Consider the following 70,440-nt stretch of genomic DNA (forward strand, 5'->3'; position numbering starts at 1 on the left):
CACCAGGGACACATTCCAAGACTCTCGGTGGATTCCAGAAATCACAGATAGTACCAAATCCTATGAATGCTATGTTTTTTCCTATACATACATACCTATGATAAAGTTTGATTTATAGATTAGGGACAGTAAAAGATTAATGACAATAACTAATAATTAAATAGAACAATTGTAACAATATGCTATAAAAATGTCGTGTGAAGGCACTCTCTCCAAATTTTTTTTTTTTTTTAATTTTTTTTTTCTTCAACGTTTTTATTTATTTTTGGGACAGAGAGAGACAGAGCATGAACAGGGGAGGGGCAGAGAGAGAGGGAGACACAGAATCGGAAACAGGCTCCAGGCTCTGAGCCATCAGCCCAGAGCCCGACGCGGGGCTCGAACTCACGGACCGCGAGATCGTGACCTGGCTGAAGTCGGACGCTTAACCGACTGCGCCACCCAGGCGCCCCTCTCCAAATTTTATTGTACCGTACCCACCCCTCTCCTCGTGATGACATGAGATGATAAGATGCTTACGCAATGAGATGAAGGGAGGTGAATGATGTCGGCGCTCTGACATAGCATGAGGCTGCTACTGCCCTCCTGGCGATACTTCAGAAGAAGGATCATCTGCTTCCAGGCTGCAGTTGACCACAGGAAATGGAAGCTGGATAAGGGGGGTGCCACTGGACTAGTGACTTTGACAGTGTTCCATAAATCCCCTGAGCTTTCTTCACTCTTCTTCATTCTATTTTGTCTTTGCAACTCCGAGCAGATAATTTCAAGTGGCTTGTCTTCGAGTTCACTGGTTCTTTCTCTAGCTTGCTCAAGTCAACTGTTGAAGCTCTCTGTTGAATTCTTCAGTTCTGCCATTGTATTCTGCACCTCCACAGTTTGTTTTTAAATAGTTTTTCTCTTTGTCTGCTGAACTTCTCATTTTGTTCGTGTCTTGTTGCCCTAATTTTTTTTGAGTTGTCTGTGTTCTCTTAGAGCTCGCTGAGCTTCTTTTTTTAAAAAATATTTTTAATGTTTATTTATTTTTGACAGAGAGAGAGAGAGAGAGAGAGAGAGTGGAGGAGGGTCAGAGAGAGAGGGAGCTGTGCTCCAGAGCTCCCACAGAGGTGTTATCATCCAAGGATAGTTGTTACGTTGTTCTGGGGTGGGGGACGAGGGCTGTGACCCCCTATTCTGCCATCTTGCTGTCATCACCTGCACCCCTCTCACATAACCTGCAGGGACTGTAGCCCTTGGGGGAGCCCCACACCACAGGCACCGGCTAGGCACCTAATGCACTGCCAGAGTCTTTCTCCCCGGCCCTACGACCTCATGAAATGAGAAACGTTTTTCTATCACTTGTGTCTTTCCTGAAATTACTTCCTTTTCTTTGGTGTTGATGCTGATTGAACAATACCAGTAATTGATAAACCTCTAAAAGTTTTTTTTAATGTTTACGTATTTATTTTTGAGAGATAAAAATTATCTCTTTTGAGATGTTTACGTATTTATTTTTGAGAGATAAAAATTATTTTTGAGAGAGAGAGAGAGCACAAGCAGGGGAGGAGGAGAGAAAGAGGGGGGCAGAGGATCTGAAGCAGGCTGTGAGCTGTCAGCGCAGAGCCCGATGCGGGGCTCAAATTCAGCAAACCCTGACATCACGACCTGAGCCGAAGTCAGACGCTTAAATGCTGAGCCGCCTGGCGCTTCATAAACCTCTCAAGCTTTCGTCATCTGATGCTGTTGTCACTCTTTGTGATTAAATGAGAGCTTTGACCCAGGTCATGGCTTTCTTAGTAGCATATTTCACTGCCTAGGCAACATGTTTCTTTACCTGTTGCCCAGGATGTGTTTCTTACTCCTTCGGTTTAAAAGAGCTTTGCTAACCTGCCCAACTTGCTGTAAAATCTGACGAGCTTAATCCTCCTGCCTGAAGCCAGAGCAGGAAATAAGCAAAGTAAACACTACGGAACAACTCAAATAACTTGAAACTGCACTGTTAATAATTTTTTAAAAATATAATCCTTTGAAATCCTGGCAAGAAGGAAAAATGTGTGAGGGTGTTTGCAACCTCAGATCTTAATTTCTCTCTCTTAATCCTGCCTGGTGCAGAGTGTTCCTGGCTGGCCAAGAAACCTCCCCCCACCCCTCGACTCAGGCCCCACAGCGTGCCTCTCCCACTTCACCTCCTCGCCATGCCTACCCGGCAGCCCTGCAGGGAGGGGCTCACACATGGCTCTGCAGGGGAGGAGGCTCCGAGCCAGGTTTCTGGCCTGCCCACCACGCCAGGCCCTCCTTTGTGCAACTGCCCTGGGAGCTGACTCAGACCACAGTTCTGCTTCCAAACTGCTGACCCCATGAACCCTGATGGACTGAATCAAATTATACACACAGCAACCCCGGCTGCTCCGTGTAATGGCAGCTTGGAGCCTGGTTCGCACCACAAAATACAAAGTCTGTACTTGTGTTACCAGAGTGCTTACAGAGCTCCCATCTACATGCCCGAGGCACTAGGCGGCATGGTCTAATGCAAAAGAATCTCTAAGTTATAATTTCATTCAGCCTGAAATGACAAGATCTAAGCAGGTTCCAACTGGACCTGCTTCCCTGTTGATGCCGGGCTGCGGGCCTCAGGTGTCTTCAGGATCCCAGAGTTTACATCTCTGGCCTCATCTGGACCCCGAGCTGTATGCACACATTGTCCTTTAGACTCCGTCATTTTGTGAAGAGAATAAACTGCAAATCAAAACACAAGCAAGCCTAAACCCCCAAGCCTCCAGACAGTTTGTAAACGTTCCTGACAACGGGAGAGTGAAAGCTGGTCTTCCTGGAGAGTCTGGAAATCGCCCTCCTCCCAACCGTTACCTACCGTTCCTCTCTCTCTCTCTGTCTCTCTGTCTCTCCCCTCCTCCACCGCAAATCAGCGCACCTGATCTCCTGTGTAAATCAGCACAGCAGACCCGTCACTGCGACACTTCCTTCCTTACCCTGAAATGCTTTTTAATGGATTTTCCTGATTACAAAGCAGCACATCCTCACCGCCATTCATGTGGAAAACACAGAAAAGCCCAAAGCAGAAAATAAAAACTTCCTATATCTACCGCTAAGGAATAAACATTCTTTAGTTGTTGATATAATGGCATGCGTGTTTGTTGTCCTGGGCGTTTAATGCTTGCAAAGTGGCCTTTCCACGGTCTGTGATACCTACTGCTCTATTTATTTATTTTTTATAATTTTTTAATGTTTGTTTTTGAGACAGAGTGTGAGTGGGGGAGGGGCAGAGAGAGAGGGAGACACAGAATCCGAAGCAGGCTCCAGGCTCCAAGCTGTCAGCACAGAGCCCGACGCGGGGCTCGAACCCGTGAACCGCGAGATCATGACCTGAGCCGAAGGCAGATGCTCAACCGATTGAGCCACGCAGGAGCCCATACCCACTGCTTTGTAAGTGGGACTGGATGTGTGGTAGTTTCTGGAAGCTTTCCTCAGAAGTCCACTTGGGACCAGGATGACGATGCCACCCCTTAAGGATGGAGGGACGTCCGGGTACCTGGGCTCCTGAGGATTTCCTGGAGCAGTGGTCCATCAGGCCTGGACTCCCCACATCCCTGCTTCTCCAGGCAAGGAAACGCCCCACGTCGTTCAGACCGCTCTCGTTCTGCGTCTCTCGCTCACTTCCAACCTGATCCTAACTGTTACTCTGCTATACTTGCCTGTCGAACACACGGAAATACCTGCCTTGGCCCCTCAAGTTGCCGTTAGCCTCTTCTTTTACTTGTGCACACATCCTCATTCGCACGCACTTCTGTTCGCTGCTGGCCAGGGCCCAGGGCAACTGTCGTGAGCAAGGCAGTCGAGGTCCTGGTCTGTGTGGAGTTACACTGCTGAGCAGGGGACGCTGCAAAAGTGAGTCTTTGGGATCATTCTGGGTGGTGGTAAGTCTGTGACGTAACCAAACTGGGGTGCGTGTTATTTTCCTTTTCTGCTGTAACAAATTATCACAATACAAATTTATCACCTTACAGTTCTGAAGGCCGGAAGTCTATGATGGATCTCCCTGGGCTAAAATCAGGAGGGTTCATTAGGGAGCCCTAAGGGAGGACGTGTCCTTGTCTCTCCCATGTGAGGTAGGCCGCCCACACGAGTGGGGTGGCTTGTGGCCCCTTCCTCCTCCTTCACGGCCAGCAGTGGCGGATGCAGTCTTTCTGACGTCCCATCCCTCCGACCCTGACGATCCCGCCTCTGCCATCCACCGTCAAGGAGCCTGAGGCTGCGTGGGCCCCACCCAGGTAATCCTGAAGAGCCTCCCCATTTTAAGGTCAGCTGATTAGCAGCCTTAATCCACCTGCTGCTGAAATCAAGCCTTGCCGCCCACAGTGACATACCTAGGGTTCCAGGAATCCGGCGGGAGATGCCTTTGTGGGCATCATGCTGCCTGCTGTGGGGTGTGCGCTGAAGGGACCTGGGCACACGTGTGTCGGTCAGGCAGCGTGGTGACCGGACGCCCCCGCCAGGAGCCACACACATTGACAAGAGCAGGCCTTCCAGAGTTCTGCTAGGTATAGGGAACAGAAATGACAGATGCTCTGAGGCTACAGCGAGACCCTGCTGCCTGGAGGGACAGGATGGAACCTGGGGGGCGGGGAGGAAGCATCCAACGTGAGGTGGTAGGGGACAGGAGCCCCGGGGGGCTTGGGTTTACTCTCTGTAGAACGGAACCAATCAGAGGTTTTGAACAGCAAGGTGAGGTCACGTACCGTGCACTATAAAGATCACTTTGTCGCTGTGTAGACGAGGCTTGTAGAGGGCTACAGGGTAAATAAGAAGACCGAACCAGGAGCGCCTCGGGGGCTCGGTCTGTTGAGCGTCTGACTTCGGCTCAGGTCATCATCTTGCAGTCGGTGAGTTCGAGCCCCGCGTGGGGCTCTGTGCTGACAGCTCAGAGCCTGGAGCCCGCTTTGGATTCTGTCTCCCTCTCTCTCTGCCCCTCCCCTGCTTGTGCTCTCTCTCTCTCAAAAAAAAAAAAAAAAGATAAGGAGCTCTTACTTGGACCGTTCGGCTTGCTTCATAAATTTTCCTTCTCTCACGTCACAAACCATGGTAGACTGATGCATGTTGAAAATAAAAACCAGGGCGTCTGGGTGGCTCAGCCAGTTGAGCATCTGACTTTGGCTCAGGTCCTGATCTCATGCTTCATGAGTTCAAGCCTCACGCCGGGCTCTGTGCTGACAACTCAGGGCCTGGAGCCTTCTTCCGATTCTGTCTCCCTTGCTCTGTGCCCCTCCCCCACTCATGCTCCCTCTCTCTCTCTCCGATCTGTCAAAAACATAAACATTAAAAGAAATTAAAAAAAATAAGAGCGAACCATTAGGAGGGGGTTGCAGTAATGGGTTAAAGAAAATTGATTAGGGTGGTGCCGTGAGATCTGGGGCAATGAGAAGGTTCAGGATGTGTCCTGAAGAGAGAGGCCACTGAACTTGCTGATAAGCTGGCCACAGCTAGTGAGGAAAGAGAAGAATTGAGGGTGAATCTTGGAATTTGGGCCGGAAGAACTGATTGGCTGGTCACAGCACTTATTGAAAGGCAGAGAAGTGGGTGGAAAATGGACTTCAAGTGGGAGTCAAGGGTGCGCACTGTTTGGGTCAGGTGTGAGGTTGGGGTCAGGTGTGAGGTATCTGGCAGGGTCCCGGGGAGGTGGTGAGGTTCGTGAGCTTGGCATTTGTGCCAGTCTGCTGGGCTGCCTTAACAGCATGCCTTGGACGGACACCTTGAACAATGGGAATTTGTTTTCTCACAGTTCTGGAAGCTGGAAGTCCGTGATAAGGTCCCGGGGTTGGTGTCTGGAGAGGCACCTTCTCTCTGTGTCCTCACACGGTGCTTCCTGTGTGTGCGTGAAGGGAGAGCTCTCTGGCGTCTCCTCCCCTTCCTGTAAGGACGCCTGTGCTGTCAGAGTGGGCCCCACCCTCGCCTCCAAGCTCCTTCCCAGGGCACCCAGAGCCCTTCCTCACCTGGCTCCTCTTCCCTCTTCACACTCACCTCTTCCCACTTCCTGCTCTGCTCGCAGCGGACCCTTCCCACTTCTCGCGTGGTCACGCCATAGCTCAACTTCAGACTTACACAGATGCCGTTCCTTCACCAACAGTGCTTTCTCTACCTGGGGTGCAGAGCGGAGCCAACAAGGGCCAATCAGTGGGCGGGGTGGAGAGGAAAGGCAGAGGCAGGGTCAGAGCCAAGGTCCTCGGGGAAGGAAGACACCTGCTCAGAGAAGAGCAAGAACAATGTCATGGGACAGGTCAGACCAGGCCGCCAATGCTAAGAATTGGGTCTTGACTGGTGGATGTAGAAAGAAAGGAAGGCGTTTCATGCATCAGCGGTGACTTAAAGAGGAGGGGTTGGCATGAGTGACGGGAAGCAGACACCACACCGGGGATCCTGCTGGACCACTCGGGCTAGACACAGACTCTTTCCAGGAAGTACTGAAAGGTGTCTGGCAAGAAAGTCCTCCTTCCTCTTGAACCTGCTTCCACGGCATCTCTTATCTATGAAGGGCATTTGGCATAAATGGTACTGATGGCTTTTCTCCACATTCATCTTTCTCACGTGTGAAAGATCACTTGTGCTCCAAACCAGGAAACACGGCACTAAATTATGTACTTTGTTCTCTGATTCTTCCTTATGCCTTCGTTTTATTTGTTTGTTTGTTTGTTTGTTTATTTTTTATGCCTTCGTTTTAAATCCCCAAACCAGCAGGTGCTCAAACTTCAGTTATTCAACAAGTACTTTTGGGGCATGCGCAAGGCGTCCAACACCGCCTGGTGAGGCTCGTGGGGAGGGAACGGTCAGCTGTGGTCAGTGTGACTTAGCACGGAAGATGGGGCTGAAAATGGCCTCTGCGTTTGGCAACCAGGAAGTTCTCGATGTGCCTGCTGGTTGACTTGTGGCCTGATGGCAGATAAAATAAGTGAGGAGAAAAAGTTCACGATGGGAAAATTCTTTTTGTGATGTGTTGAAGAATTTGGGGTTATTTAGCCTGATAGGAGAAAACTGATTTAGAAGCTGTTCTATGATATATATACATTTATTTGCTTTGTAAAAAAATTTCTAAATTTATTTTTGAGAGACAGAAAGAGAACATGCACGCAAGTGGGGGAGGGGCAGAGAGAGAGGGAGACACAGGAGCTGAAGCAGCTCCAGGCTCCGAGCTGTCAGCACAGAGCCTGACGCGGGGCTCGAACTCACGAACCATGAGATCATGACCTGAGCCGAAGTTGGACGCTTCACCTACTGAGCCACCCAGGTGCCCCTGTTTATTTGCTTTTATGTTCAAAGTATTTTTGTTCTTATTGCAAAACGATAAAATTTGAAAAACAAAACGCTTGTAGAAGTAACCAATGAAAGTAATCTATAATTGCACTGCCAAGAGAGGGACAAGAGGCCTGTAGACATTTTGTCATACGTCCTTCCAGACTTCTAGTTACACATAGTTATGATTTTAAACAGAATCGTGTCACATGTTTATACTGTTTAAAACAATAGCTTTATCGAGATGTAATTCATATATCAATACAATTCACCCATTTACAATGTAAAATTCAGTGGTTTTGAGCATATTCACAGATGCGCTCAAGCGTCTGCACAGTGAGCTGGACGTTTTCGCCACCTCAAGAAGAAAACCCTCACCACTTAGCTATCACCCTGAACTCCTCCTCCCCCAGCCCCAAGCAACCACGAGTCTACTTTCCATCTAGATTTGTGGACATTCCACATGAATGGCGTCATACAATATCGGGTCTGTTGTAACTGGCTTCTTTCACTGAGCATGTTTTTCAAGTTCATCCATTTTGAGACGTGTCCGTACTTCATTCCTTTTTATGGCGAAATGAAATTTCATTGTGTGAATATGCCGCATTTTGTCTACCCATTTGTTAGTTGATGAACATTTAAGTTGCTTTGACTTTCTTGCTACTACAAATGCTGCTTCCGTGAACTTTTCATGTGGAAGATTTTACGTGGACGTATATTTTCACTTCTCCTGGCTGTGTACCACGAATGGAATTGCTGGGTCATAGGGTGACTCTATGTCTGATCATTTGAGGAGCTGCAGACTGTCTTCCAGAGCAAATGCACCATTTTCCATTCTCATCAGCAGTGCATGAGGGTTTCGATTCCTCTACATCCTTGCCAGCACTTGTCCTCCTCTGTCTTTTTTACTCAAGGCCATGAAGACTTAGTCCTCTGTTTTCTTCTAAGAGTTTTGTAGTTTTAGCTCTTATATTTATATCTTGGGTCCATCTTGAGTTAACTTTTGTATGAGGTGGCAGATAAGGGTGCGATTGTACTTTCTTGCATACGGCCGTCCAGGTGTTCAAGCACATTTGTTACAGAGACCATCCTTTCCCCATCAGATGTCCTGGCGCTCTAGTGTAAAATCAGTTGACCATAGTTATGTGGGTTTATTTCTGGACTCTCATTTTTATTCCATTGACCTATATGTCCACCCTCATGCCAGTACCACACTGTCTTGATTACCGTTGCTTTAGTAAGTTTTAAAATTGGGAAATGTGCATTCTCTTACTTTGTTCTTTCTGAGGATTGTTTTGGTCATTCTGAGTCCTTTGCAATTCCATATGAATTTCACAATTTCTACAAAGAAGCCAGCTGAGATTCTGATAAGGATTGCGTGAGTCTATAAATCCATTTGGAGAGTATTGCCACTTTAACAATAGAAAGTTTTCCAATTCATGAACATGGGATGTATTTCCACTTAGATCTATTTAATTTCTGTCAATAACATTTTACAATTCTCAGAGTATAAAGCTTTAAACTTCATATTATTCCTAAGTATTTTTGATGCTATTGTGAATGGAATTTTAACTTCACGTTTTTGCTGTTTCATGCAAGTGAATAGAAATAAAATTGAGCTTTGTGTATTTGACCTTATATTCTGCAGCCTTGCTGAATACGTTTATCAGTTCTAGTAGTTTTTTAGTGGATACTTTATGACTTTCTTTATACAATATCATGTCATCTCTGAATAGTTTTACTTCTTCCTCTTATTTCTTTTTCTTTCCCAATTGCCCTGTCTAGGACCTCGGGTGCAATGTTGAATAAATAGGTGACAGTGACATCCTTGTTTTGTGTCTGATTTTGGCATGAAAACATCTAGTCTTTCACCAGTAAGTATGATGTTGATTGTGGGTTTTGTTTATTTTTAGTATTCTTTACTGGGTTGAATTTCTTTTCTATTTATGGTTTGTTCACTGTTTTTATTAAGAAAAGTTGTTGAATTTTCTCAAATGATTTTTCTGTATCTTTTGAGATGATTCTGTGGTTTGAGGGTTTTTTTTTTATTCTATTGATATGGTTTATTACATTAATTGATATTCCAATGTTAAACCAGCCTTATGTTTTTGTAATAAATCCCACTTGATCATAGTGCAGAATTCTTTTTATGTGTTTTGTGTTCCACTTACTAAAAAGTACTATCTTGTTGAGAATTTTTATACTCATAAGAGATATTGAGCTATAGTTTTCTGGTGATGTCTTTGGTTTTGGTATCAGAGTAATATTGCCTTCACAGATTGAGTTGAGAAGTATTCCTTCATCTTCTACTTTTGGAAGAATTTTTGAAGAACTGGTATTGATTCTTCCTTAAATATTGAGTAAAATTCACCAGCAAAGCTATTTGGACCTGGGCTTTGCTTTGTGCATAGTTTGTGAATACTGACTCAGCCTCCTTACTTGTTACGGATACAGTCACATTGTCTATTTCCTCTTGAGTCTGTTTTGGTAGTGTGTATCTTTCAGGAATTTTCCCATTTCAATTGAATTATCTAATTTACTGGCATAAAATCGTTCATAGTATTCCTTTACAACCTTTTTATTTCTGTAAAGTCAGTCATAATATTTCCATCTTTCACATATGGATGTAGTAATAGGACTAGTTCTTTTTTTCTTGGTAAATCTAGACAAAGACTTGTCAAGTTTATAAAACAGCTTTTGTTTCCATTGATTTTCTTGATTTTTTTCTATTTTTCTATTTCATTCATTTTCACTCTAATCTTCATTTCTTTCTTTCTCCTTTAGATTCAGTTTGCTCCTCTTTTTCTGGTGTGTAAGGTGAGAGGTAGTTTACATATTTGAGATATTTCTTCTTTTTTTAATACAAACATTTACAGCTATAAATTTCCCTCCAAATATTGATTTAGTTGCATCCTTCAAGTTTTGGTGTCTCATCTTCATTTTCATTTATCTCAAAGTATTTTCAGATTTCCCTCTGAATTTCTTCTTTGGCTCATTGGTTATTTAGGAGTGTATTGTTTAATTTTCACATACTTATGACTTTATAAGTTTCTTTCTGTTATTGGTTTATAATTTCATCCCATTGTGGCAGGAGAACATACTTTGTATTGTTTTTATCTTTCAAATATATTGATGTTTGTTTTATGGTTTAACCTATGGTCTATCCTGGAGAATGTTTTCTGTGCACTTGAGAAGAATGTGTAGTCTACTAGTGTGGGGTCAGGTGTTTTAGAAGATGTCTGTTAGGTCTCCCTGGTATATCCTATTGTTCAAGTCTTCTATTTCCTTGTTATTCTTTGCCTAGTTTTTCTATTCATTGTTGGAAATGGGTATTGAAGTCTCCACGTACTGTCAAATTGTGTATTTCTCCATTTCTGTTAATTTTTTCTTCATACATTTTGGTGTTCTGTCATCAGATGTATATATGTTTATAATTGTTTCTTCCTAATGGATTGGCTCTTTTGTCATTTTAAATGTCTCTGTCTCTAGTAACATTTTTGTTTTGGAGTCTATTTTGTCAGACATTCCATGTTCATGGATTGGAAGAACAAATTGTTAAAATATCTATACTACCCAAAGTGGCCTACCCATTTAATTCAATCCCTATGGAAATACCAAGAGTATTTTTCACAGAGCTAGAACAAACAATCCTAAAATTTGTGTGACACCACAGAAGACCTTGAATAGCCAAAGCAACCTTGAAAAAGAAAAGCAAAGCTGAAGGCATCATAATTCTGGACTTCAGTTATATTACAAAGCTGTTGTGATCAAAACAGTATGATACTGGCACAACAATAGACAAATAGATCAATAGGACAGAATAGGAAACCCAGAAATGAACCCACGACTATATGGTCAATTAATCTTCGACTACACAGGAGAGACTATCCGATGGGAAACAGACAGTCTTCTCAACAATAGTGTTGGGAGAACTGGACAGCAACATGTGGAAGAAGGAAACTGGGCCACTTTCTTACATCATACACAAAAATAAGTCCAAAATGGGGGCTCCTGGGTGGCTCAGTTGGTTGAGCATCATGCTCTGTCTCATGCTCTCTCTCTCTGTCAAAAATGAATAAACATTAAAAAAATGAATAAATCCAAAATGGATGAAATACCTAAAGGTTAGACCTGAAACCATAAAAATGCTAGAAGAGAAAACAGGCAGTAACTTCTTTGACTTTGGTCATAGCAACTTCTTTCCAGATATGTCTCCTGGGGCAAGAGAAACAAAAGAAAAAGAAACTATTGCAACTACATCAAACAAAACAAAACAAAACAAAACAAAACAAAACAAAACAAAACCCTTCTGCACAGTGAAGGAGACAATGAACAAAACTCAAAGACAACATACAGAGTGGGGGAAGATATTTGCAAATGACATATCTGATGAAGGGTTAGTATCCAAAATATACGAAGAATTTATAGGGGCACCTGGGTGGCTCAGTCAGTTATGTCTCTAACTCTTGATTTCAGCTCAGGTCATGATCTCACGGTTCGTGGGTTTGAGGCACGCGTTGGGCTCTGCGCTGATGGTGTGAACCCTGCTTGAGATTCTTTCTCTCCCTGTCATTCTGCCCTTCCTCTGCTCTCTCTCCTCTCTCAAAATGAAAAAATAAACTTAAAAAAACCCCAAGTCTATCCATAAAAAAAAGAAATCATCACTTCTAAAAAAATAATAATTTCTAAAACTCAACATCCCAAAAATGAGTAATGTCATTTAAAAATGGGCAGGAGACACGAATAGACACTTCTCCAAAGAAGCCATCCAGATGGCCAACAGACACATGAAAAGATGCTCAACATCATTCATCATCAGGAAAATGCATCAGGAAAATGCAAACCACAGTGGGATTCCACCTCACATCAGTCAGAATGGCTAACATCAACAATGTAGAAACAACAGGTGCTGGCAAGGATGTGGAGAAAGGGGAACACTTGTGCTCTGTTGGTGGGAATGCAAACTGGTGCAGCTGCTCTGGAGAACAGTGTGGAGGTTCCTCAAAAAGTTAAAAATAGAACTACCTGGGGGGCATCTGGGTGGCTCAGTTGGTTAAGCATCTGACTTTGGCTCAGGCCATGATCAGGTTTGTGAATTCGCGCCTCACATCAGGGTCCATGCTGACAGTATGGAGCCTGCTTGGGATTCTCTCTCTCTCCCTCTCTCTCTCTGCTCCTCCCACATGTTCTCTCTTTCTGTCTCTCTCAAAATAAGTTAATAAACTTAAAAAAAATAGAACTATCCTGAGTGCCTGAGTGGCTCAGTTGGCTAAGCGTCCAACTTCAGCTCAGGTCATGATCTCATGGTTCACTGCCGTCAGCACAGAGCCTGCTTCAGATCCTCTGTCCCACTCTGTCTCTGCCCCCACCCCACTTTCTCTCTCTCAAAAATAAACATTAAAAAAAATAGAACTACTTTTTGATCCAGCAATTGCACTACCAGGAATTTACTCGAAGAATATAAAACTGCTAATTCAAAGGGATACATACACCCCAATGTGTTTTTTTAACCCTAGAAGTATCATGGCCTAGCACCCCAATGTTTCAGCAACATTATATACAATAGCCAAATTATGGAAACAGCCCAAGTGTCCATTGATTGATGAATGGGTAAACAAGATGTGGTATATATATATATATATATATATATATATATATATATATATATATGATGGAATATTACTCGGGCATAAAAATGAATGAAATCTTGCCATTTGCAATGACATGAATGGAGCTGGAGAGTATTATGCTAAGTGAAATAAGTCAGCCAGAGAAAGACAGATACCATAGGATCTTACTCATATGTGGAATTTAAGAAACAAATGAGCAAAGAGGAAAAAAAGAGAAAGAGAGAGAGGCAAACCAAGACACAGAGTTAACTATAGAGAACAAACTGCTGGTCACCAGAGGGGAGGCGGGTGGGGGATGGGTGAACTAGGTGATGGGGAGTCAGGATGCACCTGTCGTTATGATGCACCGGGTGACGTAGGGAAGTGTTGAATCACTACATTGTACACCTGAAACTAAGATAACATTGTTCGTTAACTAGAATTAAAATAAGAACTTTAAAAAAATGAAACCCATTTTGTCTAATGTTACAATAGCCACTCCAGCTTTCTGTGGTTACTATATGCATGATACATCTTTTTCCATTATTTTACTTTCAATCTATGTCTATCTTTGAATCTAAAGGGAGTCTCTTGTGACAGCATAATATTGGACCTTGCTTTTTAACATCTAACTTGACTAGATTTTTATTGCCTTTATTTACTGGATTGTTTAACCCGTTCACATTTAATGTTATTGGCATGGTTGGAGTTATGTCTACCATCTTACTTTTTGCTTCATATGTGTCTCACATCTTCTTTGTTCCACTATTACTCCTTCAATGTTTTCTTTTGCGTTGAGCAAATGTTTCTTTTTTTTTTTTTTTAATTTTTTTTTTTTCAACGTTTATTCATTTTTGGGACAGAGAGAGACAGAGCATGAACGGGGGAGGGGCAGCGAGAGAGGGAGACACAGAATTGGAAACAGGCTCCAGGCTCTGAGCCATCAGCCCAGAGCCTGACGCGGGGCTCGAACTCACGGACCGCGAGATCGTGACCTGGCTGAAGTCGGACGCTTAACCGACTGCGCCACCCAGGCGCCCCGAGCAAATGTTTCTAATGTAACAGTTAATTTCTTTACTGATTTTCATTGTATAGTTTTGAGTTATTTCCTTAATGGTTGCTCTGGGGCTTACCATATGCATCTAGTCAGAATCGACTTCAGATTTATTGTTTTTATTTTATTTTTGAGACAGAGAGAGACAGAGCACGAGCAGGGGAGGGGCAGAAAGAGAGGGAGACACAGAATCCGAAGCAGGCTCCAGGCTCTGAGCTGTCAGCACAGAGCCTGACGTGGGGCCTGAACTCACAGACCGTGAGATCATGACCCGAGCTGAAGTCGGACGCTCACCCGACTGAGCCACCCAGGGGCCCCCGACTTCAGATTTATAATAATTCCAGTGAGATAAAGAAATGTTCCTCCTGTATAGCTCTATTCCCTATCCCACCTTCCTGTGGTATAAGTTAAATACATGTTATTTCTGTAAACCTCACAGAGCCAACAACATTTTGTTGTTATTATTATCGCCTTATAAAATGTTGTGTATATTAAGGCCTAAGTAAGAAGAGAGAGTGATCAGCGTGCCTGAGTGGCTCAGTCAGTTGAGCATCTGACTCAATTTTGGCTCAGGTCATGATCCCACGGTTGGGGAATGAGCCCGGCCTCGGGCTTCACGTTGAGCATGGAGTCTGCTTAAGATTCTCTCTGTCCCTCTGCCCTCTCCTCTGCTCACTCTTTCTCCCTAAAAAAAGAAAGAGTGATCATACACTTTGTTATATTAGGCTTTTTATTTCATTTCTGATTATCTTCATTCTATTCTGAATGAAACATGTTCTAGTCTATGGAAACGTGTCCTGACCGCAACATGGCTTTGCTGTGACTCCTCCCTTTTGTGCTGTTGTTGCAAATATATTACATTTCTATATGTTGTCGTGTTAACGATACATCATACACCTATGTTTATATACTCGCTTTTTAAATTAGTTAAGAAAAGAAAGTAAATATGCATTCATATAATCATAATTATGTGATTGTCTTTACTATGCTTTTTGTTCTGGTGTGTATGCAGATTTGAATTATCATTACTTGCTTTCAAGACTTCCTTTAGTATCTCTTATAAGGCGATACACTGGCAACACATTCTCTCAGCTTTTGTTCATTTGGGAAAGTCTTTCTTTCACCTTCATCTAAAGATAGAGGAATCCTGTTAGCATTTTTCTCTTTGAGCCACTTGGAAAGTATACTCCTTCTGACTTCCACTGCTTCTGCTTCTGGAAGACGTCAGCTGTCAATCTTACCGGGGTTCACTTGTAAGTGACGAGTTTTTTTTGTGCTTTCAAGATTTCCTCCTTGTCCTTAGCTTTCAGCACTTTTAGTATGATGTGTCTATCGTGGGACTCTGCGTTTATCCCACTTAGAGTTTATTGAATTCCCGTTTGGGAGGTTTCAGCCGTTACTTCTCTGAATATTCTTTCTGCTTCTTTCTCTTTTGTCCTTCTATTTCCATTACATGTACGCTGGTGCCCTGAATATTGTCCTACCCATTTTCCAAGGCTGTATTCGTATTTCTCAATAATTATTTCCCTGTTCTTTAGATTGCATAATCAGTATTGGTCTGCCTTGAAGTGTGCTTTTTCTGCCGGTTCTAATTTACCCTCTAGTGAATGTTTCATTTTAGTTGTTGCAGTTGTCAACTTCAGAATTCCTATTATTTATTTATTTATTTATTTATTGAAAATAATTTTTAATTTTTTTAGCATTTATTCATTCTGGAGAGACAGAGTGAGCAGGGGAGGGGGAGAGAGAGGGAGACACAGGAGCTGAAGCAGGCTCTAGGCTCCGAGCTGTCAGCACAGAGCCCAACATGGGGCTCGAACTCACGAATCATGAGATCATGACCTGAACCGAAGTCGGACACTTAACTGACTGAGCCACCCAGGCACCCCTCAAAATTTCCATTTTTTAAATTATTTCTAGCTCTTTATTGATATTTTCTCTTTCATGGCATTGTCATCACACCTTCCTTTACTTTGTAAATTATAGTTTCCTTTAGCTCTGGGAACACCTTTATAATGGCTACTTTGGGATTTTGGTTAGCGCCTGGTCTCATCACTCTCACAGGCAATTTCTGTCACTTGGTTTTCTCTTCTTTCCTTCCTTTTTCCTTTTCTTTCTTTCCTTTTCTTTCTTCTTCCCTTTTTTTGGTGTCTGGTTCATATTTTCCTTTGCGTGTGTTCTAATTGCAATGTCTATTTGTCTGGGTTTTTTCCTGCCTTATTTTTTCATGTAGCAACATAACCTTAATATTTTCCTGTCAGAAAAAGAGTCTTCTTTGGTATGATTTTATATGGCTGTGGAATACATTCCTTATGAATGAGTGCCCCAATTTTTTAAGCCCACTCTCCATATTTGGGCCTTTCCCACTTTAAGTTTTCATTAAGCAAACTTATTTTCTATTTGTATTTTTCCACAAACACAAAAACAGACGATCAGCTCTTCTGTCTCCTTCTCCAAACAGGATAGAAAATTATGGTCTTTTTTAAAAAAATTTTTTTGACATTTATTCATTTTTGGATAGAGAGTCCGAGTGTGAGCAGGGGCGGGGCAGAGAGAGAGGGAGACACAGAATCCGAAGCAGGTTCCAGGCTCTGAGCTGTCAGCACAGAGCCGGACGTGGGGCTCGAACTCACGGACCGCGAGATCATGACCTGAGCCAAAGTCGGACGCTCAACCGAGCCACCCAGGCGCCCCGAAAATTATGGTCTTAAAGTGTAACAAAGATGATAGAATTTAGACACTGAGACAGCTATGTAGTTATAGAATATAAGCCTTGACAGACCTGTTCAAAGGCTTGTTCAGTCCTTTTTTCTTCCCTTCCGGACTCTCACACGTGGCTTTGTTTCTCAAAGGGGATGCTGACGACATTCTTGGCGAGGCCATGCTTTCCACGTTCCGCGGTGTTTCGTGGCCCTGTCCCTCCCATCGGAGTCCGCACTGCTTCCCAGCTATCGTGACCGCAACTTCCCCCTTTCCCTTTGACCGAACGTCACTGACAGTCACCGGGCTGTCTGCTGTCACGGTGTGCTTTCGGTCTGGATGGTGGGTGAGGGGATGGAGAGGAGACGCCTGCCCAGGGCGGCAGCCGAGCGTGCTGAAACACCCTGGCTTCAGGCCCGCTGGGGCGGCACAGGGGCAGGGCCCACGTGCTCAGTCCGCAAACACGCTGATGAGACAGGGGTCCCCGCCACACGGCGTGTGTGAGGGGACCGAGGCCCCGAGGCAGGGAAGGTGACCGAAGTTCCACAGCTGGTGAGCCACCGAATCACGGTCTGATCTCTACCAGCCCCGCGGACCGGGGTCAACAGCCACTCCCTCCGTGGTGTCAGGCGGAGGTCCTGCGTCCCCAGCACAGTGTCGATTCAACAGGAGGTACCCAGGACTTGCTGCTAATGTGCTTCTTGTTCCAAGAGGTTGGTACGTGGATGTTCCTAATTGCTCACATTCATGTGTATGTTATGCTTCAAAGTGAAAAAAAAAAAAAACAACAGAAAAAGGGAGTGTTTATGTCGAACAACTTTTTAAAGGTCTGATCCTAAGTAGACAAGAGAGAAAGGAATCAAAGCATCAAAACCATGAGATCAAAGCCTAGAAAACCAAGTTCTGAAGGGGTAAAACTTGCATACTTAGGAGGATTGGGAAAGCATTTGCCTCTCATCTGCAGTTGATGTCTTTATTCGCGGGGCACGGGTAATAATGTTCTTCACGAGCCAAATTATCCTTATTTATTTATTTATTTATTTAACGTTTATTTATTTTGTGAGAGAGAGCACGTGTGAGTGGGGGAGGAGCAGAGAGAGAAGGAAAGAGAATCCCAAGCAGACTCTGCGCTGACAGCACAGAGCCCGAGGCGGGGCTCAAACTCACGAACTGTGAGATTATGATCTGAGCCGAAGTCAGATGTTCAACCACCCGGGGGGCCCCTAAATTATCCTCTTTGAAAACATTTATTTTCTCGGGGCGCCTGGGTGGCGCAGTCGGTTAAGCGTCCGACTTCAGCCAGGTCACGATCTCGCGGTCCGGGAGTTCGAGCCCCGCGTCGGGCTCTGGGCTGATGGTTCAGAGCCTGGAGCCTGTTTCCGATTCTGTGTCTCCCTCTCTCTCTGCCCCTCCCCCGTTCATGCTCTGTCTCTCTCTGTCCCAAAAATAAATAAACGTTGAAAAAAAAAAAAAGATTTAAAAAAAAAAAAAAGAAAACATTTATTTTCTCAACTTCCGAATGTGTCCACTCAGCACTTCTTTTCATTCTTTCCTTCCCTGATTTTTCTTACCGTTCCACAATGGAGAGCGGGCGTGTGGTGATTTGTTCCCTGTGCCTCTGGAAATACCTGTCCGGCAAGTGGCTCCCTGAGACCCCATCCTCCTCGAGGCCACATGTAACCCCGCAGCCTGAGGGGAGATCTGAGACCCGACGGGAAGAAGGCCGGCTTCACAGAGCGTAGAGCGCCTTGTCCCCATCCTGACGCGCTGGCTTTCCCTCTGCAGCCCGTCTACCGTCCAGGGGCTCCTTCGGGTCTGTCCTGACGGACGTGTGATGCACGAACCAGCTCTTCCTGTCCGGCTCTCGCTGCCATCCTTTCCTGGCACCCTGGGCCTTGGCGAGGCCTCTCATTTCATCCCTAAAGTCCCGGGCCTCTGGCAGCAGCGGTCCTGTGATAGTCTTGGCCAATGCTGACCAAAGACGCGGCCCCAAAGTAATAGAACTTCGAGAACCACAGATAGAGTCAATGCTTGCACAGGATCAGGGCCTTTTCTTCACTGAAAATAAAAGGAAGTTTATCCTCCGTTTTTCCAGGCTCCTCTGCAAATGGAGATCAGTTGTACCTGCCCAACAGGGTGTCTCTAGGTTGAATTGATACTTACGTGTCTGAAAGCCTTGTGTTGTATTTCTGCACGGAGGGAACTTAGGAAGGGATTAAAGGATGGTGCTTGGGTGGCTCAGTGGTTAAGCGTCCGACTTTGGTTCAGGTCATGATCTCACAGTTCATGGATTCAAGCCCCACGTCGGGCTCTGTGCTGACAGCACGGAGCCTGGAGCTGCTTAGGATTCTGTGTCTCCCTCTCTGCCCCTCCCCCACTGTCACTCTGTCTCTCTGTCTCTCTCTGTCTCAAAAATAAACACTAAAAAATTTTTTAATAAAAAAAAGGAAGGTACTAAAGATAAGGTAGGTGGGAAACCGACCCTGCCCAGGGATAATCGTATGGCAGAAAACTGGCTTTTAAGTAACTAATTATCCTCTGACAAGGCATAACAATTTCCCCATCAAGAAAGCAGTGTCCTTGCTCACCTGGGTGAGCTCATTTTCTCACGCACTTTCGTTGTTATATTACAGCTTTACTCTTCAGGACAACTCAGTTCACTTTTGCCAACCATTATATCTGCAGTGAAACCCAGTGCTCTGGTAGCTTTAGAGCTGACTGGTAACAAATGAACATCTTTTCTGGGGAGTATGGATTGGACTACATTTACTGCTAGCCACTGAGCTGCCGTCGGAAGATAATTCTACTCTTTTTTTTTTTTTTTAATTTTTTTTTTTCAACGTTTATTTATTTTTGGGACAGAGAGAGACAGACATGAACGGGGGAGGGGCAGAGAGAGAGGGAGACACAGAATCGGAAACAGGCTCCAGGCTCTGAGCCATCAGCCCAGAGCCCGACGCGGGGCTCGAACTCACGGACCGCGAGATCGTGACCTGGCTGAAGTCGGACGCTTAACCGACTGCGCCACCCAGGCGCCCCAAGATAATTCTACTCTTGACAGGTGTCCACTTTTTTACTTTCTTTTTAAAACCAGGAAGGATGGGGTGCCTGGGTGGCTCAGTCGGTTAAGCGGCCGACTTCAGCTCAGGTCAGGATCTCACAGTCCGTGAGTTCGAGCCCCGCGTCGGGCTCTGGGCTGACCGCTCAGAGCCTGGAGCCTGTTTCAGATTCTGTGTCTCCCTCTCTCTCTGAACCTCCCCTGTTCATGCTCTGTCTCTCTCTGTCTCAAAAATAAATAAACGCTAAAAAAAAAAAAAAAAATTTTAAACCAGGAAGGAGCTTGGGGCGCCTGGGTGGCTCAGTCGGTTGGGCGCCGGACTTCAGCTCAGGTCACGATCTCACGGTTCGTGGGTTCGAGCCCCACGTCAGGCTCTGTGCTGACAGCTCGGAGCCTGGAGCCTGCTTCCGATTCTGTGTCTCCCTCTCTCTCTGCCCCTCCCCCGTTCATGCTCTGTCTCTCTCTGTCCCAAAAATAAATAAACGTTCAAAAAAAAAATTAAAAAAAAAAAATAAATAAATAAACATTAAAAAAAACCAGGAAGGAGCTTGAGACTGTTGGGGAACCACTCAGAACCCCAGAATTAGTCTGAAGATTACTTAAAAAATTTTTTAATGTTTATTTTTGAGATACAGAGAGACCGAGTGTGAGCAGGGGAGGGACAGAGAGAGGGAGACAGAATCTGAAGCACGCTCCAGGCTCTGAGCTGTCAGCACAGAGTCCCATGCGGGGCTCGAACTCACAAACTGTGAGATCACGACCTGAGCACCCAGGCTCCCCCAGTATGAAGATTATTTTAAACTCAAGACATTTGATCTAATGGATATAGAAAGAAGCCTCCTCAAAGCTTGCCTTACCTGACAAAAAGCAGCAACTTCTGGGAAAATGACTCCCCCCCCCCCCCCCCCGGGGCGGGGAGGGGGGGCGGGGACTACTAATCCCAGCAGAGAGATCAGGGGTAAACCTATGGAAAATCCTGTCTGGGAGAGTCTCGTGGCCGTGAAGAAGACAGAAAGACCACTCACACCTGCATAGATGAACATTATCTCAGACTTCTTATCTCCTGTTTGTTTTCCTAAAAACGATTTGTCTTTCCTAAAGAAACCTGTTTGCTCTTCCCACTGGAGGCCTTCCTCCCCTCCCTTTCCTACTAAGTCGGGCACACAAGCACCCCCCCCTCCGTGAGCTCCTCCTCACCAAACCTCCCCAGGTGTGCACGTTGCAGGCCTAAAGAAATTCTTTTCTTCTTTTGCTAATCTGTTTTTTGTCAGTTTGATTCCGAGTCTCCCGGGAAAAGCCGTTCCCCTTCCAACCTGGCAGATCTGAGCTTTGCACCTCCAGAGGGCTTGAGGTGTTCTTTTCATCTCCTGAAGGGAAATGAACACAAACGTTGTGAGTGGGGCAGGGATGGGAAGGCGGCTGAGTTCTGAGAGATCTGGAATCAGAAGTGAGCCTGCCTCTCTCACCTGCCCCCTTCTCCTTCTTCATTCATTTTTGCCACACGCCCTTTATTCCCCGGGTTTGCATTTCTCAGCATGCGTGTGTGCTTGGAGGACCACCCGTCCTGGATTCCTGGGGAGCTGGATAAAATGCACATCACTAGGCCCTGCCTCAGACACACAGAATCAGAATCACCTGCAAAGGGCTCTGGGGGTTTCACGTGTTATGGGCTCTCCAGGTGACTCTTGGATGTATGAAAATTTCATAATTCCTCTGGCATCTGGAAAGAAACTTAGGAAATTTAAAAATGAATGTGTCATCATCCCCATCCTCCAGTTCACGAATTCACCTAACGAAGAAGAAAAGATGGGCAGAATGATAGCACGGGGGACAATGGTGCTAAGTCTCATTGAAACTCTACGGAAAATAAAATGTAGATGCCCATATTTACAAACTTGTCCACAAGCCTGGATTTTATTAGTTTTTTTTTTTTTATAAAATTTATTTATTATTTCAGGTTGGGGGGGGAGCACAAGCAGGGGATGGACAGAGACACACACACAGAGTGTGAGCAGGGGAGGGTCAGAGAGAGAGGGAGACACAGAATCTGAAGCAGGCTCCAGGCTCGGAGCTGTCAGCACAGAGCCCGATGCAGGGCTCGAACTCATGAGCCATGAGATCATGACCTGAGCCGAAGTCAGACGTTTAACCGACTGCGCCACCCAGGCACCCCGATTCTGTAATTCTAAGACAGCCCACATTCTCAAACAGCTTATAATCTAATCCAAGAGACCAAAAATGCAGCAGAAGATATGAGGGAATTAGCAAATTACAGACACTTGTGTGTAAGCAAAAGAAAACTAAAGAAGAACAAGTTAAAACTATGTCATTTGGGGCCATTTCTCCACTAAGCAGCTGCCAGGGAGGAGACCACGGATGAGGCCTCTGTTGATTCAGCCGGGTGTTCAGCACATGCTTGTGCGGGGGCTGCTAGGCTCTTGGCCCTGGCGGTGAGGAGGGGGTGTGCGCTAGGCGACAACTGTCAGGCCTCGGGGTGGATCTGTGGACTTCGTGACTCACCCCGAGCTTGGAGCATAGCGTTGTTTGAAGAGTGGAAAGGAGCCCAGGGGCTTCCTTGACATGAAGGCTAGGTTTTTCCTGTGCTCCTGTCTGAATCTTCAGATGACAGGAGGCAGAGAGGGAGAGAAGGAGGAGGGGGGGGAAAAGGGGAGAGAAGAATGTGGTGCAGGTCCCTACAGAGAAAGGGGACAGGAAGCCAGAGCAAGGAGACTGTGGGGGCCGGGAAACAGACTGAAGAGTGGTGACGGGTTCCTCAGGCCCAGAACAGCTGACACTGTGAGGGAGGCCAGCAGGCAAGCACTCACACCACAGCACCGGAATGGCACAGAAGCGGACGGCGGCAGGGACCCAGGAAGGCAGGGACCAGGTCGGCCTCAAAGCAGAAGGCTCCTGGGAAACTTGAAGTCCCTTCCCTCCGCCTGTCGCAGGAAGGCAGCTGAGGCCTGGAGAAGGCTTGCTGCCTGGTTGGGGTCACAGAGAAGGTCTCTCCCGGAGTGGGTTAAGTGAGCGGCCTCAGGACTGTGTCATCCTCACAAGATGTGAGAAATGTCCACAGTTTCTAAGTGAGGGCCTGTGGCACCTCCTCAGCGGTCCGTCCGATGGTGACCATGCACACGGAGCTACCAACGGCCCACCAGCCCTGCTTTTATGAGTGGACAGCCCAGAACTATCAGACTCTGGAGGAGAGCACCCAACATCGAATTCAGACACCAGAACAAGGAGGAGAAAGACACAAACATTCAGAGCAAATAGACACAATGCAGGGGGAAGACATGAAAATGCTTGAATTCGCATCCTCAGAGAGAGGAGAGTAGATATCGCACTCATGAAACAAGAACAGAATGCCTTAAAAAGGAGCACCCGGAAAGGCATGAAAAGGGGGGAAAGCTTTTGTAAAACAAAACAAAGAACCTCCAATAGCATAAATGCCGATCTCGGCAGCAGAATTGTTGGAAGGTGAATTTTTTTTAATTCTCAAAATCCGAAGGGGAAAGGGGTGAGAAAGAGCGAGGTAACAGGACACCCTCGCGCTGCGGGGACCGGCGAGACTTCTCAGGAAAAGGAGTCCCGGCCAAAACGGGGAACAGGTCCATCCGGAGGGGTGAGGGGCACCTGCAGGCGTTGGGGAACTCCGGTTGGGGCCTGAGTGCCTGCTCCGACGTGATGCCACCCACTACAGCCCTGGGTGTCAGGAGGTCGTGCACGAGGCCCCAGCACTCTGAGGGCACTTTGCATCCAGACCCGTCACTATCGAGATCTGCAGACGCGGAGGGTCTCCACGCCCTGACCTCGCACGCACTCCCTCAGGAAGCCAGTGGAGGGAGGGGAGGAAACAGGAAGCACAGCGCCTGGGATCCGGAACGAGGAACCTGACACAGTTGACAAGAAGCCACGCCGCGACGCCCGGGTGGACCCTGGGCACGGTCGTGCAGACAGGGGCAGGAGGACCGAGGCCTGCGGGACCTCAGCACAGAGAAGGTGAGACAGCGAAGGCCAGGTGTGTCTGTGCCCGTGAGGGAGACGGCTGTGCTCACGGTGGAGGGTGCAGTGAGTTCACGACGAGTGCGCGGAAGGTTGAACAACTGAAAGACCGAGACAGTTGCTCACTTCGGGGAGAAAAAATGTGCAAGAGAGGAAATGGAGTCGTAGTTTTCCATGTGGATAGTGTTTACACAGAGAGAAGGCAAAGAACCAAATATTTAGGAGGGAGCACGTTGAGAACGCATGGCTGGGGCATGTGTGCTCATATGCGTGTGTGCTCGTGTGTGCATGTGTGTGTGTGTGTGTGCTCGTGTGCACGTGTGCTTGTGTGTGCACCTGTGTGAGCATGTGTGTGCACTTGTGTGCCTGTGTGTGCCTGTGTGTGCGTGTGTGTGCACCTGTGTGTGCTTGTGCATGCACCTGTGTGTGCACATGCGCGCGTCTGTGTGTGCCTGTGTGCGTGCCTGTGTGTGCTCGTGTGTGCACATGTGTGCCGGTGCCTGTGTGTGTGTGTGCATGTGTGCTCATGTGTGTGCGCCTGTGTGTGTGTGCATGCGTGTGCACATGCAATGAACAGCCAAAATCCCAGCACACAAAATGAAAGTCAGTGGATAATGCCTGAAACGAAGGAAGCGAGAGGTAGCACGATAAGTGCTTTTTCAGGGCCAAATTGGGTGAATCAGCCTCCCTGGTCCCGGCGTGGCCCGGACATCACCGTGTTTAAAGCCCCTGAGTGATTCCCTGTGCCGCCAAGATTAAGAACCCGGTTGAGGGCAGAGGTTTCCTGTGGGCCAGGGAGGCGGAGAAGAACCCCCCTAGCCCATGGGCGTCTCCCGGCTCAGGTCCGAGCCCTGCGTGGGGTGAGCTGCACACTGTACTCCCCGTGGAGGTCACGTGGGGATGGGGTGCAGACACTGGTCCGCCGCTCTCCACAGGTGCACCCTGGCCCCCGAGCACTGGGGGTGGGGGGTGCCTCCCAGGAAGGACAGAGGCCACGGTGGTTCGCGAGAGGGCGGTGGCTACGCTCGCTGGCCCAGGTACCCGGCTCTGCCGAGCCTGTGGTGAAAAGTTCTCAGAGGAGCAGGCTGCGTCTTCTTGTGCCGTGTTTCCCAGCGCAGGGCTGAAGCAGGGAGGTGGAAATCAACCCGAGAAGGATTTTGACTCCATCAAAAATAAAAACATTTCTCCCTCTTCCTCTCTCTCCCCCCTTCCTTCCATATATCGTGTAATATATGCTCATAGCGCTCAGGAAAAATATTCAAGCAGAGGCTTTTAGCAACGGGGAGAAATTTAGATTCAATATCCACGGAGATCTTCTCTGTCTCCAAGACCCTATAATCCTCAGGCATGAACGCTTCATTAAGGTGGAACCTGGTAATTTGTAGTAATCATACGGGCTCCAGCCGTAGTGTAGCTTCAAGCTAATAAAAAGGCTTTCTAAAGCAAGTCATGTTACTTGAGAGCAAACTGAGGCCAAACATTATAGCAATGCCAGACGAACCATTTGTATGCTAATTAAAATAGTTCTTAGAAAGTTTCCAAAGAATTTTGTTCTCCTTGGCAACCCTCTATTAGCGAATTTTGGTGAAGGTACCCGACTTCCCGCTAATTCCATCGGCCTTTCCCCCAATTAGCCCCAAACTGGTAGGGTTTAGCCCCACGTGGGCATCTCAACTGTGGACGCAGAGAGAAGGTTTTACCGAGTTGCTTCCAACCAAACAAACACAGAGACAAGTCACGGAAGGTGGAGAGGCCGAGCCCCCTCAAAACCCGGCGTCTGACAGCTCCACCCGCTTTTGGTGATTTCCGAAATGCTGAAACTCCTTGGGATCCGAGGAACGCGGCCGACAAACCGAAGGGATGGAGACGGCTTCTCTCAGAAGCGAGGGAGCCATGGAGGAGGGCTTCACGGGGGGCCGCTCCAAGCGACACTCCAGAGAAGGTGCTGGAAGAGAGTGTGCAGTTGCGTGTTGGCTGCAGTCTCCAGGGGCGACCGCACGAGGCGGGTGGGGGACGGACGCACTGTCACGCAATTACCGTGTGTCGTCCAGAGGGCGCGCTCGCCCGGCTCCGCGATTCGCATCCTGGGTCACACCGCGCCTGCGCTCCACGGGTCTTGGCACCATACGTTAAAAGGCGTGACAAATGGTAGCAGGTTGAGACTGGGATGGAAAACTTGGAAACTCTGTTTTGGGGGAATCAGTGAAGGCACCAGGAATGGTTTCTGAACTGGGTGGTAGCATTTGAGGCAAACATGATACGTAGTGACAAATATTCGGAAGGAAACGGAGAAAGGGATTTATTTGAGCTTCGTGTGGCCGTTAAAACTTGTGTTTGGGCCTCTGTGTTTACCTTCCTCTCCGGCCTCCCTGCTGCCCCGCCACACTTCAGGCAAGTGTGCAAGTGGAATTTCATTGCCTGGGGCTGTGCCAGGAGGCTGGATGACAAGGGCCCTCCCTGACTTTTATGGAAGCTGGTAAGAAATTAAACAGTTTCCTGTGGTAGGGTAGACAGGAGTGGTACTTTCAAGAAGTAGGTACTTTTAGGAGAGGGGCACCTGGGTGGCTCAGTCGACTAAGTGTCCAACTCTTGGTTCAGACTCAGGTCATGATCTCACGGTTCATGAGTTCGAGCCCTACATTGGGCTCTGTGCTGACGGCATGGAGCCTGCTTTGGATTCTCTCTCTCCCTCTCTCTCTCTCTATGCCCCTCCTCTGCTCTCTCTCTCTCTCTCACTGAAAATAAATAAATAAACTAAAAAAAAAAAAAAAAAGAATTAGGAGGAAAAGATATCCTGGGAGGAATAGAACAGGTGTAGGTGACCTGCCTCCTGTTACTAACCTGCCCCCCTCCATGAAGGTGCCCTGGGAGGTGGCAGGACCTGGGATGGCCGAGCAGCCGCACCCACAACAGCCCCAACGGGACCCTGAGCATTCCACCGGCAACGAGCACACACGAAAGGACTGAAATAAGAATGTCCCTGAATATTTGGCTCTGCGTAGGCCCCTGGGAACTCCTCATTGCCCTGGGGTCGTCGGGTGTTGGCCGGGAATTTTATAACCACTGGGACAGAATGTTGCCGTGGACACTACCAGAGGGAGACTTGGATGTAAGCCTAAGTTGACTTACAGAAAGAAAGTGCAATCTCTCCCCTGTCTATATTTACTGTTAGGTAACTGCAGATTTGTAGAGGGCAAGGGCCAATGAGTACCAGTCCTGAAACGAGGATTTTAGTTAATGCCAGAAAGAAGTTTCTAGCCACTGACACTGTCCAGAGGTGGGGTGGGCTGAGGTGAGAAACCATGGACTCTGGTCACGGGTGGGAACTTGAGAGCTGTCCTTCAAGGGTATTTTGAAGGAGAATCTCACGATGATAGGTACAAATCGGATTAAGTAATCCCTTCCGTCCCTTCCAGATCCGGGGTTCCGCGATTCTGTGAATCCATGGGGTCCCTGGCTCAGAGCAGGATGGAGATTCCAAGCGGCTTGTGTTTGCACCGGTCCTTGGAAAGCAGCGGCAGGACTTCTGTCCGCGGGCACTCTGCACTGCATCACAGCCGTCCTGTTGGCCTTGGTCCGCCTCCTAGAGCAGGTGACAGAGCGCATTTTCGGAGGAAAAGACAGCTGCGTCGGCTTGGATTGTTCTCAGAGGTGCTGTGCTTTGTTTCTTCCTTGAAGTCCGATGAATGTGTTTTCCTTTCCTTTGTGGTTTTTTATCTTTCTATTATGTTTTTATTTTTTCCGTGATGATTTATTTATTTTGAGAAAGAGAGAGCGAGCAAGTGGGTAGGGGAGGGGCAGATAGAGGGGGAGAGTCCCAGGCAGGGGCCAAGCTGTCAGCACAGAGCCTGACGTGGGACTCGATCTCACGAACCACAAGATCACGATCTGAGCCGTAAACCAGGAGTTGGACACTCGACCGACTGAGCCACCCAGGTATCCCATTTTGTTGTGGTTGTTGTTTAATGGTAACTGTCAGACTGTACTGAGTATCAAGAGAGAAGAAACTCTGTGTGAAAACTGCAAGCACCAGTGGGAGAATCAGGGACGAAGGAAACGAAAGATGGAGACTGAGAAGGAGTGGAAACATTGCAAGGAGCATTTCCGAGCCAAGCTAAACGTTTCATTACCGGATGTGTCAGGGCTCCAGTGTTGGGGTTGGCTCGACTGTCCTCCGGGGACGCTCTGCTCCATGTCAGATGAAGCGGGTGTTTTCAGAAACCAAGTACGGTGGCCTGGGTGTGCGCAGAGGCGCTCTGCCGCCCACGCAGCGTCCACACCCAGGTCTCTGGAAGCTGTTCGAGCCCAGCCATCGTGGAGGAAAACATGATTTGAGCGAGCTTTGGAGCAGAAATTGGTTCTTTCATTTTAACGGTCTGTCACTTTATTGACAACGTAAGGAATCCCATCAGTTTAAACATTGGTTCCAATATCAAAGTGTCGAAAAGTAACTTTTCTTTCCCAGACAAGCTTATAGAAATTGTTTTTGTCGCTCGAGTGAACCACTAGGAAGTTCTGTGTGATGCTACGTACGTTAAACACAGGGAAGGGAGGGTGTGTGCGAGGAAGCGATCACTCTGCTTTATTGCTCTCCAGGTACAGAGTGTGCACGCAATTACAACTATTAGAGTTCTGTAATTGACGGATACTAGGAAGTAGAGGTGACCAAAATTATTTTACAACAATAGTCAGAAAATATGGCTTTCTCAATTTGTAAGGATTTCTGATTTTGATTCCACATCATTTGATGTGGACTCATTTGCACATCAGGAAAATATTTTGGAAACTCTGTTTTCAGCCATGGCAGAGTTGCCTCGGTTGGACAAACCCTCCTGCTAATAACAATGATAAACTCTATATCAAATATGAAGAACAATAGTGTGAAGGCAGCAGCAGCAAGTGGAAGCAGACAGAAGCTGGAAGGACACAATCGTTGAAATAAAGGAAGCAAACCAGCGGATACCATTTAGCCACATTCATCTGACTTCTCCGCGACAGCACATCCCAGCCCCCTCAGGGCTCGTGACACTAGGGTCAAGCAAAATGTGGCGATTTTACCAAGACAAAGAGAGAGAATTTGGAGGTTGATGCCACCAGAGGGCTGGAAACTGAAGAGAAAATCCCAGAAGGGAGGGATGCACCAGACCGGACCTCTCACCTGAGTTTGCGCAAAGACATTTCACAGTCTTGGCTGGCTCTTAACTACACGTGTGTGCCTCTTAACTACACCCCTCCCACCCCCGCACCCAGAAATCAGCAGCTGGAAAGCTGAATAGCTGAGGAGGTCCCGGGCTGCCCAGTGCTGGAGACAGTTTGGAGTTCGATTTCCATCGAGTGCGAAGGGCTTGATAGACACTGGCTTTCCCAGAAGGGACACCCCTTGGGGTATTGGTCACATTTCAGGCTAAGAGTCTTCTGTGTTCTTTTCTGTGATGCTCACTGAGGTGCAGCCACAAGAGGACATGCAGGAGAGATTCAGGAAAGAACAAGTTTACTATGCTCATGGGTCCCAGAAATGGGAGGCACAATGCCATGCGGGGCCACATAAGGAAGCACCAGAATCATCAGGAGTAAGGGGAAAGTGGGAATCAAGACCTTTACTGGGATTTCTGTAGGAAAGAAAGGCAAGATGGCAGGGCAGACAGCCTAGGACTGGCCTGGTTGAATAATTCCATCAGGCCCTAAGCTGTAGGGCATGTCCCTGGCTCTGAAACGAAGACAGAAGAAGACTGCCTCCTGGGTGCAGGGGCCAGATAGGGGAGTTCTGGCTCCAGACTGGTTAGTTTGCAGATCAGAGGCATGCGTCCCGATGAGCTTTCTGGCATCTTAACAATTGGCTGGCCCTGGAAGGGGCAGTCTCTCCCCAGATAGAAAAGTTTTAAATATGTCATAATATAAGAAAACTTTTAAATATGCATGATACAGGAGAGTATACTCTGGAGCAAAGAAGACAACCGAAGCAGACCTGTTTTTTCTTTTAAGTTTATTTAGTTTTGAGAGAGAGAGTGCGTGCGGCAGAGAGAGAGGGAGACAGAGAATCCCAAGCAGGCTCTGCACTGTCAGCGCAGAGCCTGACATGGGGCTCAAACTCAGGAAACATGAGATCATGACCTGAGCCTGAGTCAAAAGTAAGATGCTTAACCAACTGAGCCTCCCAGGCAACCCAGAGCAGAGCTGTCTTAACAAAGATTAAAACCAGCCTTCCAAAGGATCAAAGTAATCTGCCACAAATTTAAGTGCCTACCAGACTAATAAGCAAATGTCTGCTCTTTATAGAGAAACGTAACACAATCCAGAGTTTCTATAGTGTGTCATCCCCAATGTCAAGTATACAGTGAAAAACCACTAGATATGCCAAGAAATATGAGACACAACCTAGAAAAAAGTGAATAGAAGCAGACCAACAGATGACCTAGATGCTGGAATTAGCAGATAAAGACTTTAAAACTTCAAGACTTTTTATAAATATAAAAAACAATTTATGAAAAAAAAGTGAAAAGATGGACAGAACAGATGAGTAGATGGAAATTCTCACCAGAGAAATGGGAACTATAAAAAAATTAATAGAAGGAAAATTCTGGAAGTAAAAATAATACAATATCTGAAATGAAAAATTCGATAGACTTAACAGCATGATGGATACAGAAGAGAAAGGATCAGTTAATTTGAAGATACTTTGTTAGAAATTATCCAAATTAGAGAGGAAAGAATGGAAAATAAAAGAACGTCCAAGATGTGTGGAACTATAAATTGGTTAAAAATACATGTTAATGGAGCTTAGGACTCTAAGGAATTGAAGGAGTGGGGCAAAATAAAGAGAGATAATAAAGTATAGAACTGTCTCTTCTATATTTAAAGAGATAATGGACAAGTTTTTCTTTAATTGATGAAGGACACAAACTCACAGATCTGAGAAATTCAGTGAATCCCAGTCAGAAAAAACACAAACCACTCCTAGACATATGATAGTTAGATTACCAAAAAGGGTAAAACTTAAATATAGCTAGAGAAAAACTGCACATTACATTCAGGGGAATAACTCTATAATGACAGCTGAAAAAAAATAAAATGATAGCTGATTTCTCATCAGAAACAATGAAAGCTGGGGCACCTGGGTGGCTCAGTCGGTTAAGCATCCAACTTTGGCTCGGGTATGATCTCATGGTTCGTGGGTTCAAGCCCTGCATCAGGCTCTGTGCTGACAGCTCAGAGCCTGGAGCCTGCTTCGGATTCTGTGTCTCCCTCTCCTTCACTCACACTGTCTCTCTCTCAAAAATAAATAAACATTAAAAAATTTTATTAAAAAAAGGAAACAATGAAAGCCATAAGACAATGTAATAGTATCTTTGAAATTCTAAAATTACTTACAAATTAAAAAAAAACACGCACACCAAAAACCTTGCAACCTAAATTCTATACCCAGTGGAAATATTCTTCAAAATAAAGGAAAAATAAAGACATTTTAGAAGAAGAAAGATCTCACGACATTTTGCACCAATGGGCCTGCACGACAAGAAATGCTAAGGAAGTTCTTAAGGTTTAAGGGAAAGCATCCAAGGTGGAACCTGGATCTGCAACAAGTACCGGAAATTCAATATTCAGGTAAATTTAAAATATTATTTTGTCATAAATTAAAAAAATCTGTTTAAAAGAATAGTAACGGGGCGGGGGGGGTGCGCCTGAGTGGCCCAGTTGGTTGAGCATTCAACTTCGGCTCAGGCCATGATCTCATGGTTCATGGGTTTGAGCCCCAAGTCGGGCTCTGTGCTGACAGCTCAGAGCCTGGAATCTGCTTCGGATTCTGTGTCTCCCTCCTCTCTCTGCCCCTCCCCTGCTTGTGCTCTGTCTCTGGCTCTGGCTCTCTCTTTCGAAAATAAATAAATAAATGTTAAAAAAAAAAAAAAAAAAAGATTAGTAATGGGAGTGGCTCCGTTACCCTGGAGAGGTGAAGTACTGGGAGATCCTTTGGCCATGCTGTGGGCCGGAGATGGAAACAACATAAACATTAAACAGTAAAGCTGCCTTAAGTTGCTGGGAATTTCAGGAATACAGACCCTTCTGAAGCTGTTCCAAATTTTGAAGAGACGTTTGCCAGTACATTCACAGAAGATGGCAAAGAGTACCATGAATACCTGAAGAGCCCTCCTGGGTCTCCTTCCAATTGTTGAGGAGTAGAACAGCCGAGCTGCTGGGAGCCAGAGACACAGAGGCAATCAGTTGCAGGTAATAGACTGTTTAGAGGTCAAACCGGTGGGGGTGGCAAACTGACACTCGATCCAATCAGCGGCATGGACAATCCCGGGGTAACAGTTACCTGCAGTATAGACATGAAACTTACTACCCCCATGGATATGGACACTGTGGTTACAACCAGCCAGCTCCCTACGGTTACTGCTGGTGGAAACGTCAACAGCTTTTAGTAAAACCGTTTACTCTGTGTATCTTCTGTTGGTCATAGTTTTATATCTGATTTCAGAGAGTGGATTATTAACTTTTTAGAACTTGTGACTTTTTTTTTTTTAATGAGATCTTACCAGAGATGTGATGGTTGCTGGGAATAAGTACTCCCCTAAAAAGGTTGTGGACTATACTGCCTGACTTCTACTGCAGATTCTTGTTTCATGACTTAACAGTGCGTTCCACTTGCTATCTGTTTTCCTTGTTTGACCTCCAAGAGTTCTTTGTTTTACACAGGAATAATTTTAAAGTAGAAAATGCTTGATTTTACTCTGTGAGATAAAGAAGTATCCATTTACTCGGATGTGCTCATTCCTAAATTTTTACAGAGGTTGGTACAGTCAACTCGTGAACGCACAATTGTGCTTTCTTGCACTGTGTTGTAGGTGACCTCAGCAGCTGAAAGGTAAAAGGACGGTCGATACTTCTTTTGGCTCTTGTTGTTATGACCGTGGTATTTTGTAATTACTCCAGGTACGAGTCAGCTCCACAATCGTTTTGGTCTCAAAGAAGGATGTCAAGAATAAAGCTGTAAATAAGGAAGGAACTCTTCTCAGTTTCAGTGTCTTGATCTAGTGGTGGGTGAGATTAGGGCACACGACCATTTCACACAAACTGTAAGGCTTTTTGCTAACTTAAACATAGCATATCAAAACTCACATGTTATACAAAAGTTTAACTCTGTAAATGTTCCCCTTTCCTTTTCGATGGTATGTATATGACGCTGCATTCTGACTACTTACTTTTATGGTATTTAACGTGGATCGATTGAACAGTGTTATAGGCACTTCCAAATGTGCCCCCTTGCTGCTCCCTCTTGTATAAATATAGTGACGCTGTAATTTCCTTTTATGCTGATCATTTTGTTTCAGGCCATTTTAATGGCTTTATTCAAATAAAATACTACAAGGTTTTTTAAAAATAAAGAAATAGTGATGATGATGATGATGATGATGATGATGATAATGGTGATGATGGAATATCGGGGGGTTATGATGCACATAAAAGTAAAACAACAACAACGCGATGTGCTAAGGAATAAATGAATATTATATTGTTTCTTACAATGAATATGAAGTTTTAGAACATTAACTTACGGTAGACTGTGATAAACTGAAGGTGTGTATTGTAATCACTAGAATTACCATTAAAAGATATTTAAAAAAAAAGACACAGCTAAAAAGCCAATAGAAACAATAAATGAAATACCAACAGTTACTTATTAATGGAAAGAAGGGAGGAAAGAAAGAATAAAGAACAAATGGAAACAAAGAGCAAGATGGCAGACTTAAACCCAGCTTTATCAGGAATTACATTAGCTAGAAATAGTCTGAATATTCGAATAGAATCATTAGACTGGGAGAAAACCAAATCTAACTATCTTCTATCTACATCAGCAAGTTTTAAACTTAAAGACATAGATAGATTGAAAGGAAAAGGACAGAAAAAGACCCACCATGCAAAATCTAATTTCAAGAGAGCTAATGTGGCTGGCTATATTAATATCAGAAAATGCTATAAAATTTTATAAACTTATATGAAGTTCATAGACATGCAAAAGGAATACACGTTAGAGAGGAATGGAGGTGCAAATTACTTTTTTTCCAGGTATTTTGCAACTGTATAATAGAAGCAATTTACCCTTTTAGAAAAGGAATAGTTCTGCATAATGGTTGAAGTAAACTAAGTATTCAGATTTGGGTTTAAGTATCAAAATGTATGACACGTGTCTTTAAAACCATGAAAGGGGGTGCCTGGGTGGCTTAGTCGGTTAAAACCATGAAAGGAAATGTTTTAGGGGAAGCAATTTTCTCAAAAGGAAATTTGAAATTTGATATCTATCTTTATCGTATAATTTTTGTAATATTACACCCCAAAAAGGACTTCTTTAATTAAGCTAAATTAAGTATAACTTTGTTTTGAAAACTTTTGAAAGATATGTTAAAACCCCTCGAAATAATTGAAGTGATATTCTCAGGTGTTACAAAACTAGGAATGGGAAATATTTTTTAGTAAGTACATTTAGGCAGGCAACCGCACCTGTTCTAGAATATACCAAGTTTAATTATGTAGAAAGGTATATTCACCCCATCCTTGGAATTTATTTTAAAAGGCAAGGATTTAAAAAATTAAGTTATCAAATTACCATGATACCCAAACCAGACATAGACATTGCAAGAAAGCCATAGACCACCATCCCTTATGAATATTGATGCAAAACTCCTCAACAAAATACTAGCACACTGAATTCAGCCCCATATTAGAAAGATCACACACCATTACCAAGAAGCATTTATTCCTGGATTGCAAGAATGGTTCAACGTATGAAGATTAATCAGTGGAATATGATACATTAATAGAATGGAGGTGAAAAAAACATATAATCATCTTAATGGATGCAGAAAAAGAATTTAAGAAAATTCAATGCCCTTTCTGATGGAAACACTCAATAAACTGGGAATAGAAGGAAACTTTCTTTTTTTTTTTTTTTTAATTTTTTTTTCAACGTTTATTTATTTTTGGGACAGAGAGAGACAGAGCATGAACGGGGAAGGGGCAGAGAGAGAGGGAGACACAGAATCGGAAACAGGCTCCAGGCTCTGAGCCATCAGCCCAGAGCCCGACGCAGGGCTCGAACTCACGGACCGCGAGATCGTGACCTGGCTGAAGTCGGACGCTTAACCGACTGCGCCACCCAGGTGCCCCAGAAGGAAACTTTCTTAACGTGACCCATATGTGAACAATCTGCAACTAAAATCGTACTCCATGGTTACAGAGCGAAAACTTTAAAGTCAACATCCATTCATGATAAATACTCTCAACAAAGTATAGACGGAATATAATAAAGGCCATGTATGACAACCCCACAGCTAACATCATCCTCAGTGGTGAAAAGCTGAGAGCTTCTCCGCTGAGATCAGGAACGAGACAGGGATGTCCACTTTCACCACTTTTATTCAATGTGGTAGTGGAAATCCCAGCCACGGCAGTCAGACAAGATGGAGAAATTAAGGCATTCACATCAGCAAGGAAGGAGCAAAACTTTCACTCTTTGCAGATGACACGATACTCCATATTGAAAACCCTAAAGATTCCACCAAAAAACTATTAGCACTGATAAATGAATTCATTAAAGTTGCAGGATTTTTTTCTCCCTACGATATTCCCTATGCTATGTACTTTTCATCCCCTGACTTACTTATTTTATAAGTGGACGTTAGGGGCGCCTGGGTGGCGCAGTCGGTTGAGCGTCCGACTTCAGCCAGGTCACGATCTCGCGGTCCGTGAGTTCGAGCCCCGCGTCGGGCTCTGGGCTGATGGCTCAGAGCCTGGAGCCTGTTTCCGATTCTGTGTCTCCCTCTCTCTCTGCCCCTCCCCCGTTCATGCTCTGTCTCTCTCTGTCCCAAAAAATAAATAAACGTTGAAAAAAAAATTTTATAAGTGGATGTTCGCACCTCTTAATCTCCTTCACCTAGTTTGTCTATTTCCTAACCCTCTCTTCTCTGGCAGACCCCTATTTGTTCTCTGTATTTATGAGCTTCTTTCTATTTTTTGTTTTGTCTTGTTTGTTTTTTAGATTCCAGATATAAGTGGAATCATAGGATATTTTTCCTTCTCGGTCTGACTTACTTCACTTAGCCTAACAACCTCTAGGTCTATCCATGTTGTTTCTAATGGCAAGATTTTATTCTTTTTCATGGCTGTGTAGTATTCCATTGTGTGGGCTTCTGATTTGCTCACTTCTGTGCCTCAGAGCCTACAGCAGTGCCCAGCATGTTAGTATGAAATAAACACATGTTGAACGGATGCGTCTCAGTTGGAAACTTTAGCTCTGAGCCACCTGCCATCCATCCTTGGGGCTACGTGGTGCAAGTCTGGAATGGAAATCCTGTTCCATGACCCCAAAGGAGCCAGCCCTGACACCAAGAGCCTGGGACAGAAATAGGGCCACCACAGCTCATCTGATGGCTGGGCTATAAATGGGACAGGAACTTGAATGACTCCGATGATTTTAATAAACCAGAGACTCCTCCAATACTTGGGGACAGGAAGCCTTATGGTCCAATGAGACCCCACGGGGCCCTGGCCTCATTCCACAGGAGAGGACAAGCCCCCTCTCTGGAGTATCTTAAGGTGGAAAAGTGTTGGCATAGTTATGAACAGACATGGATTCCAGCTGTGGTTTGCCATTAACTAGCTGTGTCAAGTCTCATACCATCTCTGGGCTTGAGGTCTGTCCCAATGCGAAGATGGAAACTGGCTAAATAACAATATGTAACTGATTAGTTCATGAACTCGACCAACATCTGTTGGGAGGGGGCTGTGCCAGCGACAAGTCTGTAGCAGGGCTACAAGGAGGCCCCTGTCCTCGGTGACTGCCTTGTGGGAGGCCCGCAGCCTGGACTGCTTTCTGAAGACAGTAGTGTTCACAGTGACAGACTTGATCTGAGGTCATGAAAGATCCAATTTAGGAATGGGGGCAAGGCCAGAGGAGTAGTAACAACTCACAGAAGTAACAGAAATTAGGAGAATCGGTTTGTTTGGTTCTCTTGTGCTTCAATATTGATTCCATTTCCACTATTTTGAGAACCCATGGCATTTGTATTTTAAGGGCCATATTTTTGATCATCATGTCTTCTAGTGTGCCAAGCCCATGAATAAATCCTGAACCACCCAAAGTTTCTCAACCTCTCCCTTCTATCGCCAATGTTCCATGTGACAGATGAATTATAGGTGAATCTGTGCGTCTCCAGAAACCTGGAAACCTCCTCACTCTTCACCTCCCCTTTGGGGATCTAGTACATTCTGATGCATTTAACGAACCTGAAGGATACATGATATCTGAGTGTTACATGTAAATGACCATAGATGTTTTGGTCTTATTCAACACGGAGTTCTCAAGGATCAATATTTAACTCAGGTTAGAGTTAACTCAGTCAACTTTTCTATTATGTATGGATTACAAAGAGAGGAAAAGAGACAGGTTGAACTCTGATGAAAGGATTGAAATTATTTAGAAATCCCACAAATATCTCAAAACCTCATTTTAGGCTGCTAGCTATTTCGTCCATCCACTCATCCACCCACGCACCCATCCATCTATCTACGCAAGCACCCATCTACTTACTCATCTATCTCTCCACCAGCCATCCATCTGTGATCAACACGTTGCTTATCGTGGTAGAACAAAATCATCGGAGAGATCCTTTCCAGTTCTAAATCTCTAAATTTTATTATTTTATGGCCCCAGCACCATTCTAGCTACTGTGAGGTATACTGAAATACAAAGCACGGACATTGCCCCAGATTTATAAGCTGACTTGGGGGATTTGTTCCTTGACTTCTCTAGCTTCTAGAAGCTTCCACATTCCTTGGCTCACGTCCCTTCCTCCATCTTCTAAGATAGCGGCGTGTCATTTCTCAGACCCTCCCTCTGTGGCCACATGTCTCTGTGACACAGTGGGGAAAGAGTCCCCACTTTTAAGAACGGGCAGAATTAGAAGGGGACCAGATGATTGAGAGCACTCTCCCCATCTCAAGGCTCCATGCCCATAATCACATCCCTTTCCATGACAGAAAGTAGCACTCACGGGTTCTGAGGACTAGGACATGGACGTCTTTGGGGATAGTTTTCTTCCTGCCTCAGTACGTGCTTTCATTATCTCCAGTTTCTCGAAGAGAACATTGAGGTTCAGTGAAGCAAACAATTCACCAAGGCTCTGCAGCTGCCGAGGGGGAGGGGTGGGGAGCGGTGTCTCGTTCCAGCCCCAGCTCCTGGCCTCCTGGCCTCCTGGCCTCGGAGTCAGAACCTCAGATGAACAGATGCACAGACAGACCAAGAACAAACTCCAATGTCATGTGCACGGTGCACATGGGCGCAGGGGCTTCGACAGTCCCAGGAACAGGGGTCTGAGTGACCCACAGTCAGGTGTGCGGGTGGTCGCAAGGTTACAAGATGGCAGATGGCCCTCCGTCCCCACAGCCCCGCCCCTGACACATAGCAGAGCTACTAGGACCTCATCCGTGTCCGCCCCCCCCCCCCGCCCCCACCGTCCCCAGCAAGCACACTTAGCTTCCCAGCGCACCACAGCCAGAGAGGCCCAAGTGTCTGACCCGGACGCTCACCAGGCACTAGGGCCGCAGGCTGAGTGCTGGCACCTGCAACCTTGCAGGCATGGTACCCAGAGGGGAGCCCTTGGAAAGAATCTAGTGAGGACCTGCCCATTTACATCCAATGATTGCCCAGCTGTCACAACTGTGAGCACTGATATAAATGAGGACTGTCGGAAAAAGCAAGTTACTCGGGTGCCCAGTCTTCACAGCCAGGTCCCTGTTACCTCCCTCCTCCCGGTGGTGAAGGTTGGTTGATTGACACAAACACGGAGCTGGGCCTGTGAATCAGCTACTGTCCGTCCTTCGAGAAGCCAGTGGGTACCAGGCAGATGGCGCCCAAACCACCACAGTACTGTGTGCAATCACTGCAAGGAGGGCAGGCGGACAGGGCCTGGGCAGGCCAGGGCAGGCCACTCACCAGTGCTCCTGGACCAGGAGGAGCCTAGGCAGGGGTGGGGCCAGGAGGGAGGCAGAAGTCAAGCAGAGGTCCCTAGGAGTCCTGGCCTGAAGGATCTGGGCCCGTGCTGTCCCGCAGGGATATAATGCAAGCCACATCAAATTCTGAGTGATCTGGTAACTGCTTCTCTAGAAAGTAAAAGGGGGGAGCGCCTGGGGGGCTCAGTCGGTTGAGTGTCGGAATCTTGATTTTTGCTCAGCTCATGATCTCACGGTTCGTGTTTCAGTCCCCACGTCGGGCTCTGTGCTGACAGCGTGGAGCCTGCTTGGGATACTCTGTCTCTCTGCCCCTCCCCAACTTGTGTGCACCCTTTCTCTCTGTCTCAAAATAAACTAAAAAATATATATATATATATGTGTGTGTGTGTGTGTGTGTGTGTGTGTGTGTGTATATAACCAACTCTGCTCCAGTTTTGGTGGGCGGTGTCCTGGACATCAGAATTAAAACGCAGCTGTGTGAGACCAGCCAGTGAGAGCACCATCGTCACAGCCCAGCCGCTGCCAGGAACCGTGCGGGGAGGTGTCTGGGACCCCTCGCCCAGGTCCCACCCCGCCTGAGCCCCCTCTTCTGGAGACCGCCCTTCGTGCCCTGCCTGTAACTTCCTTATTTCACTCACCGTGTTTGCTCTAAGATCCTTGGGTTGGGGTGTACATCTTACTCTGTGATACACGGTTGTTTGCTCTTCAAAAATCTATTCTGAAAATATAGGTGTTGGCAGGTATGAGATGTGGAGAACACAGACTCACACCGCTGCGGGTTTTCACTCTGTGGCCCAAATCCCCTGCTGCTGGGGACATTTGCGCAGTGCAGGATGTCAGGGGTGAGCACAATGGGTGCTCGGTTGGTACTGAGTTGACGTGGGCTGGGTGCCCTCTGGCTCTCGGGCCTATTTCCTGACTGGCTTTGCTCCTAAGTCAACAGGCAGGAAAGGTTAAGCACCCGCACAGAGGCGTGAACTCCCATCTCCGGCGCTGGCCCAGCCCTTCCATGCCAGGAGGCGTCTACACGGGCAGCAGCATGCTTCTGCCAGCTTCCGGGAGCGGCCGCCTGGGTGCCGGCTCCGTGTCCCCCTGCTTGGTCCCCGGCAGCCACAACTCTGCCGGGCAGCACCTGCCGTAGGATGTGGGAGCTGGGGGAGGGTGCCAGGCCTGGAAGAGGCTCCAGGGCGCAGCACTGCCTGGGCGAGGAGAGTCCGCGGGCTCTGCAGAATGGGAAACCCAGACCCGACCCATCTCCAGACTCCACCCAGACTCAGGAGCCTGGCAAGTTCAGAGTCTGATTTCTGTGCAGTGAGCGCGAGGTGGAATGAGATTCAAGGTGGCTGCAGAAAAGAGTCTGGAGGGTTTTTAGGGGGACAGACCCCAAGATAACCAGGTTCTCCAGATGCAGAGCTGAGGCTGACCGTCACTCACAAGCAGCATCTTTCTCGGTGCCAGGAGGCTTGCCAGCGTTTCTGAGATGGAATGTTCTGGAACAGTCCAACGATATCAGAAACCTCATTAGCAGAGTTGGGGGAGCTGCTGACAAGAGTCCAAAGAACAGGCCCACAGGGAAGCTTGGGAAGTGTCTCCAACCCGGAGAAGTGTTTGGCACCGGGTCACCTCGGAGACGTGGACTAGTTCACGTTCACTCAGATTCCAAAGTAGATTTGGAAACTGGGTCGTTTAAAGTCGTAAGCGTAACGTGGCACGCTTCCTTGACGACCCTGATGTTTGCCACAAAGCGTTGCCTAATGCAGCAATCAAAAGTTGCCCCATCAAAAGTGTGGGCGAGGGTGGGATCCTAGCGTGGCCGTGGCCACAGCCGATCCGAGGACAGTTTCTACTCACCCGGCGGCCAAGGGCGCCCACCTCCCCACACAAGTGAGCGGCATTCGCGGCCCCGCGTGCTGACCTTGAGCAAGAGTGTAGCAAGAGGAATGAATGTGGCCGTCTGGCTCTCCTCTGGAGGATGGAAGGGACACCAGCCCCGCATCCGGCTGAGAGGTGGCTCCCAGGTGCTCCACCCTTGGGAACTCACCATCCACCGTGTGGGTCTCGGCAGGAGTCACACAGGAAGGGAAAGACTGTCCTGTTCCACACCGTCTTCACTCATTGCCCTCTTGGTCTCACTCTGTGCACGCTCCCCAAGCCCAAGAGTTGGGGGGCACACTGGCCTTCCCTTTCTGACATTTGGCGTGAAGCCGAGCCACGTGGAGTCTTGTATTTATGCAGTCTACTGGCCAGCCACCAAGTCCCGCGGCTCTTCCTGGTAGCGTGAGTTTCAGTTGTGGGTGAGTGGACGTCATCCACAGTGATTCTGTTGTCGTGAGGAGGCTGCGTAGCCTGGTGGTAGGAGAGCCTCACAGGTCAAAGCCAGAAGAGCCGACGTCCTGGTGCTCAGAAGGAGGTTCCTGACTGCAAGGAGTCAGGGGCGCCGGCCGCAGGCTGGCCTTCGGGCTCCACTGGGGAGCACGGGGTGGGAACGACCCTCAAGACCTGGGTCTCAGGAGGGTGACGTTAGCTGGACCGGCTGGCTGCACCAGGGGCCTTGCTGAGAGATTCGAACAATTGCCTCTGGTCACCTGTAACGTGTGTCCTGGGCTGTGGTCACAGCACACTGCTTTCCATCAGCTCACACCCTACTTACAGGTGCTGTCATTCTCACACCAGCCTGGAGAGCCCCCAGAGGTCATAGGGGCTGGATCTGAACCACTGGGTGGTCACAAGCAACACATGATCTCCCGTTGCCTCAGGCAAGCAGCGGATGCGTGCAGGTGGAAAGACACAATCCTCTGTGATTCGTGTCCTATTATTCACACTGGGGCATCACAAAGTATTTCCACTCGTCGTCCAGATCTGGTCTACTGCCTGGAGTCTGGTGGGGCTCTGCGTTTTGGTTTTTCGGATTCTCTTACAGCACATCACTTCCACAGGGAGGTGAATTGTGGCCAAAACCAAGACGACAGATGACAATGCATACCTCACTACAAAGCGGTGCTGGTGACGTGTGGGGTTGACACTGCGGGCAAATGTGTTTCTATCACCGGGTTGTGGCAGCCGCATCTTGAATCTGTGCTCCCTTCTGGCTCCCTCGGCCTCCATCAGAAAGGCCGAGAAGGCATTCTGACTCTCCCCACATTCACGCACGGTCTGCAGCTTTACGAGCTTTCTCAGGCCGCATTCCCCAAAAGTTTGGGAATGCTGCTCCCACACAGGATGGGGCCTCCTGGGTATCCCCAGACATACCCTGTGGCCGTTTTCGAGACTCTGACACAATGGGCCACAATCGCTGTGCCGTAGCGCATCCTAAGAAGGGTCTTGGTTTTTACATTTTGTATCTGAAACGTGTGAACAAGTGACTTCTAGCTGGGAAGTTGTAGCACGGAACCAGATGTTCTCCGGATGAGGATGAGTAGTGAGTTGCTGCAGAGAGTCCTTGGGCCGTCCGGTTAAGCCAGGCCTCTGCCGGCCACCGGTGCCTGCCGTAACAGCCCCGGACTCCGAAAGACGAGCCTAACCGACCATTCCTTGAAAGAAGGAACTCGTAGGGCAAACACTGTGAGCGGTGAGGCTGGAGCGCAGGAGGAAGGAGGCGGCTCCGCACCGCAGGGCGGACGCGTCCCGCTGTGTGGAGGTGTGGCCGGCCGGTCTGGAACAGCAAACGGCAGCCCCATCACCAAGCACTGCGACGAGGTGCACGGGAGGGGCAGGTAGGTGGTCAAGGTCCCGTGATGGTGACTCAGTGAGCGAAAGGTGACCGCACAGCAGGCTTGGCTTGCGCCAAGCCACCGGCCTGTGGCAAGTGGATCAGAAGTGTTCACGGACGGGCAGGGTCCTAACACTGATACCGCACAGCTACGCAAGGTGAAGTACGAACACCCACACAAAGGCTCCTTTTAGGCAAGAAGTTTGATCACATTCCCCAGGCACAGATTCTGCTGCAAAACGTACTTTTCATCTGTGAGAATCACAGCAACAAGAAAGTACAACAGAGAAGACCAATTCCGCACAACAGGCGTGGAAGACAGCCTGTTGCCGTGACGGACCCCGACTGGCCGAAGTTGCCAGGAAGCACCGCAGGGCACCCTTGAGGGTCCTTCGCCACAGCCAAGGCTTACTTCCGCCACGAGGCTCACCCTCTGAGGAGCCCAAGTCACCAGACATCTTCAAACACGGTGGAAATCAGCTCAAGAATTGGTGACCTGCCTTCACTGCAGGTGGCTTCTCCGACTCTCCTCTAAAAGGGCCCCCAGACACCAGCTGCCTCTTAGTGCTTCGGGACACACACCTGTCCCCAGGAAGCCACGCTGAGCCAGGCAAAGGGCAGGTGCAAAGGGAAGGACGATGATTCTCATCACCATGCAGGTGGTGTGCGATGCTGGGCACCTCCTCCGGGCTGTGCGGCTCCGGACCGCGGGGCTTGGGCGTTCAGACACGCCTCCCGGCTGCGCAGCTCCTGCGAGGGGCTTCGTTTTCCCACGGCCCCTCCCCCAACGTCACACCCATAGACGCACGATGACCGGAGGGTGTTCCATACGTCTCTTCTGTTCGTGTGCTGGTTCTTGTCCCTTACAAAGCTAGCAAAGAACTCAGATTGTGCATGACGACGCGCTCGGAGGGATGATTTCATTGCCACATGTGGGAGCCGAGAATCTCTGGTAAGAAATCTGGCATTTAATATACTTGGCTGGTTCAATCAGTTAAGTGTCCGACTTCGGATCCGGTCATGATTTCACGGTACATGGGTTCAAGTCCTGTGTCAAGTTCTGTGCTGACAGCTCAGAGCCTGGAGCCTTCTTTGGATTCTGCATCTCCCTCTCTCTCTGCCCTTCCCCCACTCCCTCTCTCTCTCTGTCTCTCTCTCTCTCTCCTAAAAATAAGTAAACATTAAAAAAAGAAAAAGTGGGACGCCTAGGTGGCTCAGTCAGTTAAGTGTCCGACTTCAGCTCAGGTCATGATCTCACAGCTTGTGAGTTCGAACCCCGGGTCGGGCTCTGTGCTGACAGCTCAGAGCCTGGAGCCTGCTTCAGATTTTGTGTCTCCCTCTCCCTCTGTCCCTCCCTCGCTCACCCTCTGTCTCTCTCAAAAAATAAACATTAAAAAAAAAAGATATCTAACATTTAATATACTTCGTGGCAATGAAGTACATTACCTTATACTGACCCAAAAAAGTTTTCATATAAAATTATGTTAAAGTCAGCCCTCATATTAACATCTCTTACTTTATGCCTTATGCTTTTGTGCACATACCTTAACTAATCACCGTAAACAATCCTTTGGGGGTGGACATGATTTCTCCACTTGGCAAAGAGGGGCCAGGGCTCCGTGGAGCTGACTCACCCACCACAGCACATGCAGCTTGTACGGGGCAGAGCTGGGGTGGGGACTTGAGGCCTTGGACTCTTCACCATGGCAAGTGTTTATTGTTTTTTTGGCAAATATGATTCCAAATTCATGAGAGAACAGTAAAAATATGAAAGGCCTGTCAGTTTTTTACCGATAAGATTTACAAAATTACCTCACATTTCTTTTCTTTTTTTTTTTTTTTTTTTTAATTTTTTTTTTCAACGTTTATTTATTTTTGGGACAGAGAGAGACAAAGCATGAACGGGGGAGGGGCAGAGAGAGAGGGAGACACAGAACCGGAAACAGGCTCCGGGCTCTGAGCCATCATCAGCCCAGAGCCCGACGCGGGGCTCGAACTCACGGACCGCGAGATCGTGACCTGGCTGAAGTCGGACGCTTAACCGACTGCGCCACCCAGGCGCCCCTCACATTTCTTTTCTGACACACATGTTAATGTATTTGCTCTTTGTCAAGAGTCCTGTTTTGGGTTTCTTTCAAAGAACGGTTCCTCTTCTGTTCTACGTGACCAAGTAGGCTTCAACTGTTCTGTGTAAAACCAACAACATCACGTATATTGACTTTATATTATTATTACCATTTTAAACAGTTCTGTCCCCTCCATATACTGTCTATATATAACGATTGCATTTACAGGCCAGTGGGGTCCCATCCTGTTTGCCACTTAGAGCCACGTGATTTTGGGGAGAAGCAAACCTGTAACCCTATGTTAACCCCACACCACAAAGTTGTTGGGAATACTGTTGATACTAAAAAGTATAGCACTTTGTAAACGTTAATGACCTGTAGAAATGTAAGAAGTTGTTCGATTTTTGCCTAGAGGGAGGAAGGAGCTCAAGAAAGGCTAGTTGTCTGTCTGAAGCCAAGGATTGGTTGGACTTACCTAACTATTGGATTTTCAAGGAGGATCCGGCCACGTAAGCGTGAGGGCGACGGGAGAGGCTGAGGGAACTCACGGGCACCCGAGGGAGAGGAAGGGCACCAGCAGAGCTCTGCGGGGCTGTCCAGCAGTTCAGCAGGTGACTGTGGCCACAGAGTCCTGATTATCCCAGAGGCTTTCTGTGCAAGTGCCACGGAGACATAGGAGGCATATTTATCTAACCTCCTGATAACACAAAAAAGGGCATTATGGTTAATAACTGAGAGAATCGTGATTCAAAATTATTTTCAACTTCGGAACATAGGAAGTTTCTGTAACAACAATAGGACTTGTTGAAAGGTCTGAGAAGGTGCCAGAGAAGCAGAACAGCTAATGGTCAAGAACAAAAATGCTGGGCCAGGCCACCTGGGTTCAAACCCAACTCTGCCACCGTTAACTGTTTGACCACAGGCTAGTGAGCAGCTTCCCGTGCCTTGGTTTACCCACCCACCTTGTGGGGTTGTAGGAATTAAATGAGTTAATACGTAGTTAAGCGCTTCGAATAGTGCTCAGCACATGGTCACAAGTCCATAGGCTTACCACGACATGTGTTACCTGAGGGAGTCGCCGCACTGTTAGCAGAAGTTACGGTAGTAAGTGTCCAGATGCACCTCCCTTATCAACTTTCTCCTCTGTCAGACGCCAGAGGGCTTGTCTCCACCGGCCCCCCCTTGATGTTCCTAATGCACTTTGTGGGGCTAATTGCAACCCTCTGCCTTGGATCAGGCTTTGTCTTCTCTGCCCTGTGTTCTTGGGACTTAGCAAGTCCTTTTTCTGCAGTCTGCAGGGGAGTCAGGGCGCGGGCTGCCCTCTGGCATGGCAGTGTGAGGATAGGTCTACTTACAGGGAGAAGACAAGTTTTTGATTTTCAGAAATGCCCGGTTTGACACATCTGAAATCACACAGGTGGGCATTTCACAATTGATTGGAAATGTCAGACTGGCATTGAGAGAGAAGTTGGGACTGGAAATATCTGATTTTTCAGAGGAATCCATGCAAGGCAACCGTCAGGGGACCTTAAAAGAGAGACTTCAGGGAGGAAGAGCAAGGGCTGGAGGGCAAAATCTTGAGGACAAGCTGGGCGGGGAGGCAGGCAGGTAAGTTAGCCAACAGAACAGGCAATGAGAGATGTCCGGGGAATGGAGACAGGAGGGTTTTAAGCAGATGGGAAGCAGTTGGGAAGGCAGAAAGCGATGGCCAAGGCATCAGAGAGGTTGACAGTTGAGGCTGGCTGGGGGCGGGGGGAGTAGGAGCCCAGGAGGCAGGGATCAGACACCCGGGGAGCCTCTGGGGGGCGGGGAGGCTGGGAACACAGACCTGGGTCTGGCTTCGCAGACCGGGGGCGGGGCCGGGGCCGGGGTGGGGAGATTGGTAGCCCCCACCCCGCGGACGACTCTGCTGTGGCATTACTCATTCATTAAGATTTCGCTGCATTCACAAGTCCAGAGTCGGTGTAGGCCGCAGAAAACGCAAAACCAGGGCGTCGGTTCCTGGGGAGCCCACGCCAGCGGGCCACGACCACGGTGCCCCGAATCCTCCGGGATCCTGAGGCAAACACCCCGCCCTGAGACCGCCCTGGGCCCTCGAGAACCCCAGAGTCCTGGAGTTCCCCGGCCCCTGAGATCCCCAAGACCCTGAGACCTTCCGAGTCCCCCGGGCCCCCCCGCCCCCACCCGAGAACTCTGGAGTTCCTGGGACTCCGGGCCCCTAGACCCCCGGGGCTCCCCGGAATCCCAAGCCCCTCGAGCCGGCCGGATCGAAAAGCACAAGCCGGTAAGCGGCCTGTCGGGGCCGTGACCTCTCCTCGCCGCCCCACCCCCACCCGCCCTAGCAGGTCCCAGCAGGTCCCGGCCACCTCCTCCTCCGGGGACCTCCGGCCGGGCGGGGGCGCCAAGCGGCGAGGAAGCCTTGCAGGGGGTGGGGGCGGGGGCCGCAAGGAGATCCCGGAAGCGACGCGCCGGCGGAAGTCCCGCCCGCTCCGGCGGAAGTCCCACGCATCCGTCCGCGTTCCCTCGTGTGTGTCAGCTGGCATGGCGCACTACAACTTCAAGAAGATCACGGTGGTGCCGTCCGCCAAGGTAGGCGGCCGCGAGGGCTCATCCGCCCTCGCCTCTCCCTGCCGGGGGACTGGGAGAGCCCGGCCCGTAACTCGGGGATGGGACAGGGGTCTCCTGCTCCGGGCTGCCTCTCCTCCCAGGCCACGTCCTCCCAGATGAGGGCCCTCCGGGGTTAGGGGTTCCCCCAGGCAGCAAGGCTCCTTCTTCAGGCCCTTGCGTCAGGCGTCAGGGTCCGTCCTCGGGGGTGAGGGTCCGTCCTCAGGCATCAAGGTCCCTTCCCAAGTGTCAGGGTCCCTCCTCAGGCATCAGGGTCCCTCCTCAAGCGTCAGGGTCCTTCCTCAGGGGCCAGTGTCCCTCCTCAGGTGTGAGGGTCCCTCCTCAGGTGTCAGGGTCCGTCCTCAGGGGCCATTGTCTCTCCTCAGGGTCAGAGTCCGTCCTCAGGGGTGAAGGTCCGTCCTCAGGCATCAAGGTCCCTTCTCAAGTGTCAGGGTCCCTCCTCAGGCATCAGGGTCCCTCCTCAGGTGTGAGGGTCCCTCCTCAGGGGTCAGAGTCCGTCCTCAGGGGTGAAGGTCCGTCCTCAGGCGTCAGGGTCCGTCCTCAGGGGTGAAGGTCCGTCCTCAGGCATCAGGGTCCCTCCTCAAGCGTCAGGGTCCGTCCTCAGGGGTGAAGGTCCGTCCTCAGGCGTCAGGGTCCCTCCTCAGTTGTCAGGGTCCGTCCTCAGGGGCCAGGGTCCTTCCTCAGGGGCCAGGGTCCCTCCTCAGGCATCAGAGTCTGGCCTCAGGGGTAAGGTTCTGGCCTCAGGCGTCAGGGTCCGTCCTCAGGGGTGAATGTTCGTCCTCTGATGTCAGGGTCCTTCCCCAGAGGTGAGTGTCTATTCCTTGAGTGTCAGGGATCTTCTCCAGACCTTGGGGTCCTTCCTAGAGAGGAGAGGTTCCTCCCCAAGAGGTGGGGCGGGTCAGGGAAAACTTCGTGAAGTAGGTCAGACTTTTGAACTGGCGTCTTACGGATTCCTAGACTCCGCTAATGGAGGGGATAGGGGAGGCCTCTGGGCTTGATGTCCCTGTTTGCACTGGGTACACGAGCAAGAGTTGGGTACATTCTCAGTCACTTTCCACATCTAGGTTTACTTATTGAATGTACTTCCAAAGTCAAAGATACGTGGATTGAATTGCAGAATTTTTTCCCTTTAATATTTTTTCTGGTTTATGCTTGAGTTATATGACTAAAGTTTCAGAGGGTTCTAGGTATTGGAAATACAGGTGAGGTTAAGAAAGTGTGGGATGAGGCTCCTTGGGTGGCTCAGTCAGTTGCACGTCCTACTCTTGATTCAGCTCAGGTCACAATCTCAGTTTGTGGGATGAGTCCCGCGTCCAACTCTGCACTGACCGTGTGGGATTCTCGGTCTCCCTCTCGCTCTGCTCTTCCCCACTCGCTCGTGTGTCTCCCTGTCTCTTTTTCCCAAGTAAACCTTTTTTTTTTTAAATATGGGATGAAATTGATTTAGGCAGCCATCTGCTAAATGTTTTTTAAAACCCAAAAGCTATGAACATGAACCAAGTTGGATATAAAAGAGTAAAGATTTAGTTAGGAAAAGTGTTTGTAGTTTAAAATACATGGTATTGGGGCGCCTGGGTGGCGCAGTCGGTTAAGCGTCCGACTTCAGCCAGGTCACGATCTCGCGGTCCGTGAGTTCGAGCCCCGCGTCGGGCTCTGGGCTGATGGCTCAGAGCCTGGAGCCTGTTTCCGATTCTGTGTCTCCCTCTCTCTCTGCCCCTCCCCCGTTCATGCTCTGTCTCTCTCTGTCCCCAAAATAAATAAACGTTGAAAAAAAAAAAAATTTAAAATACATGGTATTGTTAATTGTTGGTTTTTGAGGTTTCAGATAAGTGGATAGAAAATAAACATTTTTGGTGTACTGTCTCTTATTTAATTACAGGACTTTATTGACCTGACGTTATCGAAGACTCAACGGAAGACTCCAACAGTCATACATAAACATTACCAAATTCACCGCATTAGACATTTTTACATGAGGAAAGTCAAATTTACTCAACAAAATTACCACGACAGACTCTCACAGATTCTAACAGATTTCCCCAAATTGGATGTAAGTGATTCCGGGGGACACATATGGCAACATCAGTGTGAGCTTTCAGAAAATTTATAGCCAGTTTGTGTACTTATCTGACAGATAATGAAGGAAACAAAATTATTCACTGGTCAGACTTTGTGAGTTCATGGCAAAGCTGGGAAAAGAACACAGGTTTTTTTTTTTATTCCTTAGTATTCTTCCTTTCCCCCAAACTAAACTCCGTATAAGAGGGCCCAAAGCGATCTCCACCACCTTTTTTTTTTTTTTAACTTCTAGGATTGCAGGCACCAACCCAAACTCTATAAAAGCTATGGATTGTGAACCTGGCAGCTCACCAGCCTGTATGGGCTTCCTCTTTCCAAGGCTCCTTTGTGGCCCCAGGTTGTAGCAGTGGCCTGAGGTCCACCACTGTTTGTTTCATCAGCCAGTGATGGTCAGTTCAGCACTGTCCTCTCTGTTGACTGGTGGGAAGAAATTGCCTGGGGGAGCTGTGACTTCTGCATTCAGCTAAAAGAGTTGAAGTCTTCACTCTCTAGCATAGTAGAGTTTACCTGTTGATTAAGCCGTGGAAAGCCAAGAGCAGACACTGCTGGTGAAATCCCCGTGTAGGAGAACACTGCTGCAGGGTTATTTGGGGTGGGCTCCACAGTGCAGGGTGAGAGCCTAAATTGGCCACTGTCCCAAGATAGTCCGTAAAGCTAGGTTAAGCCAGGAGGCAAAAGTTGGTTTATGTGACAAGAGTTTCTTTTATATTTATTTAAGGTGACAGTAGTTTGTTTAAAAAATTACAGATGTGCTTAAAATAAGAGTAGAGATTTCTGCTAGCGGACAGGCACTTAACTTTACACATGTCTCCTGGGCATGCTGTAGGTGCTCAGTAGAGGCTCGTTGAATGGGTGGATAGTTTGTTGGGAAAGGGTGGGTACCCTAGAAATTACCTAGAAAGAACCAGAAGAGTAAGATGATTGGAAACTGGTGTGATATTTGGAAACACCTGATCTGGGCAAACAAAATGCTTTGAACTAATTAGCACCAGATTTTTGTGGTTCTTTGTAAGAAGTTTTATCTTTCTCATCCTTGGTATCATTTTTTAATACAATACATTTAAATGGTGAACATTGTATTCCTTTTTTCTTTTTTTTTTTTTTTTTAACGTTAGCTCTCCGAGAATTTTAGAGCAGAAGGTTAGCATAGTTACATTCATGGAATAATTGATATGTGTCAGGTACTTATCTAGGCCCTGGGAACACAGTAGTAATAAGTCCCTGTCCTCATCTAGTGAGGGGAAAGGTTGTAAACCCAGAAATCTCTGAGTTTGCAGCAGAGATCTGAAGGAAACGAGCTGCGGGGCTGCCTGGAGAGAAGCACTGTAGGCACAGAAGCAGCAGGTGCAGAGGCCCCGAGGTACAGAGCGTGAGGTCTCAAACAGGAAGACCCATCAGGGTGTGTGAGAGGAAGGGCACCTGGAGATGAGTCGGAGATGGTGAGTCGGTGAGCCGCCTGGCACAGGGCTCGAGTTCTGTCGTTAGGGAAACCTTCCAAGTTGAGTGTGGGACGTGCCGAGCTTTGACTTCTCGTTTAGAGGATGCGTGGCCTATGGGGTTAGGAGACCACTTGAAGGTTGACGCACCGACGTAAACAGCTGGTGGTGGTTGGAAGAGCTGAACTTGCTCGTGGCATCTTGGGCATCTTGCAGTTGCCATCCTTCCAGACGGGGAAGTGGGGCATTTTGAGGACGAGGAAGGGGGTGGTTTGGACGCGTTGGTCTGAGATTCTGGTGAGGTGTCCGAGCAGAAGCGGGAGTAGTCTGGAGCTCTGTGAGAGGTGTGGCCTGGAGATGTGCAGTGACACTCAGGAACCCGTCAGTGCCTTTAGATCCACGTGAGGTCACCTAGGAGCTGAACCTGGAGAGAAAAGTGCTCCTAGGAACTCTGATGTTTAGTGTTGGGTGGAAGCATAAGCCAGCGAGGGAGTTTGAGGAGCGGCGAGGGGAGAGAAGAGCCAGACAGTTGGTCCCAGAGGCCAGTTGAATGGAAAGCACCAGGAAGCACGAGTGGTCAGCTGTCTGGTGCTGTGGAATGCTCTGGTAAGATGAAAGGAGTTCGGGGATGGAGCTGACCTGATGAGCCGCTCTAAAGGACTGGTGGACACGATTCGGACTACACTGGGTTCAAAGGGAGAAGAGCCAGTACCTCTCTGTGACCTTCCCCAAGAAGGGGAGCAAAGGAACGGAAGGGTTGTGGGTTCAGGGAGCTTTCCAACTGTTAGAGCTGAAGGGGAAATGACAGCGTGTTTGCAGGCCTGGTTTCAGGTGTTGAGTAGGAGGGGCAGGGGGTCTGGTGCACAAATGGAGACCTGCAGATGAGGTAAAGGGGGATCAGTCTGGGGCCCAGGCTAGATGGGCAGGCAGAAGTGACCCCTGAACTCTAAACAGTCCTCAGTCAGGAGAATGGACCGGGGAGGAGGAGATCTGGGGTTTGAAGAGCGTGGAAAAGGCAGGACATACTTCAAAATTATTCTTCAAGAATTATTGACACATGGGGATGAGACACCTGTCCCAGAATGACCGCTTTGTTTCTGTTTTAGGATATCCATCCATTTTATGCTGATTTGATGAACATTCTCTATGACAAGGACCATTACAAGTTGGCCTTGGGACAAATAAATATTGCCAAAAATTTAGTGGACAAGTAAGGTATCTTTTAATACAGTATCTTTTAAATTATTGCCTGAGGTGAAAAGTATCTTATATCTTTTTATTTCTCTAAGTGTGGCTAAGGATTATGTGCGGCTTATGAAATACGGAGACTCTCTCTACCGCTGCAAGCAGCTGAAGCGAGCCGCCCTTGGCCGGATGTGTACAATCATCAAAAGACAGAAGCAGAGTTTGGAGTATTTGGAACAAGGTACCTCTTTTACGTAAGCAAGGACAGTGTTTAGTGTGTGCTGTTAAGGTACTCGATTCTTGTCGAGAACTTATTTTTAGGGTGCTCTTTTTTGTTTTATTTTAGACCTAACAGGATCAAACCATTCCTTACCCATCCTTTGAGAAACTCTGACAGGCCAGTTGTTACTGAAAAAGCAGCTGGTGCTTAAAATGCTTATGAATTACTAGTACAATTTTTTTTTTTAAATGTTTATGTATTTATTTTTGAGAGAGAGAGAGAGAGACAGTACGATCAGGGGAGGGGCAGAAGAGAAAGACACAGAATCCGAAGCAGGCTCCAGGCTCTGAATCCATGACCCTTGAGATCATGACCTGAGCTGAAGTCAGAAGCTTAACCGACTGAGCTACCCAGCTGCCCCATAAATTGTTTGTTCTATTAAGAGGACTTGGGGCGCCTGGTGGCCAGTCGGTTAAGCATCCGACTCTTGGTTTCAGCTCAGGTCAGGATCTCACAGTTAGTGGGATTCAGCCTCGTGTTGGGCTCTGTGCTGACAGGGTGGAGCCCTGCTTGGGATTGTCTCCCTCTCTCTCTCTGCCCCTTCCTGCTTGTGCTCTTTCTCTCTCTCAAAAATAAACAAACATTAAAAAATAAATTTAAAAGTAAAGTTTAAAAAAAATTTTTAAGAGCTTTTCAATATCTGGGGCGCTTAGGTGGCTCAGTTGATTGAGTATCCGATTTTTGATTTTGGCTCAGGTCATGATCCCAGGGTCGTGGGAACAAGTCCCATGCTGGGCTCTGCACTGAGCATGAAACCTGCTTAAGATTCAGTCTGCCCCTCCCCCACTCACACACATTGTCTCTCTCAAATAAAAGAGGGGCGCCTGGGTGACTCAGTCAATTAAGCGTCCGACCCTTGATTTCGGCTCAGGTCATGATCTTGAAGTTCACGAGATTGAGCCCCACATAAGCCTCCATGCTGACAGTGCAGATCCTGCTTGGGATTCTCTTTCTCCCTTTCTCTCTCTCTCTCTCTCTCTCTCTCTCTCTCTCTCTCTCTCCCTCTCTCCCCCTCCCCCTCTCTCCCTCTCCCCCCCCCACTCATGCATGCATGTATGTGTGTGTGCACGCGCACACCCTCGCTCTCAAACTTTAAAAAACTAAATAAAATAAAAGCTTTGCAATATGTGTTAGCATTGCCACTCCAGCTTTGTTACATGATAATTTAATTAAAAAGGACGGTTCTGAATTAAAGTAGTATTTCTAATGAAACAGGTATTTGCCTCTATACATAGATTTTTACGCTGAAGTGTTCTCAAGTCCTCTGGGTTTGTTCCCCCTTTCCTGGCATCTTACAAATGATATGCGACAAGCTTGTAGTACTTGACTGCTTTGCCAGTGCTTCCAGCGATCTGTTTTGTTTAGTCTTGAGGGTGGCCTCATGGTGTCACCGCCTTGCAGGTGATGCACCTAGTCGTTGCGTGGAACTAGCCCAGTGCCTTGGCAGGAAGTGGTGGCATGCACACTTGCTTCAAAGATGCTTTCCAAATATCCCGCTTAGTAAGAGCGGTCTGGGCACCGCTTAGATGTGTGTTTCTGGCCCCACTTTTGACCTATTGAATAGGACTGTGGGTACAGCCAGAGTCGGGAAGTACGCTGCTGTGTGCTATGGTGCCTCTGCAGGCAATCTTTTTTCTATTCATACTTTTTCTGTCGCTCACATTGTAAATGTTGGAGTGGGGTTAGTATAACCATGGGCCAGGAGTACAGCTAAGTGAAGCAGATCGTAAAGTTTGAGTTTAATTGCTCTTAAGAAATCAAGCACATGTTATTTCCCACAGTGCGTCAGCATCTGTCCCGTCTGCCAACTATTGACCCGAATACGAGGACCCTGCTCCTGTGTGGGTACCCGAATGTTGGCAAGTCCAGCTTCATCAATAAGGTTAGTATGTGTCTGGTGATAACGCAAGTGACCGAGGACCTGAGACCCAAGGGCTGCTGTGTCCTGCCGTGCGGGCTGGAGGATGGCCAGCCGGTTAGTCTGTCAGCACTGTTGTCGGCTTAAATAGCCTTTTACTTGAAGGGAGGACTGACGCTGTCTGAATCTAGGTTTCGGCTGCTATTTCTGTTCTAGTATGCATTCCATAAGTTTCTAAGGGATTTGAGATGTTAAGTCCGGTTTTGTTAACACGGAGAGCCTTTCCCAGGACGTACTGTCTCAGCCTCATCTGGGGGTGGTAGTGCCGGGGGCGCTGGGGTCTACCGTGGCAGGCTGCACTCGCTGAAGTGGGCTTCCTGAGGCACTACGTGAATGTCACTGGTTGACGTGTCACTGCTCACATCAAGTATTCGGTCCCCGTAGTGGGAAGTGGCTGAGTTGCTCTTGATTTGAGTGAGTTCATTAATTGGGACTCGAGGGTGCTCTTTATTTAGTAACTTGGTGCTTCAAGACCACTTGGCTGAGTTTGAGGGACTTGAACAGAGTAGAAACCGCATGTAAAATTTCGGTTCATAAATAAGTAGATAAAATAAAATGTCAGTTCACAACCAACAACAGCTCAGGTGCCAGACAACGACAGTTACATATGTGTGGTGCTTGCTGCCAGGAGCACTTCCACTTGAAGCCCGTTTGCAGGTTTTTATTTTGTCCCCGAGTTGTGCTGACGTGACAGGCTGAAGCTCTGCGGTGTCTGGGCCGATGTCTCAGATGCTCGTGAGCCAGTGCTGCGGCGCTAAGCCACTGGCCACTTGATTAAAATTAAACAACAAACAGTTCAGTTCCTACGTTGCACTGATCACATCTCAAGAGTTCATGGGGACGTGTTGCTGGTGGGCCCCGCATCAGCAGTGTAGATAGAGCAAGTCTGTCTTCACAGCAAGTTCTGTGGGGCATTAGTGGGGCTGGGGTGGAGCAGAGCAGAAGCTGATGGGTACCCTCCTGGTGCTGGGCCTTCCTCCCCTCCCCGTCCCGTATTTGGACTCTTGTGTCCTGGCCTCGCCTGGTGGCGTGAGGAAGTGGAGCCTGTCCGTCTGTCAGCAGCAGCTTCTGACATCAGGAGTGTAATCATGGGAGCTCTCTCGCTCTCTGTTTGGTTGTTTTGTCTTACTGCTGAAATCATTAGTCTCCATAACGTACAGGTGCCACATTTACCTTCTTTGACCGGGAATAAGGTTTGGAGCTCGTGTGATTGTGGAAGTTTTCGTTGTTTTGTTTCAGGTGACGAGAGCCGACGTGGACGTCCAGCCCTATGCGTTCACGACCAAATCCCTGTTTGTGGGGCACATGGACTATAAGTACTTGCGTTGGCAGGTGAGCGTTCCCGCCGTCAGACGTGGGGGTCACGTCTGGGTGGTTTTGTGAATGGGGTTTGATGTTGGTGGTCCCTGAAGAACTACAGTCTCTCCCCAGGTCCCAGTACACTTACAGGAAGACTCCGAAGGGGTGGGACAGGTTCTCGGGGTCACCAGGAATGTCCTCATGAAGAAAACTCCCAAGCTTCGCGGCTGCCCGAGTGCAGTGCTAGTTTTTCTGCGAGAATTCGGGAAGTTGATTTGTAGGTCATGAGTTCTAGCCCCATGTTTGGCATAGAGCATATGTTTAAAAAAAAAAAAAGGGAGGGGGCGCCTGGGTGGGTCAGCCGGTTGGGCATCCGACTTCAGCTCAGGTCATGATCTCACAGCTTGTGAGTTCGGGCCCCACGTCGGGCTCTGTGCTGACAGCTCAGAGCCTGGAGCCTGCTTCGGATTCTGTGTCTCCCTCTTTCTCTGCCCTTCTCCTGCTCGTGCTCTCTCTCTCAAAAATAAACAAACATTAACAAAAATTACTTTAAAAAAAAAAAGAGAGAGGAGTCCTTTTCTCTAAGTCATTGACTGGTTCTTCAGTGAGCTCTGCAGAGTCGACTCATCCCCCCTTTTTTGTAATATTTAAAGAATAGGTACTGTTCCGTCATTGCTTTTTTCATTATGTCAGTTGGGAGACCCACGTCTTATTTACTAGTATTGAGAGGGCTGGGTTGGGTATGTGAGTCACCTCCAGGATATGCTGGGCAAGAAATTTGTGGGTATATGTGCTTTGGAGTAACAGACCTGACGCTTAGGTTGTTGATACTCCCGGGATTTTGGACCACCCTTTGGAGGATCGGAACACCATTGAGATGCAGGCCATCACGGCCCTGGCTCACCTGCGTGCCGCGGTCCTATACGTGATGGATCTGTCCGAGCAGTGTGGGCATGGGCTGAGGGAGCAGCTGGAGCTGTTCCAGAACATCAAACCTCTCTTCATCAACAAGGTGCGTGTGGGGACGGGTGTTTGCCGTTCATAGCCTGTGCTGCGAGGATAATCATTTCATTGTTTTTCTTCCCTGTTCCAGCCTCTTATAGTTGTAGCAAACAAATGTGATGTGAAGCGGATAGCTGGACTTTCTGAAGACGATCAGGTAAACTGTCTGAATGTTTTGAGTCTTACGTACTAATTCTAAGTTTATTTGCAGACAACCAAAGCTGAGAAGGAATTTCAGCAATACTAGTAAAGATTTTTATTCCACAGTTGAGATCATTCCCTCAGTGGTTTGTTAGTGGCAAACTACACCTGACATTTTCTGTCCTCTGCTCTTGGAGGCTGTGCAAGTACCTGTGCATTTGGCAGGACGGTGTGTTTAACCCCGGAAAGGTCTTGTGCTTCTTTAGGATGCGACTGTTCTCCGACCTTGGTGCCTGGAGGATGCAAAGCGCCTTCAGACGGGCTTTGGCCCTTTGGGTCTCTGCCGGCTGGTTGCCCAGAGCCGCGCTTCCAGAGGAGGTTCCTGGGGAGGGGGGCCGGGGGGGGGGGTGTCACGTGCCTGCCACACACATTTGTGGGGGAAATGAGTTTGGGAAGTAAGCGTGGAGTGAATGATGAAGGAGGGGCACCTGTAAACTTGCCAGAACTGTGAGTACATAGTGTTCGCTGTGTTTTCCACGAGGCAGGTAAGGTGGTTAGCCCTCATTTTCCACCCACACTTGGCCCTGCAGCTCTCTGTAATAGGCACTTTGGGGATAACTGCCTGGAGAAGGTTGGCACTAGTAACAGAGGTTCTCAGATTCTTGGACGCACCCAGGCCTACGGGGCCAATCTGGGAGGCACCCCGCATGGTGTGTGACACTCGAGTTTTAAGAACCAGTGCGCTAGAGTAATCTTGATGTGGCTGCGTGTCCTGGGGCATGTGCCACCGACCAGCTCTGTGTAGAGGGTCTCTTCCTGGCACCTCTGTCTCATGCTGGTTGGATGTCTTAATACCTGGTGAGAGGGTTTTAAACAGCTGTACTGGTTTAATGGGCACTGCAGCATGTTCATCAAGTTACTAACTAGGTAACCACTGATATCAGAGAATTCACTTGTTTGAAAGGACTCAGATCCCTATTAAGTAATTTCAGTTTTTTAGGTTAATCACTTTGGAAGCTGCAGACGGGGTTTGGGTTGTGACGACCAAAGATTAGGGTGTTGCACCAGGTGCTCAGGCTTCGGGTTGAAACGTGTCTGGGTTTCACCGTCTGCCAGCTGTGGTGGGGTGAGGTCTCCATCCTGGAGTCACTGGTGGCAGTTGCTGCATTGCTGGGCTACCAGTCAGTGATGTCATCAGGCAGATTGAAAAATCTGAAAGCCAGTGGGTGGCGGATGCCATTGCGATGTGACTGTTGGGTTAACACTAGGGCATGGCCTGCAGCCTGCCCTGTGTACGCCATCTGTGCTCTGACCGTGGAGCGGCACCACGTGAGGAACATGGTTACGGCTAGCTCAGGTAGAGGCACAGTGGCTTGCATCACGTGCTAGTCGGTGGTGGGGTTAGCTGTCAGACCCCGCTGTTGCCCAGGACCACTGCTGTTTCCAGGAGAGGAGGAAGTCTAACTGGTAAGTGCGAGCCTGTAGTAAAGGTGTTTGACCTTGTTCATGATCAGCTTACCTGTCACAGGATTGGCCCCCTACGTCTGAATGAGGTGGCCTTGGTGAAGAGCTACGCAAGGGAAGCTCCTCCTTTGGAGTGCAGTGATTTATTCATTTTTGTATTGTTTTCTAAGGAATTCTCTTAGGCTGCAGACTCTACGCATTTTATTTAAAAGTAGTATTGAAAACATCTTAAAAGTTTTGTATCTTGCTCCTTTTTAGAAGGTAACATCTCACAGAATGTTCCAGAGAGCTTCTGGTTTGCTTTTGTAGTCTGGTTTGATCCTCCCGGTAGTATTTTCTTTGTCACAGAAGAATATGAGGGGGGGAATCAACATTTTGGGGAAACGTCCTTTAGAAGATTTTGCAAATGAGCCACGACCAGGCTAATTGGCATTTCTGATCCCTACATGAAGAGCAGTAAGAGTTGTCTGTAGGGAAGTAGAAATAAATAATGGCTCTCTTGTTTTCCTTCTGTCTCTGCAGAAAATATTTGCAGATTTGCAGGCCGCAGGATTCCCCGTGATTGAGACTAGCACCCTGACGGAGGAAGGGGTTATTCAGGTGAAAACTGAGGTCAGTGCTCCATCCACACGTATACTGCCTTTCTCGTGAGAGGTGTCTGCCGTGGGGAGAGGCTTTCCGTCCAGGTTGGAGAGCGTGTGCGCCACACTGAGCCCTGGTTTCCCCCATCCCGCCCAGTCCAAACGGGGTTTAGAGGGATGATCTGACTCCCTCCCCGAGGGGGTTGAACCTCGTGCACAGCCTGCTGCCCTTCTTGACCTGCCGGGATGTCTGTGCCAGCTGTACTGTGAAACTTGTTCAGGAGCAGGGAAAAAAAACAAGAAAAGAGACATTTCCTGTTAGATTTCACGTGCGATTCTGATCATTTTACGTCCTTATTTTTACCTGAAAGGAAAAGAGATGGCAGGGTCTGATGCTGTTGGTTGGCTTGGCGCTGTTGCTCCAGGGCCCAGGGTGGGCCTTGAACCTGGCTAGGGAACACGGCGCGAGGGTGACTGGTGGTGGAGGCAAGCCCAGATGGGACATGGGGTGCTGCCCCAGCCTGGGCCTGGCCTGGTAAGGGAGAGGCCTGCTCCCTCCTGAGCGTGTGGTCTGCCCCCGGGGAGTCACCTGGATCTTGGGGTGATCCCCAAGGTAGCACCAGTGGATGTGACTCCTGAGGAAAAGCGCAAAGCGGGGCCCAAAGCTTGGAACACAGTCTGCTGGTTATTGCAGAGTCTGGTTCCTCTCCCACACCCCCACCTCCAGCCCGGAAGGTGGGTGCCTTGTGAGTCATGTCCCGTTTTCTCACCTTCCCAGGCTTGTGACAGACTTCTGGCGCATCGGGTTGAAACCAAAATGAAAGGAAATAAAGTGAATGAGGTGCTGAACAGGCTGCATCTGGCCATGCCAAGCAAGAGAGATGACAAGGTGAGGCTGCCCTTCCCAGGAACTTGGGAGCGAGATGCCTATGCCCTCTGTCCGCACACACCAGCACCTGCCTCATGCAGGGCTCATGGGTGAGGCTCATGGGCGCCGTGTGCGCACACACCCACCCCTGTGGGCATCATAGTGGGCTTGAGTTTCTCGTCCAGAGTAACAGTTGTGTCCTGAAGTATAAAAGTGCCAAGGTAAAGCCTGCTGCTCGCTCCACCAGACATAGTTACTGGTAACTGTCTTGATGTTCCCATAAATCTTTCTGGTGTGTGAGCATATTTTTAAAAAAATTTAAACATAAACGTGTATTACATTCTTTAAAATTACTCTGTTTTCTTGCTTTTACAAACAGTGCTCTGTCGCATGTCTTTGTGCATAAGTCTTTTATTTGCAGAGTGAGTTTTCAGTAGGCCATTGAGAATGACATTGTCTCCCAGAAATGCCTTCCTGGGATATGCTCCGCGTCCCCTCATCATTGGCTGCTGTCAGTTTAATCGGTGGTTCGTTTAATGATCAGTTCAGGCAAGCATTTTTTTAAATTTTTGAACAGTTTATTTTTGAATAATCCCTACACCCAACATGGGGCTTGAACTCACAACCCTGAGATTAAGAGTTGCAGTCTCCACTGAGCAAGCCAGCCAGGTGCCCTGCCAAGCCTGCATTTTTCATGTACTTATTGGCTCATTAGTTGTCATTTATCTTTTACTCGTTTAATTTATAATTTTTATCTTAAGGAAATCAGACTCTCACATGTTCTTTTTTAAATAGGCTCCATGCCCAAATTGAGGCCCTTTGTGGGGCTCAACTCACAACCCTGATACCAAGACCTGAGCTGAGGACGAGAGTCAGATACTCAACTGACTGAGCCACTCAGGCACCCCCAGACTCTTGTATGTTCTGTGGATTTTTTTTTTTGTCATTTGCTTTTTGATTTGGGTTTTCTTTCTCAGCTTCAAAGAAATCATATGTTTTTAATATATGCTATGAATATTTAATAATTTTCTAATATATGCTGTTAGCTAATATTAATATTTTTTTACGGTAACTAGGTTTTGTGTCCTGCATAGAAAGACCTCCCGTTCATTCCAAAAATATCTTGATAATATTTTTCTCCTATACTTTGTCCTGTACTTAATTATCTTAATTTTACCTGTTTTGAACAGAAGTTTTTGCTCAGCCTTGCATTTGATTTGTTCTTAGGCAGCAGGTGGAAGCAGCCACCCAGCTCTGTTGTTGCCTGGCTAGTCCTTAATCTCAGGACTGAGATTCGAATACTGTATGTTTTCGTTGCCTTCTTGCATGGACTTGCTTCGTGTCTAGATTTCTGTTGTCTGCTTTATTTTTCTCTTGTATCACTTCTTTTGCTCATAATTTTCTCGAGAGTCTTGGTGTTTATTTTTTCTGGATAAACTTCGGATCAGCTGTGGAGTCTTCCTGGTTTCCGTGCCCAGCCGGCCCTGCTCCGCCCCCCAGTCTGTTGGTCCTGAGTTGGTCTGGCTTCACCTTGCCCTTGCAGATGGAGAGCGTGCCTCTGGCTTTTCACTCTCATGTTCCCTTTGCATTCGGCAAGGCGTTTCATGTCACTCTTTCTGGTGATGTCTCCTCAGGAAAGGCCCCCTTTCATCCCTGAGGGAGTGGTGGCGCGCAGGAAGAGAATGGACACTGGGGAGCCCAGGAAGAAGCGGGTAGGTCTACTCTCGCGGGTGCAGAAGGCCACGTGTGTGCACCGAAGGTGTCCTGGCCTTTACCCTCAGGCTCTGTGACCACAGCTGTGGCCGACGAAGGCCCCTTCCCTCATGAGTGGGAGGGAGGTGGCTGTGGACATTGCGTGGATGTGAGCCGTAGAGCCAGCCGGGAATAGCCGGGCTGCACAGGCATTAGAGGGACGGGCTCTCAGCTTAGGGCAGAGGCTGTCTCCTGGGGCAAGGGGGTGCCTGGAGCTCATGCGCCTGGAATGCCGGCAGGAGCTGATGAGAGTTATCTGTTCTTTGGTTTCAGGAACGAGACCTTGAAGTAGAGCTGGGAGACGACTACGTCTTGGACCTTCAGAGTATGGGCCAGCATCCCTGTCGGGACGCTGTGGGAGGGCTTCAGTGCCCTCTTGCCCTGTGTGTGTGGGTGGTTCTGTGGCTTCAGGAGGAGGGTGGCTTGCGGCGTGCATGGTGCAGGTGCTGGGGCCACTGCTGCCTTTGTCCCCCCTGCCCCGCTCGGCCCGTGGTCCCAAGGTGCTGGGCGACCCAGGAGGTATTTGGAGACCCTCTGCTGTGCTGTTCTGGGGTGTTCTGTGCAGGCGCTCTGTTGTCTTCATGGAGCGACGTGTGTAAGAACTCATTTTGGGCACATGGTGCTTGAAGGTATTAAAAACTGCAGCGAACATAACTTTTTTTTCAACTTCAGAGTACTGGGATCTAATGAACTCTTCTGAGAAACATGATAAGATACCCGAGATCTGGGAAGGCCACAATATAGCTGATTACATCGACCCCGACATCATGCAGGTTTGTGTCTCCTGTTGTGTTATGTGATTTTTATTACTTCTGCGTCCCTGATGGCACAACCACAGCTGTCTGCCCGGCCGTACGTGCTGCCCTCATTCCTGATGCGCTGTGAGCTTCTCCAGCCGTCACTAACAGCCTCTCCCTCCAAGGCTCTGCTGCCTGTGCAGTTTCGGCCACGGCCGCCTCTGTGGGGCAGGTGCGTTCCGGTGGCCACGAGCCCCTGTCCTCCAACCCAGCCTGTTCTCCTCTCCTGGAGCTTTGCTTAGCCTGTGGTGTCCACGGGTCCTTTCACTTTTTTTTTTTTTTTTTTTTCCAACATTTATTTATTTTTGGGACAGAGAGAGACAGAGCATGAACGGGAGAGGGGCAGAGAGAGAGGGAGACACAGAATCGGAAACAGGCTCCAGGCTCTGAGCCATCAGCCCAGAGCCCGACGCGGGGCTCGAACTCACGGACCGCGAGATCGTGACCTGGCTGAAGTCGGACGCTTAACCGGCTGCGCCACCCAGGCGCCCCAAAAACAAAACTTTTCTTAAGCCCTGGGTCCTTCTTTCATTGCTCTGCTGCCTTTCTCTCCTCAGCGAAGCTTTTTGAAAAAACAGTGTTTCCCGTCAACACTCCCTCATTTCCTTCCTGGATGCTGCCCTCGTACCATTTCAGTCTGCGGGTCTCCAAGGAGGAAACCCTACGTGAACCTCCTCGTCCCTGTTCCTGTTCCTCCTTCCCTTGAATCCTCTGTACTCTCTGGTGCTTGGTGCTCCTCCTTGCCTGTGTCCGGGCTGTGTACCTGTGCTCTGCTCATGCACGGTCCATGCTCCTGGCTCAGGAGCCAGGTCACAGCCTCCTTCATACTCTACATGTGCCTCCTCGTTGTTGCTCTCTGAGTGATGTCCATTTTGAGCCTGTGGGTTCGCAGCCTGCAACCGGCCTGCCCATTCCTACCCACCTCCCTCCCTCCGTGCTTTTCACATCAGCCAAGGCGTGGCCGCATCTGACTGCGGCATTGCTGTCAGGGTTTCTTTGCTTGGTTATAGAGCGTATTCGTGCGTACGTAATTTGTTCTTTTATTTTCTAGATTTTATTTTTTAAGTAATCTGTATATTTAGTGTGGGGCCTGAAGACAGAACCCTGACATCAAGAGTCATGCTCCACCAACTGAGCCTGCCGGGCACCCTGTAACTTCTTTTTATTTGAACTGTACAGCCAGCGGTGGTGTTGGCTTGTGTTGGCTTGTGTTTGAAGATGGCCTCAGAATGGATAAATGGGATATTGGAGGCCTATGTCAGCTCACATAGATGAGTTCTTAGTTCTTCAAGGGCGGAGGTTCTGTCCTGGGTCTGTTGGGAGTGCTGGGGAACGAGGGAGGTGTCATGTGCACGTGTCCCCTTGATGTCTGGAGTAATTGGTGAAGAGAAGGAGACAACATAGAAGCGCTCACAGGGTGCCGTGGGCTAGGTGCTGCACGGTCTTCATTTCCTCCCAGATGCCGTTTGCTGGGAGCTGAGTTCTGGGGCATCCTGTGTGGAGCCAGGCGCGGGCGCTTACTGCCCCTGAGAGGCACATGAACGTGGCTACGCTCACGAGTTTTCATTGTTGAGCTTGTTTAATTCCTTTTCAAGAAATTGGAGGAGTTAGAAAAAGAAGAAGAGCTGAGAACGGCGGCAGGCGAATATGACAGCGAATCCGACAGTGAGGACGAGGAGATGGTGGAGATCCGCCAGCTGGCAAAGCAAATTCGAGAAAAAAGGAAGTTGAAAATTCTGCAGTCCAAGGAGAAGAACACACAGGGGCCCAGGATGCCTCGAACCGCTAAGAAGGCAAGTTCTGTGCTTCCAGAGCAGCAGGATGGGTTTCTGCAGCTTTGGATTCTTGCACAGCCCTGCTAAAAGCAGCATGTCAGCCTAGACGTGGCCATGGGATTGCACGTACTTGGTTTGGTGATACGTACTGACTTTTGAGGTTGGTCTAGCCCTGATCTTTTTATTCTGCTGATGGCACCCTTCCTGCTGACATCCAGGCTCAGCATTGTTGGGTTCAGCCTCTCTGCAGTTGTGCTGATTGAGGTTGTGATTCGTAATTTGTGACAGTAAAGCCATCATTTAACATGTTCTTATTAACTTCTTTACTAGTTAGTGCTCCTCTTTGCAATTTACAGAAACCTAACGCAAGGCAGCTTAAATCCTCAGGCAACATGTTAGCTCCTGTGACTAGTTAGGAGAGGGAGAGTCACACTTCAGGCACAAATGGGTCAAATGATGTCAGAATTCTTTTCAGTCTCTGCTCCATCTTTGTAGGTCTTTTTCTCTCCTGCCCCATGCTTTTGTCAGGGTGGCAGGTGAGGCCAGGTCCTGTGGTCACCCTCAAACCACAGGATGTGACAGCGGGGGGTAAGCTTCCCAAAGACAGGATGATGGTTAGGGCAGATACCTTTCGCATTAGTGTGTCTGAAGTACTCTTTTCACATGATGGCAAATGAGTGGTTCTTGGTAGACAAGACCTCCATCTGTTTCCCCAGTGGCGCTCAGTGAGTTTGGGAGAAGCTGCTGTCGCTGGAGTCTGCATCTTGGGGCATGTCATGTGACCTCAGCGTCAGTGATCCTTGCATGCAGAGACCCTTGCAGAGTTGTGCAGAATTCAAGGTCGTGAAGTGCATGTCGTCTTGCACATAGTCACAGCCTGGGAGATACTGGTTTCCATGGGCTTCAGTGAACTGTCCAAAGACATGAACATGGGCCCAATTAAAAGATATAATTTCTAAAAGAAACGTATCATAGATAATTGTAAAAGGTACATTTTCCTGTGAAATTTTTTTTAAGCATCTTATCAAACTAATTTTTCTTAAAACATACCTTTTCCCCTGTGTTCAGGTTCAGCGGAAAGTCTTGGAGAGTGAGATGCGCAGTCTCGGTGTTGACATGGATGACAAAGACAATGTAAGTGCATGCAGATGGTCTCAGTCACATACGTACGTGGACATGTACAGCTTTGCCTTAGAAAACTAGACTCTTAGAAACCTGGGGGGTTACAGATGTGATCAAAGAAGAGATAGGAACTTTGAGTATGTCTGTTGAGGAGTGTTGCTGGAAGTGGCTGGCTGAGAATGGAACGTGTTTGTCCCACTGCTGTCCATATGCCCCATGGGACAGCTCAGGACACTCAGCTCAAGGGACTGTGCTGCTAATGCAGGGGTGTCTTCATCATACTCCATTCTTGTTCACCACGTGAGAATTTAAGAATGCCTTGCACACTCCCATCGTTTTGCATTAAAAGTCATCCCTGAGCATCGGACTGCTCCTGGGCATTACGGTGACGTTTCAGTAATAACATCAATGATGTGAGGTGGCCTCTGCACTTTCTTCTTTCTCTCTCTCTCTTTTTTCTTTTTTTAATATTTCATTGTGTATGTATACATCGAATTCTGTTTCAGGTTAATGAAAATACGAAAAATACCAGAAACAAGAAAGAAAGAAATCACTTGTGTTCACAGTGCACAAAAATAATCTAGGTTAACATGCCGTGTGTATCTTTTTATTTAATTTTTTCTGCAGAGGGCTTTAATCTTTGTTTCTTTAAGATGTAGTTATAACCATATTCTGTATATCGTGTCTATATTTCACTGATGTATAAGCAAATTTTTTTGTTCTTTAAAGTTTATTCATTTTGGGAGAGAGTAGGAGAGGGGCAAAGAGGGAAAGTCCCACGCAGGCTCCATGCGACAGAGCTTGAGCTCAAAACTGTGAGATCATGACCTGAGCTGAAATCAAGAGTTGGACGCTTAACCAACTGAGCCACCCAGGCGCGCCCCAAGTGTTTTTTATTTTGGGGTAATTTTTCACATTTTTTTGAGTAAAAAATTTGAGTTTCTTTTAGACCTCAGTTTGGTTGCTGTTCAGAAATTCATTTGCTGTTATATGCTAACTAATTTGGATGTAAATTTAAAAAAAAAAAAGTGGGGCGCCTGGGTGGCGCAGTCGGTTGGGCGTCCGACTTCAGCCAGGTCACGATCTCGCGGTCCGTGAGTTCGAGCCCCGCGTCGGGCTCTGGGCTGATGGCTCAGAGCCTGGAGCCTGTTTCCGATTCTGTGTCTCTCTCTCTCTCTCTCTGCCCCTCCCCCGTTCATGCTCTGTCTCTCTCTGTCCCAAAAATAAATAAACGTTGGAAAAAAAAAAAAAGAATTCACTGTTATAATTGAAAATAATAATAATCTTCAAAGTTATAGAACTCAAAGCATTAAGTACTGATTCAAAAGACAGTTATAACAAAATACCTGAGACTTTTCTGGAAATGATTTATAAAATCCAGAAAATTTGGAACAAATATTTGAGAAAATTTTCAACTTAGGTTGTTATAAAAGGAAGAATTTTCAACTTATGTTGTATAAAAGGAAGAATTTAATAATCCTATTATATATAAGATATTTTTCTAAATGACATACATACTGAAAGATGTATCTATGAAAAAATAGAATTTTAACTATGGTTGCATCTGAGGTCTTATCTCAGGTGTGAAGATCATATCTCAAATGAAATAATCTTCAACTCTTGTGAAATTTTACATGATGGTAATGAACTTAATATTAGTTTATCCACATAGATGCCCACTTTTACTTTTAAAAGTCTTAGGGCAAGCTTTATTTTAAAAGTTAACTTGCCAAGAAATTTCAACAGAGTCAACTTTGAGAGCAAAGTATATTCCAGAATAGGTTGATAACATACTCATAGCTGAATGATAGATTTGGAATAGTCTGAAGGGAAAAAGCAAAAGGTACAGGATATTTTACAATGTAGAAAATAGGAAAGACAATTCTTCAGTTTTCATAAAACCATTTATTTGGCATTACTGTAAATTCAACTCAAGCCACTGAGTTTAATTCAAAGAGCCAATACACGAATTTCTCATTGTTTGAAGTTGACATTTCATCTAAATGACACTATTCACTACTAGTAAAATCTGAGTTTCCAATTTTTTTTTCCAATTTTATATGACATATTATTGTCCATCCCAATTATGAAAAATATGCAGGGAAATATTTTAATTTTTTTTTTTTCAACGTTTATTTATTTTTTTGGGACAGAGAGAGACAGAGCATGAACGGGGGAGGGGCAGAGAGAGAGGGAGACACAGAATCGGAAACAGGCTCCAGGCTCCGAGCCATCAGCCCAGAGCCTGACGCGGGGCTCGAACTCACGGACCGCGAGATCGTGACCTGGCTGAAGTCAGACGCTTAACCGACTGCGCCACCCAGGCGCCCCATGCAGGGAAATATTTTAAATGGTCTCATTTCTGTGTTCAAAAATCTATCATTATACTTCAGTAATCTTACATATTGCCAATTTTCATCTCCACGAACAAAACAAAAATATAGTGGAGAAAAAAGCTACTAAGAAGAAGGAATATACTACACATAAGTAAATGAATAAATATCTAAGCTCACATTTAGCATGTCATTTTGCCTCTGGGGAACAGGACAGAGTTTGAGTGTTAGGAGGTTACTGTTTGTTCTTTATCCAGCCACTAGTCATGAAATCTCTAGCATTTGAAAACTGGTGAGATTTTCAGTTGCATACATAACACTATGAATAATCATCACATACCAATTCATTCTGTTTGGCTCACTGAGCATTTTGCGTGATGTCCCTGGTGTGTCCTCCACCTCTAGCACATAGACTATGTGGGCCCATTTCCCTCCAACCTCCCTTGTCCACTCTTTTTAATGCTGTTTAATCTTAAAATAATTTTGATTTTTTAAATTAAGTTTACTAAATTCTAGGTGTACACTTAATATTTAGCTTCAATGTTGTCAAATGATTTTTCCAGAATAAAATACTAAATCTAATTTTTAAAAAATTCATTTGCTGTTAACTCAGAATATACGGTGATGTGTAAGAAATACACAATAAATTGGAATTAGTGTCTGGTAAGATACAAATTGGAATAGAATGTCAGAGAACAAAACATAAGCTTATTTTTTATATTTTTTACTTGAACTTTGATTTTGGTGACTGAAGTCTTCATGGAGCATCTTAGGTTCTGTTTAGCGACCAGATACATGAGGGTTTGTTGAGTCAACACAAGACGGGCTTAGGTTGTGAATAGTTCAGACCTGTTTTCCTGGGAGCCCAAAGACTAGAAGGGGTTTCAGATAACTATTGGAATTCTGGTCTTTTTTTTGATGAATTATGCTGGAGCATATTCATTTTTTTCTGAAATAACTTTTTCATATTCTGGATTATTTTTTCAAAACATTCCTAGAATTGGAATAACCAAAATCAAAAGACAAATTGTGTTACAGGTCCTTTCCAAAGGGGTTAGACTAATTTGGATTTTAATTAGCAACGTTTGAGACTACACTGCTAGCCTGAAGCGCTATTTTATTTTTATTTTATTTATTTTTTTTTTAATGTTTTATTTATATTTGAGACAGAGAGAGACAGAGTATGAACGGGGGAGGGGCAGAGAGAGAGGGAGACACAGAATCGGAAGCAGGCTCCAGGCTCTGAGCTATCAGCCCAGAGCCCGACATGGGGCTTGAACCCACGGACCGCGAGATCGTGACCTGAGCCATAGTCGGACGCTCAACCGACTGAGCCACCCAGGCACCCCTGAAGCGTTATTTTAATGAACATCCGTTAGCGTCTGACTTCTGACTGTTCGTTTTTGCAGGCTAACTGCCTGCGCTCCTGTCCAGGTGTTTTGTTGTTCTTTGGGGACAGGACATGGGTGAGTGAGGCGCCCACCAGCGCGAGCACAGCGGCCTCTCCCAGGGGCAGGCTTTGCTTCGCCTCAGCGCTGAGCTTCCTGAGGGCTGTCCCTGTGTTCAGGTAGATGGCCCCAAAGCTGGGGAGAGAGGACACACTACAGCGAAAATAGCAGTCAGGATGCTAGTTTCACCACCTAGAGGAAAGGACAGCATTGAGGAATGGCCAGCATTAGGTAAACGGTTTCTAATGGAGTTACAGTCGCTTGTAACATAAAGCAGCCGTGTTAAGTGAAAAAGTATATTTGACGAATAATGTGAAGTTAACTCTGTGTATGTGTGTGTGTATTTTTTTTTTTTTTTAATGAGTAGCAGGCAAAAGTTCATTAGAGTATAAGAGAAGATCAGAAAGGAAGAATAGTATGAAATCTCTTTACAGAGAGGGGACATTTGAAAGTGAGTGCCCCAACTATATAATTTTAAAGAGCTTTAGTTTATTTGACAATGGCATTAAGAACTCCTGAGTGTTCTGTCTCCTTGTTGGTGTGATTTCGTCTGTCACCAAGCCTGGGAGCCGGGCTGGGGTCAGGCAGCACTGAATTTGCTGTTTATGCTTCCCAGGCCCATTATGCAGTCCAGGCCAGAAGGTCCCGGAGCATTACAAGGAAGAGAAAACGAGATGACTCTGTTCCACCCACATCAGTAACCCGGAGCCGCAGCTGCTCTCGGACTCCACGGGATGTCTCCGGCCTTCGGGATGTCAAGGTTAGTCTCCTGTGATGTGCAATAAAAAATAGTGGTCTCTACTGTTGATGACTCCAGGGCTCAGGGCACATACCCGCAGCTACTGTTTAGAAGGTGGGGACCGTAGGTGGGTGCTTGTGTCCCTGAGAGACAAGCTGGGTGTTCTGGACCCTTCCCTAGGTGCACCATTCCTTACTGGTGTCCTTTCTCAGGGGTAGACAGAAGCATGGTGTCATAGGGCACCAGGTGGTCTGAGCCGCAGTCCAGCCATGCGGGAACAAGCTAGGAAACAGTGCTTGCTCAGCACCTGGAGTCCCAAGCCCCCACCTTACAACCAGACCCTGCAGGGACCCAGCCCAGAAGGAGCTGTTTGGGTCAGTCTTTTAGGAAAGACATTTTGGATGTACACAGTCTCTTTTGCTGAAACTATTTAAATGAACACAAAAATTGTTAGTTTCAGCATTTTGAAAATTCAGGTACGATAGAAAGTCTGTATATAAACTGGCCAACAGTCTACTTGATGGAAACTTGGGATTTCCCTTCCACCATGCCTTTTCCTTCTAGAAATCTGGATTTTAATACTGGCATTATTGTTTGTCCGATGTGAGTATAGTTTCGTGGGCTGGTTCTCTGTTTTCTCGTGTGTCCCTAAGAGGGAGTTACAGCAGATATCCCCTAATCTTCCAGGTTCTTCTAGGCACAGAGCTTGTCTAGAAATAACATTCATTCCCATCTTCATTCTCATTGTGCAGACAGTTGAGTTCCTGCAGACACGGTGGGTAACAGAGGGACTTGCCAGCACTTCTCACAGAGTAGATCTGGACACTTAAGACCTGCTCTTAACTGGTAATGAAAAAGCACACAGACACTCAGCAGCTAACGTGTGTCCTTTTGCTTTCCAGATGGTGAAGAAAGCCAAGACTATGATGAAAAATGCTCAGAAGAAAATGAACCGCCTGGGAAAGAAAGGAGAAGCAGACAGACATGTGTTTGATATGAAGCCCAAGCACTTACTCTCCGGAAAGAGGAAAGCCGGGAAAAAGGACAGGAGGTAGAGTCCTCTGCAGCTGAGATGGTTTGGCTAGACTGTTAGTTTCCTGGTCTGGTCCAGTTTCAC

The 70,440-nt window shown here is 47.4% G+C and overlaps 1 protein-coding gene, 2 long non-coding RNA genes and 1 pseudogene across 6 annotated transcripts in view; 2 read left to right on the forward strand and 2 right to left on the reverse strand.

The window, feature by feature from the left end:
* Positions 1-16,730: 16,730 nt before the first annotated feature.
* Positions 16,731-21,642, reverse strand: LOC123590447. Its single transcript, XR_006708761.1, has 3 exons — positions 21,163-21,642; positions 20,894-21,063; positions 16,731-17,399 (listed from the first exon to the last, which is right to left on the reverse strand). It is a non-coding gene; the product is annotated as an uncharacterized LOC123590447 (long non-coding RNA).
* Positions 21,643-31,725: 10,083 nt separating this feature from the next.
* Positions 31,726-32,221, forward strand: LOC123591636 (annotated as a pseudogene).
* Positions 32,222-39,401: 7,180 nt separating this feature from the next.
* Positions 39,402-46,940, reverse strand: LOC123591637. 4 transcript variants are annotated; one of them, XR_006709434.1, is made up of 4 exons: positions 46,846-46,940; positions 46,308-46,480; positions 44,955-46,006; positions 39,402-43,362 (listed from the first exon to the last, which is right to left on the reverse strand). It is a non-coding gene; the product is annotated as an uncharacterized LOC123591637 (long non-coding RNA). The 4 variants fall into 4 exon arrangements; XR_006709435.1 differs by lacking the exon at positions 46,846-46,940 and having other exon boundaries at positions 44,955-45,176; positions 45,546-46,006; positions 46,308-46,807; XR_006709433.1 differs by lacking the exon at positions 46,846-46,940 and having other exon boundaries at positions 44,955-45,176; positions 45,835-46,006; positions 46,308-46,798.
* The window catches only part of GTPBP4 (GTP binding protein 4), a 23,947-nt gene continuing 445 nt past the window's right edge, over positions 46,939-70,440 (forward strand). Inside the window, exons 1-17 of the mRNA XM_045466134.1 lie at positions 46,939-47,068; positions 48,984-49,154; positions 51,726-51,829; positions 51,909-52,045; positions 53,866-53,966; positions 55,242-55,334; positions 56,122-56,313; positions 56,395-56,460; positions 58,431-58,520; positions 59,268-59,378; positions 60,992-61,069; positions 61,383-61,434; positions 61,782-61,882; positions 63,502-63,699; positions 64,750-64,815; positions 69,201-69,344; positions 70,226-70,440. The exon at positions 70,226-70,440 is cut by the window's right edge and continues 445 nt beyond it. Coding sequence (XP_045322090.1) covers positions 47,021-47,068; positions 48,984-49,154; positions 51,726-51,829; positions 51,909-52,045; positions 53,866-53,966; positions 55,242-55,334; positions 56,122-56,313; positions 56,395-56,460; positions 58,431-58,520; positions 59,268-59,378; positions 60,992-61,069; positions 61,383-61,434; positions 61,782-61,882; positions 63,502-63,699; positions 64,750-64,815; positions 69,201-69,344; positions 70,226-70,378 — 1,905 coding nt within the window. The 5' untranslated portion in view covers positions 46,939-47,020 and the 3' untranslated portion in view covers positions 70,379-70,440. The remainder of the gene's footprint in view (positions 47,069-48,983; positions 49,155-51,725; positions 51,830-51,908; positions 52,046-53,865; positions 53,967-55,241; positions 55,335-56,121; positions 56,314-56,394; positions 56,461-58,430; positions 58,521-59,267; positions 59,379-60,991; positions 61,070-61,382; positions 61,435-61,781; positions 61,883-63,501; positions 63,700-64,749; positions 64,816-69,200; positions 69,345-70,225) is intronic.

The sequence above is a fragment of the Leopardus geoffroyi genome, chromosome B4 (assembly GCF_018350155.1).
Source record: "Leopardus geoffroyi isolate Oge1 chromosome B4, O.geoffroyi_Oge1_pat1.0, whole genome shotgun sequence".
NCBI classification, from domain to species: domain Eukaryota; kingdom Metazoa; phylum Chordata; class Mammalia; order Carnivora; family Felidae; genus Leopardus; species Leopardus geoffroyi.